The sequence below is a fragment of the Fundulus heteroclitus genome, chromosome 13, assembly GCF_011125445.2.
Source record: "Fundulus heteroclitus isolate FHET01 chromosome 13, MU-UCD_Fhet_4.1, whole genome shotgun sequence".
NCBI lineage: Eukaryota > Metazoa > Chordata > Actinopteri > Cyprinodontiformes > Fundulidae > Fundulus > Fundulus heteroclitus.
The window spans coordinates 27,636,083-27,708,171 of NC_046373.1; the positions used below are offsets into that span (position 1 = coordinate 27,636,083).

Consider the following 72,089-nt stretch of genomic DNA (forward strand, 5'->3'; position numbering starts at 1 on the left):
CGGGGTTTTTCCCCTTTCATTTCTGTCTCACCAACAGGGTGTTTAGAAGTGCCTGGGCAGGCGGTAGAACTTTGTAGGTGTTGGTTAATGCTTTTATTCCACGACGAAGTTGGAATTACTTTGCTGAACATTTTCTTTGTATGTGCATGCATTGTACAATTGATTTGCTGTGTTGATTTGTGATCCATTAAGAACCCTGCCGTGGGTTGCCGCTTTATTCCTTTCTATCTTCTTCCCTGCTTCCCCCTTCTCTCTCTTTCTTTCGCTTCTTATCAGTTTAATTTCTTTGTCCGAGCTCAAGTCGCGGGCTTTGCTTTAAACTCCTAGTTAGCCCCCCCCCCTCTCGAAACGAGGCATTGTCCCATCAGCGTAAGCGTGGTTACGTTATTAGGACCTCCCCTCATACGTCATCGTAGCAGCCATCTTGGGAGGGTCACGTGTATCTGGACTGTAGGTAGCTTAGCTGAACTAGCTTTGTGTAAGACATCAAAGCGTCCAGTGAGATTCCCGAAGCTGTTCTGTCTGTCAATGCTGATACGTGAAATGCCGATGTTTCGAGGGCGGTGTTAAACAACTTTGAGTTAAGTTAAGATCTGCTAACCGCTCATTTTAATCCATTGTTTATTTTTGTTTTGTTCTTTATTTCCACATATATATTTTGCATGTTTTAGTTTAGTAATGAGTAAGAATTCCAAAGTTGTTTGAATCAGAGAATTACTGTAACAGGGAATTGCTTTTGGTTCAATAAAACCAACCACTGCGGAATAGACATTGTTTTGTGTTCAGTCCAATTCACAGTTGCCTGGGTATTCAGAAATCAGAGCTAACCTCCTTTGGAGTTAACATCTGACATTAATACAGAGACAATATCATTGGATGGTGATAAGGAATAAGGATTTAAACTCTAATTGCAGTTACATTGGGGTTCTCACAGCCTGCTGGATAAACCTGGTCGGTTAACAGTCCGACCTGATCATTTATTCCAGCATAAATGAGTTCATAACAGCAAGTTAACTAATGCATTAGTGGTATAAATACTTATAAGCTTATAGCTAACATCACCACCATTTGAACTATATTTGTTATAGCGAAATTTTGAGTTGAATGATTTATTATTTAAATTATAATACCAAATTATAATTAATAATAATAATAATAAGCATATTCAACCAGCTTATGGCATAGCAACGCATATTAAATGTTTTAAACAGAATAATCACATTACATTTCCACAACAGAATGACACTAAAGATACCAGTGATCATCTTTAGGTTTAAACTGTTCCTGAGGTTCAGTTTTCTCTACACCACTGAATCAAATATTTTTCTCCAAATTGAATCTTTCCCATCTTTGTTACATTGTGAAAAACTAGTTGTTCATAGTGCATGTAATGTGTTTCAGCGTTGGCATCAGATGTTAAAGAAGAGGCTCCTGAAGAACAGAGTCCTGAGGTGGAGCAGCAGGAGTCAGAGCCCCTCCAAATAAAGGAGGAACAGGAGGAACAGGCCTGTCAGGAAGGAGAGCAGTTCTTTATGAAGGAGGAGACTGATGCTAGCTTTCCATTAACTGCAGCTCCTATCAACAGTAAGGACTTGTTTAGTTTGTTTGTGTGTCCTATGTTGCAGCTAAAGGCCAAAACTCACTGGATTTATTGGCAACTATTGAGATGCAACATAAGTTAAGATTACTTTATGAAACAATGTAATTTTTATGCTATGCCTGAATCCACAAACATCTGATTTTACCAAAAGGATAGTAATCAGAGTCTCACTCATTGTACAAGGTGAATAAGTGATTTAAGCTGTGTGATAATCTAGTAATTATCTTAATGCAACCTTTTTCAGAAAAAAACAGACGATTAAAAACTATATTTACATTATATTTATATCCTGCTTTGTTATCCAGGGTGGAATCACCGGAAGCTTTGCATTATACTTTGCTCTCTCTCTCTCTGCGCAGAGAGAGACTAGCATCTTCCTTGGCTCTGAGCGCTAAACTTTAAGCATGTGCTTAAAGTTTATATATATATATATATATATATATATATATATATATATATAAACTTTAAGCATGTGCTTAAAGTTTATATATATATATATATATATATATATATATATATATATATATATATATATATATATATATCTATATATATATATATATATATATATATATATATATATATATATATATATATTTATTGTGTGTATATACAGTGTGCGATTAGCAAAAAAACCAGAGGGGGGGGATAATTTCAAAAGTTGTATTAATGAATCCAAGTTTTATTAATAATGGTTAGCTAGCAGGTGCTCTTTCAGGTAGCTAGCTAGATCCAGTAGGTTAGACTTTTGTTTTTAAACTTGCGCCATCTACTGTCGGGACTCAGGAGTGGGTATTAATTTACTTTAACCGCTTTGAGCAGAAAATGTAATAATACTCTTTAAATACAAACAACAAAATTAATTTACAAATGTGAAGGACACAAGACATGTATTAATATCAATTTTGAAAAATCCATCATTCAGGGGTTAAAGCAAAAACAATCAATTTGACTGAAAACATTTTCTAGTCAGCCCATATATTCCCGGGCCGTGGACGTCATGCCACCTTAATAACCTCATTTGCTTTTTGTAACAAGTCCACTTTAACCAAATCTGACAGTTCCATTGACAATTCCTGTATCTCTCCCACCTTCCAGCTTCAGAGCCTTTGCACCATCAAGGACAGCCCTCTGCATAATCTCCTTCACTTTCCACATCCATAACATCACCTGGTTAACTTTCATATTTGCAGCATCAAGCAAGTTCTTTCTTCACACTTTTGCCAAACTGGTCCACAGTCCACTCACCTTTCCACTTTACAATTTCAAAACCCTCCATAAACTGCAGCTAATTCAAAAGACAGCAGCTTGCATCATTACATCATCTTCTTCACACCTGTACCTTAACTCTACTGTCACATTCAATATAAAGGGAGAAGCTATGAACTCACCACAGTCAGAACTATGGGCTAAAGCTATGAAGGATGAAATGGATTCTTTGATGGAGAATAATACTTACAGCCTAACTTCATTACCTGAGGGTAAGCAAGCAGTGGGGGGCAGATGGGTATTTACTATTAAAGAAAATCCTGTTGAGACTCTTTATAAGGCGAGGTATGTAGCAAAAGGCTATAATCAGGTTGCTGGTATTGATTATATTGAGACTTTTTCCCCGACTGCTGATATGACATCTGTGTGTGTTCTAATGCAGCTTGCTGCTCAATATGATTTGGAATTGCACCAAATGGATGTGAAAACGGCATATTTACACGCCCCTATCGATTGCAAGATATTTTAGAACAACCTGAAGGATTTGAGGTGGTAACAGAGACAGGAGAAAAATTAGTCTGTAAGCTCAATAAGTCGCTCTATGGTCTGAAACAGTCAGGTCGAAATTGGAATAAAATGTTACATGATTTCCTTACTGAAAATGACTTTGTGCAGAACCCTGCTGACTATTGTGTTTACAGTAAAGCAAATGAACATGAGACAGTGATCTTGATTGTTTGGTTTGATGATCTTCTTATTGCAGCTAGTAATGATCAAATACTCAAGTGTGTGAAGAAAATGTTGGCTGCTAAGTTTAAAATTAAAGATTTTGGAAAACTTAACCATTTTCTAGGAATTTATTTTACACAGAACCACGGTCAAGTAAAAATGAACCAGAAAAGGTACATCATGAAACTCTTGGAGAGGTTTGACATGACTAACTGCAAGCCAAGGTCAACCCCATGTGAAAATAAAATGAAGTTTGACAGTGAAGGTCAATCAGCTGATCATAAAAAGTATTGTGAAGTAGTGGGGAGTTTGATCTATGTAATGATGAGCACTAGGCCAGACTTGAGTTTTATTGTCAGTAAGTTGTCACAATATTTGTCTGAACCAAAAGAATAACATTGGGTTGCAGCAAAGCATGTATTGAGGTATCTGAAATGTACACTAAATCAAGAATTATGCTTCAAGAAAAATGACATAACCCTTAAACTTGTGGCATACTGTGATGCAGACTGGGCAGGAGACCAGGGGTCCGTTCTTCGTACGTTGCTTAAAACATCCAAGATGATTTCATCCGGCTAATCATGATCCTGCTAATTGGGTTCTTCCAACACACCTGTTGTTTACGATTAGTATCACTGGATTGAGTTATCTGAGACAACTGCGCGTTCCTGCGTTTGTTTAAAAGGGGAAATGTATCGATAGTAGAAACAATGATCAGCAACGCTGCTATTGGCTGTTCAGCATGGCCAAAGAACGCCCACAGTTTTTCTCCCCGCAGAACACGAGCTTTTAATGAAAGGTTATGCCGAATTTGAGTCAATTAAAAGGACAGGTAACACCTCAAAGTCTGCTAAAACCAGGAGAGAGGGTGGCAAACAGCAGCAGACAAATTAAATTGTAAATATTGTCCATGATAGATGTTTCTATCACTTTCTACAGTATGTATTTTTGCATTTCAATCTGAAAAACTCACACAGAAAGAAAAGGCAATTAGAAGAATTTTATTGATACAATATTTTAAGAGTTTGGCGCTCAGACCTCGGCAGGAAAAATTCACGCTGAATTATACTTGAATATGCATTAGCAGGCGTATGAGAATAGGGATATTTCCCCCAAAAAATTGCCGAGGTCGAGGCCGATGCGTCTGCATGGTTGAAAGACAATGAGACTTGGATTAAACTAAAAACAGAGACAAGTGGGATGAGCTATAGAGGAAAAGTGCTGCGAAGGCTTACCAAACAGGGCCGGTTGCCGCGAAGGCCTACCAAAGTTGAGTGAGATGAATGGGGAGATGAGGTGAGGTGTATGGTAAAGTGCATGAATAGAGATGGTCGGTCACGGGATGATACTTGGAACTGAAAGGCTTGCAAAGGGGAATGTCTGAAATGAAATACGATATTAGTGCAATGGTTCTTGCGCTTGCCAAAAGCAGGCTGAGATATGATTTGGAGTTGCTGTTTAAGGTGAACACTGGATGATTGGGCTTCGAGGAGGTGTGGCTTGAAGCAAATGCTCCATCGGAGGCGGACAAGCCTCTGATTGAATGGAAGTAAGCAAGAGTTCTTCGGTTGTATTTCCGCTTTAGCATCATTTCAAACTAAAGACTCACAAAGAGAGAAAAGCGATAGGAATTTATTGATACAATAGTTTAAACTTTGGCGCTCGGACCTCGGCAGGAACATAAACGGTGATTTATACTCTAACGTAGATAAGCAGATGTATGAGAATAGGGAAATTACCCCCCAAAAATGCCGAGGTCCAGGCCAGAGCGTCAGCAAGTTCAGAAGGCAGAGAGAAGGATGAGTAAAGAAGGAGAAAATATGTGAAAGCTTAGCAAAGAGGGCCATTGCTGCAAAGGCTTACCAGGATTAAACAAGATGAATGGAAAGATGAGGTGAGGTTGATGGAGAGGTGGAAAGTGATTTTAATGGTCAGTTTTGGGCTGATGCACGTGATGAATGAATAATCATGGCAGGGAGCAAGGCGGGCAGCATGCAGGGGACATGGCAGGGAACACACAGGAGCATGGCCGGAAATATGGCAGGGAACACACAGGAGCATGGCAGAGAACGCAGGTGGTATGGCAGAGAACGCAGGTGGTATGGCAGAGAACGCAGGGAGCTTGGCAGAGAACGCAGGGAGCTTGGCAGAGAACGCAGGGAGTATGGCAGAGAACGCAGGGAACACACAGGGAGCATGGCAGAGAACGCAGGGAGTATGGCAGAGAACGCATGGCAGAGAACGCATGGCTGAGAACGCAGGGAGTATGGCAGAGAACGCATGGCAGAGAACGCAGGGAGTATGGCAGAGAACGCAGGGAGTATGGCAGAGAACGCAGGGAGTATGGCAGAGAACGCATGGCAGAGAACGCATGGCTGAGAACGCATGGCTGAGAACGCGCAAGGAGCATGGCAGAGAACGTAGGGAGCATAGAAGGAAACATGGCAGGGAGCATAGAAGGAAACATGGCAGGGAGCATAGAAGGAAACACGGCAGGGAGCATAGAAGGAAACACGGCAGGGAGCATAGAAGGAAACACGGCAAGGAGCATAGAAGGAAACACGGCAAGGAGCATAGAAGGAAACACGGCAAGGAGCATAGAAGGAAACACGGCAAGGAGCATAGAAGGAAACACGGCAAGGAGCATAGAAGGAAACACGGCAAGGAGCATAGAAGGAAACACGGCAAGAAGCATAGAAGGAAACACATGGCAAGGAGCATGGAACGAAACACATGGCAGGGCAGGCCGCATGGAACGAAACACATGGCAGGGCAGGCCGCATGGCAGGGAGGAGGGCGTTGCAGGGAGCGTAGAAGGAAACATGGCAAGGAGCATTGAAGGAAACACGGCAAGGAGCATGGAAGGAAACACATGGCAGGGCAGGCCGCGTTGCAGGGAGCGTAGAAGGAAACACGGCAAGAAGCATAGAAGGAAACACATGGCAAGGAGCATGGAACGAAACACATGCAAGGAACGTAGTGGGGAACATGGCAGGGAACATGAATAAATGAATGACCATGAAAGAATGAACAGAACAACAGGATGCCTGCATGGCGGGACGCCTGGATGACAGAATAAATAACACTGGATGATTGGGCTTCGAGGAGGTGTGGCTTGAAGCAAATGCTCCATCGGAGGCGGACAAGCCTCTGATTGAATGGAAGTAAGCAAGAGTTCTTCGGTTGTATTTCCACTTTAGCATCATTTCAAACTAAAGACTCACAAAGAGAGAAAAGCGATAGGAATTTATTGATACAATAGTTTAAACTTTGGCGCTCGGACCTCGGCAGGAACATAAACGGTGATTTATACTCTAACGTAGATAAGCAGATGTATGAGAATAGGGAAATTACCCCCCAAAAATGCCGAGGTCCAGGCCAGAGCGTCAGCAAGTTCAGAAGGCAGAGAGAAGGATGAGTAAAGAAGGAGAAAATATGTGAAAGCTTAGCAAAGAGGGCCATTGCTGCAAAGGCTTACCAGGATTAAACAAGATGAATGGAAAGATGAGGTGAGGTTGATGGAGAGGTGGAAAGTGATTTTAATGGTCAGTTTTGGGCTGATGCACGTGATGAATGAATAATCATGGCAGGGAGCAAGGCGGGCAGCATGCAGGGGACATGGCAGGGAACACACAGGAGCATGGCCGGAAATATGGCAGGGAACACACAGGAGCATGGCAGAGAACGCAGGTGGTATGGCAGAGAACGCAGGTGGTATGGCAGAGAACGCAGGGAGCTTGGCAGAGAACGCAGGGAGTATGGCAGAGAACGCAGGGAACACACAGGGAGCATGGCAGAGAACGCAGGGAGTATGGCAGAGAACGCATGGCAGAGAACGCATGGCTGAGAACGCAGGGAGTATGGCAGAGAACGCATGGCAGAGAACGCAGGGAGTATGGCAGAGAACGCAGGGAGTATGGCAGAGAACGCAGGGAGTATGGCAGAGAACGCATGGCAGAGAACGCATGGCTGAGAACGCATGGCTGAGAACGCATGGCTGAGAACGCATGGCTGAGAACGCGCAAGGAGCATGGCAGAGAACGTAGGGAGCATAGAAGGAAACATGGCAAGGAGCATAGAAGGAAACATGGCAGGGAGCATAGAAGGAAACATGGCAGGGAGCATAGAAGGAAACATGGCAGGGAGCATAGAAGGAAACATGGCAGGGAGCATAGAAGGAAACATGGCAGGGAGCATAGAAGGAAACACGGCAGGGAGCATAGAAGGAAACACGGCAAGGAGCATAGAAGGAAACACGGCAAGGAGCATAGAAGGAAACACGGCAAGGAGCATAGAAGGAAACACGGCAAGGAGCATAGAAGGAAACACGGCAAGGAGCATAGAAGGAAACACGGCAAGAAGCATAGAAGGAAACACGGCAAGAAGCATAGAAGGAAACACATGGCAAGGAGCATGGAACGAAACACATGGCAGGGCAGGCCGCATGGAACGAAACACATGGCAGGGCAGGCCGCATGGCAGGGAGGAGGGCGTTGCAGGGAGCGTAGAAGGAAACATGGCAAGGAGCATAGAAGGAAACACGGCAAGGAGCATGGAAGGAAACACATGGCAGGGCAGGCCGCGTTGCAGGGAGCGTAGAAGGAAACACGGCAAGAAGCATAGAAGGAAACACATGGAAAGGAGCATGGAACGAAACACATGCAAGGAACGTAGTGGGGAACATGGCAGGGAACATGAATAAATGAATGACCATGAAAGAATGAACAGAACAACAGGATGCCTGCATGGCGGGACGCCTGGATGACAGAATAAATAACAGAGGATGCTTAGGGATGATGCACATAAATGAATGAGTGACCAAGAGGGAATGAACAGGACAGGACGCGGGCTTAATGAGACTTGAATGAGATTGAATCCACCACCAGTATTCGTAGTTAGATTACCTTTAAGATGAGCATTAGGCGGCTAAGATGAAAAGTAAGAGCAGATATGTGAGGCATGCTGATGATAGCCATCACCTACGATTGGGCTCCACAAGCGTCTGCTGTTGCGCAGCTCACATCCTGAATGCTGAAATAACTCTAGATGAAAGGTCACAAGATTAACGATTTCTTTGACAATTTCACGAATCTGCAAACCAACTGTTTTTAGAATCCTCCAAAACTTACGGATGCACATCCGTAAAATTTAACGCATCTACAGACAAAATACATTATAGAAAGTGTGTTCCAAATCCGGACGGGAAGCATGCCAGACCAGAAGGAAAGTTCAGAACAGCAACTCTTAACCAGAGTATCCTGTTCTAGGAGGGAAGGAAACGGAATTAGTGAGCTCAAGCTGCCTGGAAATAAAAACGTGACTCTTGAAATGATGCACCTGCGAGATTGAGGTGACCGAGCGAGGAGAGCAGCTGACGCTCAGAAATAACTGATATGAGAATGAAACTGATATCCAGAATTCGAGAGCTTGTCTGCAGGCAAAAGCCATCATGGAACTAGGTTAAGATCAATACGTAGAACTCAATGCAGGCTGACAGGTTTAGTTTGAGAAAATAACTGGGAATAGTGAAAAGAATATCTATAAGAAGAAAACATCCAGAAAATGAAGGACCATTAAACACGGTTAACACTTCTTAAGACATAATCGATAATGTTTGCTTAGCTCATAAATACGTAGAGTGCTAAACGCATACCAAATGCTGTTATGAATCGATTAGCTATTTAGCTTATTCCATGTCATTTGGATGAATTTAATAATTTAATTCAGATTCTGCACTGCATCCTGCTGACTGATGATCTCGTTGCTTAGTAGCTTTAGTTAGCCTCACAACTGCAGAGAGGATCCGTAATTGAAAATAGTATCAACCAGACAACAGCACCTTCAGTGATGCTCTCCGGTTATTCATCTTGAATGAATCCTTGAACCTAAAAGAAGAAATAGACAATCCCTAAATACATGAGCAAGTTGCTGTTAAAGATCGCTCAATACTCAAACCATCCCCCACAGCCATCCGTACGTAGGGTCCCAGCTGACATTCAGATAATACCTACTAACTAAACCTTAAATAACTTTAACATGTATCATTTCACAACACCTGAATAATTGATTGGCAAAACATTGAAATGACAAGAGTGACAGAAGTGGCCTGGTCAGCATAAATGAGAAGTCTGAACCCAATACAGACCAGTCTAAGCGGATGCCAAATTGCACCAGAGTTGCAGCGGTTTAATAACGATTGGTATCAATTGCTGAATTTTAAAATGCACTTCATACTCCAACCAGTAGGTGGCAGCAATGCCACCACAAGCCCGGTGGCTACCGGCAACACCAGAAGAAGAAGAAAACGAAAACAAACATGGGTGAATACATATTACCTGAGCTGGCTCCGAACGCATTAGCGAGTGAATGAGAGAGTAGATCCGGCTGAAAAGATGCGGCGGGGACGAGCGGCAAGGTGGCGCCGCAAAGCCGATGAGAACCAGAGAAGGTCCCGTATGAGTCGGCGGATCCGCGAACCAAGAGCCTGCCCCACGGGATCAGTTTGAGAAAGACCCCGGCGCGCTATGAAGCGAAGCTGACCGGAACTTAGGCAGAGTTGCGACGCGTCTGCGTTGCTTGCGAGTTCTTTGCGCCAGGAACCGGAGCTGACGAAAACAGAGGTTGGAAAGGAAGATGTGCGGCTAGACGGTATTCCTATGTCAGGAGGATTTCAGGATAACTTATTATCCCTTGAAACCGGTCGACAGAGTCCAAACCGGACACGCGCAGCCACTGCTTGCTCGCTGAGGACAAGGCCGAGATGAGGATGTGGAGTTCTTTTTAAGATGAACCCAGGATGCTGATTGGCTTTGAGGAGGAGCAGTTCAAAGCTGATTGGCTTGCGTCGGAGGCGGATGAGTCCCTGATTGATGGAGGTAGGCAATAGTGTTTCTTCAGTCTGAATTTTCGCTAAAGCTGCATTTTAATAATTTCATAAGTACTTTGTTCTTTTATGTCAGAGCCTCCATGGGAGCCACTAGAACATGGGGAAAAAAGTGAAATACAAGAATATTCTACAAAATGATAGCCTTTAATTATTATACTGTATTTTAAAAAGCAACTTCTTCCTCTTTTTTAAAAGCCACTGTTAAATTATGTGTTTGTCTGTTTTTAACAGCCACCGATAAGAAGGCTGAAAAAAATCGGGTTCTTTTTACTTTTACATGTTTAACGCTTTTTCTGTTTTCTTTTTTTTTTTCACAAAATGACTCAAGGTGCCATCTGTTCCCTATATTAACGGTATCTTCAACAAAAGAAAAAGTATTTTGACCTGAAAAAAAAATACAAATTAAGAGGCGAAATTGAACTCCACAACGTGAAAAAGAGAAAAACTGCACTAGAGATCGAATTGCTTCAAAAGGACCTTCAGAGTAAATTCTAATACACCATTTTACACATAACTATCATAACTATCTCTTACTGCAGGCAAAAGATGACTTGCTGACTTTTCTTTGTAAATAATTGTTTAAATAAAACGACAGGAACGAAGCATTATTTGTTTCGTCTTTTATTGAACATAAAAAAAAATGGTGTTCCACAATTCTGTCCCTTCCTCTGCCACTAGGTGGTCCAAGTGCGCTGGCTAGACACAGACTTCCCTATCTCCTCCGCAGCGATCTAATCCTGTTTACATTAAATAAACCTGCTCGGCAGCAGGCTCAACTTTGCGCACATGTTGCTATGACAGCAAGTCCGGGATGAGTTTCAAAGAACCAAACGATCCAAGATCATGCCAAATCGTCAACAATGAAATCCAGCTAACTGAGTTAGCGACGTACGAAGAACGGACCCCAGGAGGACAGACAAAGTATGACGGGTTACTGTTTTAGCCTATCTGAAACTGGACCTGTTATTTCCTGGAAGTCTAAAAAGCAGTCCACAGTTTTTTTTATCTACATGTGAAGCTGAATACATTGCTTTGGCTGCTGCTGCACAGGAAAGTATTTATCTTGCGAATCTAATGAATGGATTGGACTTTGGATGTGAATATGCACCTGTGACTGTTTATGAGGACAATCAAGGAGCAATTGCTCTTTCTAAAAGTCCGGTCCATCGCCAAAGATGTAAACACACATTGACATTCGATATCACTTCATTCGGTCAGCACTAAGTGATGGAAAAATAACTCTCTTACTGTCCAACAACAGAAATGGTGGCTGATATTTTAACAAAGCCTGTAACTAAAATGAGAATGGACAAATTTGCGTGTTTTGTTTTTGGTATGTAAATGTGAAGCACTGAAATGTAAATGTATTATGTCAACATAAGAACAAGTGGGGGTGTTGAATATTATTGTTGATGTTCTTGTTGACTTCCTGTTGTGGGCGGAGATTTACACAGGTGGGCGCAATCTGCTAATAAAGGGCCACAGGCTGCTCTGGTGAGCACTGCTCTCAGGCCAAACGAAACAGAGAGCTATGTTGTTTTTCCTTCGTCACGACCCGGCATTTCCAGCCCTTTAAAGATGGCAGCGTCAACACCCAGCCCCCTTTCTCCTCGAGGGCTCCAGGTAGAAGTTGTCATTGTCTGAGAGTCTGGTCAAAAGTGCTCTGACCTTTTGTCTGTACATACAGAAAACCTCTATTTTTATCTGCAGCTGCCACATTATGTATGTTGTATTAAATAATACTACATATACTTCAGTGATGTTATCAAGGTGTTACTTTATTGTATGTGTAATACTGCGTCCGTTGGTTGTGCTGTTCTTTTTACATCTCTCTTTGCAAGTGATGAAGCAGACTGAAGACGTTTTATGGTTCTCTCCCTTTTATCTCCCTAATGAAACATTTTTTCATTAGCACTTAAGGTTAAAAAAGGAAGCTATACAAAGAACTGACTTTTTTGGTGGGGGGAGTTGTAATGCAGAAGTTTTCTGTTGTTTAATGGAGTTTTACTGTTTTGCAGTCACTGTAAATGAAATGGTGCAATCTCAATCATCCAATGATCCATTTTACTTTGCAGGTTGTGAGGAAACAGAACATGAACAATGCTAGGGGGTGAATATGTTTGCAAGAAACTGTAAACAAAAACGACATAAATAATAATGCAAACTAAAAAATAGTAAAAAGTAGTTAAATCAAATAATTAAGTCTAATAAAATTACCTAAATATATCTTTATCAAAATAAGCCTCTGTTTAGGCTGAAATTAAAATACTTTCTGATGTGCATAATGTGTTTCAATGTTTCCTGCAGATGTTAAGCAGAAGCTGATTGTTAAAGAAGAACCTTCTTTAGACCACAGACCTCCTGCTGACCCGCATGACCCAACGCACCCCCACATAAAGGAGGAGAAGAAGGGAGTCTACATCAGTCTGCCAGGAGAGCAGCTCAATGGGAAGGAGGTGACTTATGCCATCAGATTTCCAGTCACTGCTCCTCCCATAAAGAGTCTGGGTGATGAACAGTCTCCGCTGCTTTCACAGCTTTATCCAGACCAAATTAAAGGCAAAGAGCTTCCAGAAGAGAATGATAGAGAAGAATACATCAGGATACCAGATCATGGACATGCTTCCATTTCTTTAGAGACTGAAGAGGACAGTGATGTAGAGCACTCTCTCTCTGACCTGAAACACTCTGGATATAAGAAATGTTCTATGGTAAACAAAAATGTGGACACAAGAAGAAAAGTCCAGACAGGACTGAAGCATAGCTGTGAAGACTGTGATAAAATACTGATTGGAAAATCAGCTTTAAACAAACACATGAGAATCCACACAGGAGAGAAGCCTTTCTGCTGTGAACTATGTGGACATAGATTTAGCCAAAAATCACATTTAAACACACACATGAGAATCCACACAGGAGAGAAGCCTTTCTGCTGTGAACTATGTGGACAAAGATTTAGCCGAAAATCAACTTTAAACACACACATGAGAATCCACACAGAAGAGAAGCCTTTCTGCTGTGATCTATGTGGACATAGATTTAGCCATAAATCAACTTTAAACACACACATGAGAATCCACACAGGAGAGAAATCTTTCTGCTGTGATCTATGTGGACATAGATTTAGCCAAAAATCACATTTAAACACACACATGAGAATCCACACAGAAGAGAAGCCTTTCTGCTGTGATCTATGTGGACATAGATTTAGGGAAAAATCTACTTTAAACACACACATGAGAATCCACACAGAAGAGAAGCCTTTCTGCTGTGATCTATGTGGACATAGATTTAGCCATAAATCAACTTTAAACACACACATGAGAATCCACACAGGAGAGAAATCTTTCTGCTGTGAACTATGTGGACAAAGATTTAGGGAAAAATCACATTTAAACACACACATGAGAATCCACACAGGAGAGAAGCCTTTCTGCTGTGATCTATGTGGACATAGATTTAGCCATAAATCAAATTTAAACACACACATGAGAATCCACACAGGAGAGAAGCCTTTCTGCTGTGATCTATGTGGACAAAGATTTAGCCAAAAATCACATTTAAACACACACATGAGAATCCACTAAGGAGAGAATAATTTCTGCTGTGATCTATGTGGACAAAGATTATAAACACACATGGGAATTCATACAGGAGGGAAAATTAGTCTGCTATAAATATTTACTCAAACTGCACAGCTGTTGTTTGTTGCAAATGTTTGTTGTCATTAAAGGCAACGGTCTTCACTTGCTAGTTTAGACATTTCTCTAGTTGCTTTTTTTTGCTCTGTGTTAAAACATTTAAAAATGTTTAATTTGTTTAATAAGTCAGACAGAGCTGTAGCACAGGTGTGTTTTTAGTGTACAGCGAACTTAAGAATTTAAGTTCAAGAAATATAAACATTTATCCTAGACAGGTGAGTGATGTGAAGAGATTTAACGATTTTAGGTTCCCGATGTCATTTTTTTATCCTTTTCTTTAAATAAATTGTTCATATAACCAAATTGTTTCCTTTGTTAGAAACATCTGTATTTCTATCCTTGTTGTTCTAACTGTAGTTGTTCGGTAAGAGAGCTGAAATTACAAAACAATTAAAAGACATTCATGAAACTTAACTAATCATTTTGACTTCTTTCACACTTGTTTATCATAAAGCCTTTTATGATCATGGTTACATGGTTTACTAAAAGACTCAAATTACAGCAATCATCTCTTTTAGATGACTTAGTTTAGAAACTATTGGGCTAAAATGTAATTGGGCTAAAACTGATTTAGCCCAATTACATGAAAAAGACAAGAATCTTGGATTTTTTTTAGAGCTGTACTACTCTGTTTTATTTCAGAGTAGGGGTCCTGCTAAGGAAAAACAGAGACATGTACATCTTTCAGTAAAGTTTTATTTCCATCAAATTATTTACATTTTCTGCAGTGACATTTAGCACAAGCATGTGGTACAGAGCAGCCTTGCTTCTGTCAGTCTGCTCCAGGGCATCTGTAGCTACTAACATAGCTCACCGTTGCCAGGGTGTGAATGTGTGCATGAATGCGTGAACAACTGACCAGTGTAAAGCGCTTTGGGGTCGTCAAACTTGATAAAGCGCTGTACAAGTATATTGCTGTAGTCCTCAGGCATTCGCTCAGATAGAAACGTATAAACAGAGCTGCTTATCAAAAACGGAGGTAGAACAAGAAGGCATGTCAGAAACCAGCAGAAGCCGCGCACTGCAATGGACTTCAACTGCAGCTGATAACGCCAGAGAAGCAACAGCGCTCCAGAAACAAACAGCAGGTGTAGCGCTCAAAAACCAACCAAATTTATGAAGCGCCAAAGTACAAATTGGTTGAAAAACTGCACTTAAGGCCTGAGATAAGCAGATCCCACACAGCCCCACAAACAGCTGACATGCAGCACGGCCCCGTTTCAGAAAGCTGGGTTAGTGAATATTCAGAGTAATTTCTGGGGTAAATTCCTGCATACCTTGGCTTGTCCATTTAGGAAAGCCCAAAAGCCTTGACCCTGAGTCATTTTTATGCCAACAGCAGCTTTTTAATAAAGTAGGAAATGCAGAAAATCTTTGAGGCAGCTGTATGTTGCACTGTCAGGAATGTTACGAGACCTACAAGATTAATAAAAGAACTACATAGAGTGAAAGCAATATTTTTTTTCTGTATCAAATTTTGAGACTTCCAGCTCTAATTTTCCATTCATATATTTTAATTTCTATTCATATATTTTTCCCTCAACACCATTAAGGCTACGGCACATTTCTTCACTTAAATAATGGCACCTTTACTTCAGCTGAAAATATACGTATAGCCTATATGATTAGTAAGTATATATACATCTACAAGAAAATCTGTGGCAATTCATTTTTAGAAGGATGGGTGGACAATGTTGCCAAAAAGATGAACAGATCAGTTATTTCAATAACTCTCACCTGTCATGATTTGTCCTGATGAACCCGAACTCATGCCACACACACGGAGCTTAGTTTAAGAGTGTTTATTGAAGGACGGATGGATTGTGGAGGGAGGAGAACCAGAGTCTATACCAGAATGGAGCAGGAGGAAGGTGAATGCAGGAGCCGGAGGACTGGAGAGAGCTGGAGAGCTGCGGGTGCAGCGCCGAGAATCAGAAGCTCAGCAGAGAGAGTTCTTGGAACACAGATGGCTGCAGAAGGACCAGGAACGCAGCAGAGAGAACCCTTGGAGGTGCAGACAGGCGCCAGAAGCTCTGGTAATCACACGTAGGGAAAATCTCTGGTTGCCAGGCTAAGGAGAATTGATGCTCAGCCAGCCGTGGGAGAATCTCTGACTGAGGGCATCAGATGACTGAAGACGGACCGGCGGTGAGGAACTGACTGAGGGAGGCTTTTATAGAGAGGCTGGCAGGTGGAAACAGTCTGGGCTGATTGAAGGCTGAACAGGTGTGGATGATTAGTGGAGTGGAGATAGAGCTGGGTGGAGGATGGAAGGTGCTGGAAAGGTTCAGGGTGCAGCAGGCAGGATTGCACCCTGACATCACCATCCCATCATTAATTGCAAATGTTGAATATAGGCAATTAATGTTTTAGTTGAGTACCATTAAACATAAGAAAACTTAACTTACCTGATTAAACTGTATTTTCATACTTCATCAGGATTTGCTGTTATGTCATTGTACTGTGTACAATGACAATAAAGGCTTTCAATTCAATGTCCTTTCAATGTCTTTCGTAGTCAATGTGCCCCCACTCCCCCCTCTTGTTTTGAATGTGTGAGAAAGCAGCTCTAACTCTCTGTCAAATGACTTTCATTCATGCCAATTCTCCATATGCCTTCATTAAAGATTTCTAATTCCACTTGCGGGAAATGCGCACTTCCAGGCTTATTTCCTGCCACTGCCATGGTGAATCACGTTGTCTGCGTTTCATTGAGGAGGACAGTTTTCACACTCGTGCTCGCGTTCAACTCAGGGTTGATTGGTCGCTGTGTTTAGTTACCTGATGGATATCACCTGTTCTGAAACCGAAAATCCAAGTATGACAGCGTGAGGTAGAACTACTCAGAGTAACTGCTTTCTACTCAGGGTAGATCGGCCATTTTTTCTGAAACAGGGCTCAGAATAAAGACGCACACCACAACCTGCCCAACTATAAAGACGTCTGCCCCACCCATCAATCAGTGGTGCGCTCCTATCAGCACCTGGCACACACAGAGTGAGACCGTGGAACACCGTCTCACCAGAATTATACAAAATGATACAAAATGACTTGTTTATTGTTGTGTTGTTAACAGTTCAGCTTGGATTTTATTTACTACGCAGCACCCATTTGCTGTGTGCGTTGACTCCACATGCAGCTTCGATGGAACATTGGTTAGAACCAAAAATCAAACCAGCACTCCTTTGGCATAATTTTTTAAAAGAAATATCAAAATGTCTACGTTCTCATGCTGCAATATTTGAAAAGTAACGTTGCTGTTGAGAAGACACAGAGTCTATTAACCTAATCAGCCTGAAACATCAAAACAATTTCAGTCATAAACCCCTTAACTAGAAACACATATTTACTAACTAATAATCAAAGACAAAATACAAAATGAAATGAGTATGAGAAAGCAAGGGAATCAAATAAATTTCGACCAGCACTTTTCGATTGAACAGGCCATCATAAAGCTTAACTTTCATTCCAGCATGTGATTAATTGTCAACCAGCACCAGCAAATTATGCAAAATAAACAATATTTGGATCAAATTGGCGTGGAGAGTGGAGGGGAGAGAACTTGCCAGTAAGTGTCTCAAAACCCAGTCACAATGTGCTCTCATAAAGCAGTGCCGAAAGAAGAGCATAGTTTGAAGCCCACACCCTGTCTTTATACTGTGTGGGAGGAGCTAAGACTGCTTGAGTGTGTGCACAGAATAGAAAGGCAGTCGCAGAGCCTGATTGGACATGGAGTCACAAATGTTTCCTTACTTTGTGGACTGGTGTGAGAAAAACCATCTGTGCTTAAACACCAGTAAGACCAAGGAGATGGTGATGGACTTCAGGAGAAGACCCCCACCTCACACTCCCGTGAACATTCAGGGGCAGGACATAGAAACTGTGGAGAGTTTCAAATACCTGGGTGTTCACGTCAACAATAAGCTGGACTGGACTCACAACACCGACGCTCTGTATAAGAAGGGCCAGAGCCGGCTCCACCTCCTCAGGAGGCTGAGGTCCTTTGGAGTGAGCCGGCCTCTGCTAAAAACTTTCTATGACTCTGTGGTGGCCTCAGCTCTCCTCTACGCTGTTGTCTGCTGGGCTCCTGGCAGTGCAGAGCGGGACAGAAAGAGACTGAACAAGCTGGTGAGGAAGGCCACTTCTGTCCTGGGCTGTACTCTGGACTCTGTGGAGGAAGTGGCTGAGAGGAGGGTGTTGTCCAAGTTCACATCCATCAAGGACAACACCTTCCACCCCCTGCACCAGACTGTAGAGGAGCTGAGCAGCTCCTTTAGTGACAGACTTAGACATCCTGTCTGTAAAAAGGAGCGCTACCGCAGGTCATTCATTCCTGCTGCTATCAGATTTTACAATGCTGCACTGTAACTGTGACCATAACTGTAATAATTAATGTGCAATAACCAAGGTGCAATAATTTATTTAATACACTGTCCTACAACCCGTGCAATAATCCTGATGTAGTGACTTCTGCTGCTATCAACACCTGAACATAAGTCAGCACACATGTATGTATGTATGTACAAATGTATACAATGTATATGCACATACATACGCGTAGGTACGTATGTATGTAGGCGCATAGATATATGTCTATATTTAAGTATATAGATATGTTTATATATATATATATATATATATATAGACCACTAAGAATGTAAATGAGACATCATATGCCCATTCCTATTTCCTTTTTTGTATTTTTAGGTATTCTTTTTGATCCATTGTATATATGAAGATTCACTGTATATAACTGAATGCACATTCCCTACTCTGCACCTTCTTGTATGAGCCGATGTGAATTTCTCCATTGTGAGATCAATAAAGACTATCTTATCTTATCTTATCTTATCTTATCTTATCTTATCTTATCTTATCTTATCTTATATGTCAGAAAAAGATGAGCAGCCTGCCTCAATGGTTCAATCACATCTACTTCCTGTGCAAATACAAGAAGATTTATGTACCGTAATGCATAAACAAAATGAAATCACAACCCTTGTACAACAGCAACTTTTACTGTCTTTACCCACTCGTGAGATTCCAGTATTTGATGGGGATCCCCTCCAGTATGGAAACTTCATCAGAGCCTTTGAACATGGAGTGGAATACAAAGCTAATAAAGCAGACGCTCTGTATTTTCTGGAGCAATTCACAAAGGGTCAGCCCAGAGAATTAGTGAGGGAGGAGTTGCCAGTATATGACTCCTGACAGTGGTTATCTACTGGCTAAAAAGCTTTTGCATGAACACTTTGGAAATCTCGGCTCTGATGGCTGGTTTGATTACTCTCTTTAAACACCTGCTCTGCTCCATCCCGCCTGCAAATATCTCTTACTGGTTTCACCTGGTCCCACCTCCATATAATCCCGGTTCAGTCCAGCCATCAGGGCCAGATCATCTGCTCTAGTTTCTCGGTGAGTCTGATCCAGCATTCAGGTTGCCTGTGGATCATTTTCTGATTTGTTTCCAGCGTTCTGAGCCATCCTGTTTCCTGCTACCTGTTTACAGGACCTGATTCTGTGCCTGGACTAGTTGAGCTCGCTGTTGCTAGTTTATCCTTTAAGTCTTTTCATTTTTGACCCTGGACTGTTTTTGGATTATGGATTCTTGTTTTTTCCCTTTGTTTGTTTCTCTGCCAGTATCATGTTTTCTGGTTCCTGTTTCCCTATCTGTCAGAAAATAAATTATCTTTTATCGGCACACCTTTTGTCTGGCTGAATATTTGGTCCATACTCTGAACCGTTACACATTTGGATTCTTTTAAAGTTGCAAGATGCAACTTTAAAAATACTCAAGTATTTTGCCTACTTGAGTTACAACTCAAGTAGGTAAAATAGTGGGCATGCAAATACACCGAGAAAAGAATAATGAATCTGTTCTTTGCCGCAAGATAACAGGACCAACGGAGGAGGATCCCGTATTTCATCAACACGGGCTAAACTTTTTTTGTTATAAAACGCCTAATCGATATATTTCGAAGACGTATTTATCACTTCTTCTTTGACGTTATCCCAAATGAGAACCCTCTGTTATTGCGACATGTGTACAGATGGATGTAGGACTGGGGGAGCAGCTTTCAGACATACGCTGCTGTTTCTCGATGTTTCACCGAAGCAGATGTGCCGGTGGCTCTGCTTGCTCAGCCTGAGCCTTTTGTTCCTTTTGTGGTTAGGACTCTTCGTCACACGCGGTCCTTTACCCGCTACAAAAGGCTCAAGCCTCTGGGGCTACAGGAGGATTAGCCCGGACCGGACAGGTCAGGTGAGGGAGCTGAGGATCCAGGACACCAAGGCTCACATAAAACGTTTTTGTGATTTGCAGCGTCCCTCAAAACCAATCTGACAACTTTAAATTCATGCTGTAGGCTAAATAATCCACATTTCCTTCACTTTTCATGTCTGCTGCTGAAATAAGTGCGAAACAATATATCTTGATGTTGTGTAGTAAGTTAATATACTTTTATTTAATTGAAGGCTACAGTCAGCCACTCTTAAAAGTTAGGACTACTTTAAACAAAAAATTACTTTATGTAATGCTGCAAGTAGGCCGTTGTAAACAGTGTATTTGGATTAGATTGCCAAAAAAAAAAAAAAAAAAAAAAAGAAAACATAGTCCTCTCCGCGCCTTCAGCTCATGTACGAGTATTAACCCAAGTTAGATTATGGAAAGCTTGAGAACAGTAGCTGTGTGCAGTTGAGATATTTTCCGGAAATCAAAGTAAATAACATTTATTCACATTGATGCTATACTTATGAGAAGAAATTTAAACAGGCGGTTCAAATAGATAAAATAAAACAATATTTTAGCTGTTGATGCTCTCTAGTTATGCTCTAAAACAGGGTCAAAAGTCAAGTCCACTGTTATTTTGTAGGTGGAAGGCTGGAAAATTCTTGAAGTATGGCTTTTGAACATTACAGGCTTTCTCCGGCATGATGCAAAAGATAATTGATTCAACTTCCTTCAAATTCAGTAGTTTACATACATATATATTATTGACTTTCTGTTTTCCATGAGTTAAAATGCGATGTGATGCTGTAGCCTGACCAAAGAAGTGCACTGAGACGATAAGCAAGCACAGACATACCCCCTGCCCCCAAAAGTGGTTGCTGAGTCATAATATGAGTTAAAGACAAAAGAACATTTAAGACAGGAAGATTATGATTAAATGAGTCGCAGTTGCATTAGATCAATGCTAGGTTTGATTTACTCATTCTGGCTGAGACATAACACATCTTTAAGCCTAATCTGTTTTGTCCTTGCAGTTTCTGGAAACTCACTGTAACCACTGTGCCTTGGTCTCCAGCTCCGGTCAGATGCTTGGTGCCGGCACGGGAGATGAAATCGACCAAACAGAATGCGTGATCCGTATGAACAACGCCCCCACCAGAGGTTTCGAGGAGGACGTCGGGAGCCGCACCGACGTCCGGGTCGTGTCTCACACCTCTGTTCCCCTGCTGGTTAAAAACGAGCGGTATTATTTCAAACAATCTGCAAACACGACGTACGTGATTTGGGGCCCCGAGAAGAATATGAAGCAAGACGGAAAAGGAGTTACTTTCAATGCGCTCCTGAAGCTGGCCACCAAGTATCTGAAAGCAAAAATTTATATGGTGACCCGAGACAAGATTCAGTACTGTGACAACGTGTTTCAGAATGAAACTGGACTAAACAGGTATGGTTTGGGTGTAGTAGTGTCTCAGCTCAGTAAGCAACAACTTTAATTGTGCTAAAACTTGTGCAATAAAAGAGCTAAACATTGCAAATAACACATTATATTTACCACAGTTGCCAGTCAACTGTTTCTCTCTTGTAAAACGTAAACGAACAAAACTTAATTTTTTTAGTAGTGTGGAGATTCTATAGATAAAGTTAATAATGAAACAAAAAAAGCACTAGACGTTATGCTGCCTAATTTACTTATTTATAATTACTTGAAAATTTCCAAATTATTTCCTAAATAGTGCAGTCGAAAAACTACAGTTTATGTTCGCAGTTTAGTCCCAGCATGAAACTGTTTTAGCTTGAGGAAATAAGTAAACTGGAACCTATTTTATAATGATTAAACTATGAAAAATCAAGATTTTTATTTTAAGTACTATACCTCTGTGATATCTGTATTTCGGACCCCTGAACTGTTCTTTTTTTTTTTTCAACTATAATTTTTTTCAAAATCCTGGCACCAGGACACCCTAGGTCGCAGTTCAATGATCGCCTTTGTTGTCGTTTCATCTGACCTGCGGCCGCATGTCTTGGACACTCGGGTGAAGAGAGGGGCGGAGCTCTCCACCGACCACTACCTGGTGGTGAGTTGGCTCCGATGGCGGGGGAGGAAGCCGGTCCGACCGGGCAGGCCCAAACGCACTGTGAGGGTTTGCTGGGAACGTCTGGCGGAGTCCCCTGTGAGGCGGAGCTTTAACTCCCACCTCCGGGAGAACTTTAAACACGTCCCGAAGTCTGAATGGACCATGTTCCACGCCTCTATTGCTGAGGCGGCTAGTTGGAGCTGTGGCCGCAAGGTTGTCGGTGCATGTCGTGGCGGCAACCCTCGAACCCGCTGGTGGACACCAGCGGTGAGGGAAGCCGTCAAGCTGAAGAAGGAGTCCTATCGGGCTTTTTTGGCCTGTGGGACTCCGGAAGCAGCTGATGTGTACCGGCAGTCGAAGCGGCAGGCGGCTCGGCTGGTCGCCGAGGCAAAAACTCGGGCGTGGGAAGAGTTCGGAGAGGCCATGGAAAAAGACTTCCGTACGGCTTCGAAGCGATTCTGGTCCACCATCCGGCGTCTCAGGAGGGGGAAGCAGTGCAGCACCAACACTGTTTACAGTGGGGGTGGTGTGCTGCTGACCTCGACTCGGGACGTCGTGCGTCGGTGGACGGAATACTTCGAAGACCTCCTTAATCCCACCAACACGTCTTCCATTGGGGAAGCAGAGCCTGAGGACTCTGGGTCGGGTTCTCCTATCTCTGGTGCTGAGGTTGCCGAGGTTGTTAAAAAGCTCCTCGGTGGCAAGGCTCCGGGGGTGGATGAGATTCGCCCTGAGTACCTTAAGGCTCTGGATGTTGTGGGGCTGTGTTGGTTAACGCGGCTCTGCAACATTGCGTGGACATCGGGGGCAGTTCCCCTGGATTGGCAGACTGGGGTGGTGGTCCCCCTATTTAAAAAGGGGGACCGGAGGGTGTGTTCCAACTACAGAGGAATCACACTCTTAAGCCTCCCTGGTAAGGTCTATTCAGGGGTTCTGGAAAGGAGGGTCCGTCGGATAGTCGAATCTTGGATTCAGGAAGAGCAGTGTGGTTTTCGTCCTGGCCGTGGAACACTGGACCAGCTCTATACCCTCAGCAGGATTCTTGAGGGGGCATGGGAGTTTGCCCAACCAGTCTACATGTGTTTTGTGGATCTGGAGAAGGCATTCGACTGTGTCCCCCGGGGGATCCTGTGGGGGGTACTCCGGGAGTATGGAGTACCGGACCCTTCAATAAGGGCTGTCAGGTCTCTGTACGACCGGTGTCAGAGTCTGGTCCGCATTGCCGGCAGTAAGTCGGACTCGTTTCCGGTGAGAGTTGGACTCCGCCAAGGCTGCCCTTTGTCACCGATTCTGTTCATAACTTTTATGGACAGAATTTCTAGGCGCAGCCAAGGTGTTGAGGGGATCCGCTTTGGTGGCCTTAGGATTGCGTCTCTGCTATTCGCGGATGACGTGGTCCTATTGGCTTCATCAGGGCGTGATCTACAGCTCTCACTGGAGCGGTTCGCAGCCGAGTGCGAAGCGGCCGGGATGAAAATCAGTGCCTCCAAATCCGAGACCATGGTCTTGAACCGGAAAAGGGTAGAGTGCCTTCTCCGGGTTGGGGAGGATGTCCTGCCCCTAGTGGAGGAGTTCAAGTATCTTGGGGTCTTGTTCACGAATGAGGGGAAGATGGAGCGGGAGATCGACAGGCGGATTGGTGCAGCGTCTGCTGTGAAGCGGGCGCTGTACCGATCCGTTGTGGTGAAGAGAGAGCTGAGCCAAAAGGCGAAGCTCTCGATTTACCGGTCGATCTACGTTCCTACCCTCATCTATGGTCACGAGCTTTGGGTCGTGACCGAAAGAACGAGATCCCGGATACAAGCGGCTGAAATGAGTTTTCTCCGTAGTGTGTCTGGGCTCTCCCTTAGAGATAGGGTGAGGAGCTCAGTCATCCGGGGAGGACTCAGAGTAGAGCCGCTGCTCCTCCACGTCGAGAGGAGCCAGTTGAGGTGGCTCGGGCATCTGGTCAGGATGCCTCCTGGACGCCTCCCTGGAGAGGTGTTACGGGCACGTCCCACCGGGAGGAGGCCCAGGGGAAGACCCAGGACACGCTGGAGGGACTATGTCTCCCGGCTGGCCTGGGAACGCCTTGGGGTTCCTCCTGAGGAGCTGGCCCAAGTGGCTGGGGAGAGGGACGTCTGGGCCTCCCTACTGAAGCTGCTACCCCCGCGACCCGACCCCGGATAAGCGGAAGACAACGGACGGACGGACGGAATTTTTTTCAAACTCCAGTGTTTGTACGACTGAACAATCCCTGTCAACAAAAAGCTGCAGTTGCTAACATTTTTGCCAACAATGTATTGACTGATTTATTTTCATCAAAAGAAGAACATGTAGTGCCCCATCAGAAGCAAAATCTGCCTTTTTTTAATGTGTGCTATGATCTCTTTGGTGCATGATTTCCATCTAAAGAGATCCAATTACTGTATAATGTTTTTGTCCATGTAATTACAAATTCTTCTCTTGGTTGGGATTGGGTCTACCTGTATGTTAGACCCAATCCCAACCAAGTTGTTTAAGGAGGTATTCCCTCTGATCAGTGGTCCTATTTTAGACATGATTAATCTATCCTAGGTAAATGGATATGTACCACAGGCTTTTAAAGTAGCTGTTATTAAACCTTTACTTAAGAAACCATCTCTTGATCAAGATGAGTTAGTAAATTACAGACCTATATCTAATCTTCTTTTCTTATCTAAAATTCTTGAGAAAGTAGTTGCTAATCAACTATGTGAGCATTTACAAAGTAATGACCTACTTGAGGAGTTTCAGTCAGGCTTCAGAGCTCATCATAGCATTGAAACAGCTGTGGTGAAGGTCACCAATGATATTCTCATGGCCTCAGATATTGGACTTGTGTCTATACTTGTCCTGTTAGATCTCAGTGCTGCATTTGATACAGCTGATCACAATATTCTCCTACAAAGACTTGAGCATACTGTAGGGATTAAGGGAAAAGCATTAGGCTGGTTTAAATCTTATCTGTCGGACAGATTCCAGTTTGTTCATGTTAATAATAAATCTTCCTCAAACTCTAGGGTCACTTGTGGAGTACCACAGGGTTCAGTCCTTGGACCAATTCTATTTACTATATATATGCTTCCGATTGGCAAAATTATCAGACAGCATGGGATTAATTTCCACTGTTATGCTGATGACACTCAGCTATATTTATCCATAAATCCTGATGAATCCAATCAGTTACTTTGACTGCAGTCATGTCTTGATGACATCAAAAGCTGGATGACTTTAAATTTCCTGCATTTAAATTCTGACAAGACAGAAGTTGTAATCTTTGGGCCAGAGTCTTCAAAAAATAAAGTTCTTAATCAATCACTTAATCTGGATGGCATTAACTTGGCCTCTGGTAATAAAGTAAAAAATCTTGGTGTTGTTTTCGACCAAGACATGTAATTTAAATCCCATATTAAACAGATTTCCAGAGTTTCCTTTTTTCACCTCCGGAATATCGCCAAAATTAGAAACATTCTGTCCAGGGGTGATGCTGAAAAACTAGTCCATGCATTTGTTACTTCAAGGCTGGACTATTGTAATTCTTTACTATCAGGAAGTCCACAAAATGCAGTTCGAAGTCTTCAGCTGATTCAAAATGCTGCGGCAAGAGTTCTGATGAAAATCAACAAGAGGGATCATATTTCTCCAATTTTAGCTTCCCTTCATTGGCTTCCTGTTAAATCAAGAATAGAATTTAAAATTCTCTTTCTAACGTATAAAGCCCTTAATAATCAAGCTCCATCATATATCAGAGCTCTGATTACCCCGTATGTTCCTAACAGAGCACTTCGCTCTCAGACTGCAGGTCTGCTGGTGGTTCCTAGAGTCTCTAAAAGTAGAATGGGAGGCAGATCCTTTAGCTATCAGGCTCCTCTCCTGTGGAACCAACTCCCAGTTTTGGTCCGTGAGGCAGACACCCTATCTATTTTTAAGACTAATGTTAAAACTTTCCTTTTTGACAAAGCTTATAGTTAGAGTGGCTCATACCCTGAGCTATCTCTATAGTTGTGCTGTGATAGGCCTAGGCTGCAGGAGGACATCAGGGTCTAATTTTCTCACTCTACTTATTTCTACTGTTCTTCAGTCTACTGTTCTCCAGTTTTGCATTGTATTACATTGAAATGACTGTTGTCATTTCAGCTTTTAACTTTTTGCTCTCTCTCTCTTTCTTCATAGTAGGCACACCTGGTCTGGCGTTCTGTTAACTGTGACATCATCCAGAGAAGACGGCTCACCCGCTACTACCATCTAATGTAGAACAGATTACTAGATCAATGTGTGCTTCTGTGCTTTTTTGTCTCTCTTGTTGTGTCTCTGCTCTGTCTTCTGTAACCCCAGTTGGTCGAGGCAGTTGACCGTTCATACTGAGCCCGGTTCTGCCGGAGTTTTTCTTCCCACTGTCGCTTCATGCTTGCTCAGTATGAGGGATTGCAGCAAAGCCATGTACAATGCAGACGACTCTCCCTGTGGCTCTACGGTTCCCCAGGAGTGAATGCTGCTTGTCGGGACTTTGATGCAATCAACTGGTTTCCTTATATAGGACATTTTTTGACCAATTCAATTCAATTCAATTTTATTTATATAGCGCCAAATCATGAAACATGTCATCTCAAGGCACTTTACAAAATCAAGTTCAATCATATTATACAGATTGGGTCAGATTATACAGATTGGTCAAAAATGTCCTATATAAGGAAACCAGTTGATTGCATCAAAGTCCCAACAAGCAGCATTCACTCCTGGGGAACCGTAGAGCCACAGGGAGAGTCGTCTGCATTGTACATGGCTTTGCTGCAATCCCTCATACTGAGCAAGCATGAAGCGACAGTGGGAAGAAAAACCACCCATTAACGGGAAGGAAAAACCTCCGGCAGAACCGGGCTCAGTATGAACGGTCATCTGCCTCGACCGACTGGGGTTACAGAAGACAGAACAGAGACACAACAAGAGAAACAAAAAAGCACAGAAGCACACATTGATCTAGTAATCTGTTCTACATTAGATGGTAGTAGCGGGTGAGCCGTCTTCTCTGGATGATGTCACAGTTAACAGAACGCCAGACCAGGTGTACCTACTATGAAGAAAAAGAGAGAGAGCAAAAAGTTAAAAGCTGAAATGACGACAGTCATTTCAATGTAATACAATGCAAAACTGGAGAACAGTAGACTGAAGAACAGTAGAAATCAGCAGAGTGAGAAAATTAGACCCTGATGTCCTCCAGCAGCCTAGGCCTATCACAGCACAACTATAGAGATAGCTCAGGGTATGAGCCACTCTAACTATAAGCTTTGTCAAAAAGGAAAGTTTTAACATTAGTCTTAAAAATAGATAGGGTGTCTGCCTCACGGACCAAAACTGGGAGTTGGTTCCACAGGAGAGGAGCCTGATAGCTAAAGGATCTGCCTCCCATTCTACTTTTAGAGACTCTAGGAACCACCAGCAGACCTGCAGTCTGAGAGCGAAGTGCTCTGTTAGGAACATACGGGGTAATCAGAGCTCTGATATATGATGGAGCTGCATAATCTGACCCAATCTGTATAATATGATTGAACTTGATTTTGTAAAGTGCCTTGAGATGACATGTTTCATGATTTGGTGCTATATAAATAAAATTGAATTGAATTGAAGAAATTTTGCTACAGGTGAGGCTTGAACTCACAACCTTGGCATGACTCGGCAGGTTACTGTCTTATAAGTACCACGCGCTGACCGATTGCACCACTGGAGCCTGCCAGGCTTGTTTATGATATCTGCATACGTGACGTGACCTACCATATCCCACTGTCCAGGTCAGGTTATCAAGGCTTTGAGACCCAACTAAATCTATTACAGATGTAGCCAGGCCAGAAGGCAAAGCCTCTCTATTATGACCTCGCATGCAAGCTCCTACTGGCTTCCTCAATCCCCTTCCTCTTGGAAAAGCATACCAGTCAATGTGTTTTCCTGTATTTAGATCTTTGAATAACTCTTGGTCTGACCATGTTGGTCAGATCAATTTGTTATTGGAGACCTTACCAGGGGTCAAATCTTCAGAAAACCTATTGTTCCTAGAATTGTAGGGATGTCCTATTACCCAGGATTAGCTCAAATTAGGACTGTTTTTATTGCTTGAGAAGAAGCCAGCTGGGATTTCAGACACATGATCTGAATGCCTCCCAGAGGGAGACTGCAAGGCAGACCCAAAACTAGATCTTCTGACCCAGGGTTTCTTTTGGATTCCCCATAATGAGAGGGATTTCTGAGTTTCCCTCCATGACTGGTTACTCCCTCCACCTCATCTTGACTAGACACAAGACACTGGTTGGATGGATAATGAGAGTGATCTTTTTCACTTCATTCTGAAGTCTAGAACTATTGTTTTTTTCAAACTCCAGTGTTTGTACGAGTGAACAATTCCTGTCAACAAAAAGCTGCAGCTGCATCTGCCTTTTTTGAATAAATGCTATGATCTCCTTGGTGCAAGATTTCCAGCTAAAGAAATCCAATTACTGAACAATGTTTCTGTCCATGTAATTACTAATTCTTCTCTTGTTTTAAAGAAATACTGCTCCAGGTGAGGCTTGAACTCACAACCTCAGCAGGTTACTGTCTTATAAGTACCACGCTCTGACCGATTGCGCCACAGGAGCCTGCCAGCCATGTTTATGATATCTGCATACGTGACGCAACCTACCATATCCCACTGTCCAGGTCAGGTTATCAAGGCTTTGAGACCCAACTAAATCTATTACAGATGTAGCCAGGCCAGAAGGCAAAGCCTCTCTATTATGACCTCACACGCAAGCTCCTACTGTCTTCCGTAATCCTCTTCCTCTTGGAAAAGCATACCAGTCAATGTGTTTTCCTGTATTTAGATCTTTGAATAACTCTTCGTCTGACCACGTTGGTGAGATCAATTTGTTATTGGAGACCTTACCAGGGGTCAAATCTTCAGAAAACCTATTGTTCCTAGAATAGGGGGTTTTCACTGACGTCACTGGCCAACTTCCGGTCCGCCATATTGGGTGGTTCACTTCCTTATCTCTAGTTGTCGTACACGTATTATCGTATCGCGAATGGATAAGTACGCCAGCGGGCTAGAGCGACCAGATAAGGACGTATACCTGAGGAAATGTTCCGTGATCGACCATATGGACCCGTATGCCCTCCACGGTGCCTTGTTTAGCCGTAATCCAGATGCATTACCTGGTGTTCGGTGAAAACCCTCTGCACACTCTTGAGGAAATGAGAGCTTACAAGGGTCTAGAGGCTCACAACCAGTTCACATCTGGTTATGTACATCAAGGAAATCGCCATCATACGTGGACGGGTGAGTTTTAATAAGATGGTAAAAATGTAAACAATCCGACGCAAATGAGTCGCATGCTTCTGCGGTGGCTGCCGGCGGTGCGCGAAGGCGCTTGGCTGCAGGGCCGATCGACGCCGCTCGCGGCTTTAATTATTTAAGCAGAACAATGACCAGTGCAAAATTAAGTTGTATTTACCGTATTGGCGCCGGTAGGAGCTGCAGATCATAAAGCCAGCAAACAGTGGGAACACAGTAACTCGTTCAAAGGTAAGCTGTGCTCAGACGGGCTCTGGCACATGCTAACCGTTAGCGCTAACAACCACTCACGCATGTAATGTACTTTTAACTTGCTGCTATGTGTTTCAAATGTTTAGAACACACTCTCATTGACATCGGGATACTGTGGAAAGTTATGTTCGGTCGACTTACAGCCGCGATCCAAGCGAGCCGACGACTCTTTGTTATCACTAACAGTTGTTCTCCGTGGTTGCGCCTCCAGGCAGGAAAGCGGTGGAAAATTAATCTGTTTCTATGTTTTTCCCATGGCGATCATGTGTTGCGCTGTTACAGCCCACAATACAGCAACGGTTTACCATGGTTGAAATCAAGTTAAGGTGAAATTAATCAAATTAAAACACGGCTGAGAGAGAGAGTACAGTACGCGGTAGTAATAGGCAGTAGAGGCGGCGGAGGCAGTCAACATTGCAGCCGCGGAAAGTAATAAGTCATAACGCCCAAGCCCTATTATTAATATATTCTTCTTACATGTTTTAAATACTTAACAGTTAATTACCTGTGACAAAGTGAGCACCGCAGACTCTGGCGTATTCCAGCTTAACACCGTCCAAATCGGACCTGGATATCCGTGTCAGCCATAGGTGACGGCGTTGTTCAGATAGCTGTTTTGTTTTTTCACATTGATTCACTATTACGGCTGGTAGGCGATAGAAAGAGCGTTGATCTCCACCTCCACGGGCCGTGCAACCAACCATTAAACACGTTTTCCCCATTGTTCACTTCCAATACTGCCTAAGGCGTCATACAATGCAGGTCAACGGTGCGAAACGACTGCCACCCAATATGGCGGACGCGCTGAGTAGTCACGTGAGCGTGACGTCAGCTGAAAACCCCCTATTGTAGGGATGTCCTATTACCCAGGATTAGCACAAATTAGGGCTGTTTTTATTGCTTGAGAAGAAGCCAGCTGGGATTTCAGACACGTGATCTGAATGTCTCCCAGAGGGAGACTGCAAGGCAGACCCAAAACTAGATCTTCTGACCCAGGGTTTCTTTTGGATTCCCCATAATGAGAGGGATTTCTGAGTTTCCCTCCATGACTGGTTACTCCCTCCACCTCATCTTGACTAGACACAAGACACTGGTTGGATGGATAATGAGAGTGATCTTTTTCACTTCATTCTGAAGTCTAGAACTATTCTTTTTTTCAAACTCCAGTGTTTGTACGACTGAACAATCCCTGTCAACAAAAAGCTGCTGTTGCTAATATTTTAGCCAACAATGTATTGACTGATTTATTTTCATCAAAAGAAGAACATGTAGTGCCCCATCAGAAGCAAAATCTGCCTATTTTTAATGTGTGCTATGATCTCCTTGGTGCAAGATTTCCAGCTAAAGAGATCTAATTACTGAACAATGTTTCTGTCCATGTAATTACTAATTCTTCTCTTGTTTTAAAGAAATACTGCTCCAGGTGAGGCTTGAACTCACAACCTCGGCATGACTCGGCAGGTTACTGTCTTATAAGTACCGCGTGCTGACCGATTGCACCACTGGAGCCTGCCAGGCTTGTTTATGATATCTGCATACGTGACGTGACCTACCATATCCCACTGTCCAGGTCAGGTTATCAAGGCTTTGAGACCCAACTAAATCTATTACAGATGTAGCCAGGCCAGAAGGCAAAGCCTCTCTATTATGACCTCACAGGCAAGCTCCTATTGGCTTCCTCAATCCCCTTCCTCTTGGAAAAGCATACCAGTCAATGTGTTTTCCTGTATTTAGATCTTTGAATAACTCTTGGTCTGACCATGTTGGTGAGATCAATTTGTTATTGGAGACTTTACCAGGTGTCAAATCTTCAGAAAACCTATTGTTCCTAGAATTGTAGGGATGTCCTATTACCCAGGACTAGCTCAAATTAGGGCTGTTTTTATTGCTTGAGAAGAAGCCAGCTGGGATTTCAGACACGTGATCTGAATGCCTCCCAGAGAGAGACTGCAAGGCAGACCCAAAACTAGATCTTCTGACCCAGGGTTTATTTTGGATTACCCATAATGAGAGGGATTTCTGAGAATCCCTCCAAGATTGGTTACTCCCTCCACCTCACTTTGCCTAGACACAAGACACTGGTTGGATGGATAGTGAGAGTCATCTTTTTCACTTCATTCTGAAGTCTAGAACTATTCTTTTTTTCAAACTTCAGTGTTTGTACGACTGAACAATCCCTGTCAACAAAAAGCTGCGGCTGCATCTGCCTTTTTTGAATAAATGCTATGATCTCCAGCTAAAGAGATCCAATTACTGAATAATGTTTCTGTCCATGTAATTACTAATTCTTCTCTTGTATTAAAGAATTCTTGCTCCAGGTGAGGATTGAATTCACAACTCTCGGCATGACTCGGCAGGTTACTGTCTTATAAGTACCGCGTGCTGACCGATTGCGCCACAGGAGCCTGCCAGCCATGTTTATGATATCTGCATACGTGACGCAACCTACCATGTCCCACTGTCCAGGTCAGGTTATCAAGGCTTTGAGGCCCAACTAAATCTATTACAGATGTAGCCAGGCCAGAAGGCAAAGCCTCTCTAATATGACCTCACACGCAAGCTCCTACTGGCTTCCTCAATCCCCTTCCTCTTGGAAAAGCATACCAGTAAATGTGTATTCCTGTATTTAGATCTTTGAATAACTCTTGGTCTGACCATGTTGGTCAGATCAATTTGTTATTGGAGACCTTACCAGGGGTCAAATCTTCAGAAAACCTATTGATTCTAGAATTGTAGGTAGGTCCTATTACCCAGGATTAGCTAAAATTAGGGCTGTTTTTATTGCTTGAGAAGAAGCCAGCTGGGATTTCAGACACGTGATCTGAATGCCTCCCAGAGAGAGACTGCAAGGCAGACCCAAAACTAGATCTTCTGACCAAGGGTTTCTTTTGGATTACCCATAATGAGAGAGATTTCTGAGTTTCCCTCCATGACACGTTACTCCCTCCACCTCATCTTGACTAGACACAAGACACTGGTTGGATGGATAATGAGAGTGATCTTTTTCACTTCATTCTGAAGTCTAGAACTATTCTTTTTTTCAAACTCCAGTGTTTGTACGACTGAACAATCCCTGTCAACAAAAAGCTGCGGTTGCTAATATTTTAGCCAACAATGTATTGACTGATTTATTTTCATCAAAAGAAGAACATGTAGTGCCCCATCAGAAGCAAAATCTGCCTATTTTTAATGTGTGCTATGATCTCCTTGGTGCAAGATTTCCAGCTAAAGAGATCCAATTACTGAACAATGTTTCTGTCCATGTAACTACTAATTCTTCTCTTGTTTTAAAGAAATATTGCTCCAGGTGAGGCTTGAACTCACAACCTCGGCAGGTTACTGTCTTATAAGTACCGCGTGCTGACCGATTGCACCACTGGAGCCTGCCAGGCTTGTTTATGATATCTGCATACGTGACGTGACCTACCATATCCCACTGTCCAGGTCAGGTTATCAAGGCTTTGAGACCCAACTAAATCTATTACAGATGTAGCCAGGCCAGAAGGCAAAGCCTCTCTATTATGACCTCACACGCAAGCTCCTACAGGCTTCCTCAACCCTCTTCCTCTTGGAAAAGCATACCAGTCAATGTGTTTTCCTGTATTTAGATCTTTGAATAACTCTTGGTCTGACCATGTTGGTCAGATCAATTTGTTATTGGAGACTTTACCAGGGGTCAAATCTTCAGAAAACCTATTGTTCCTAGAATTGTAGGGATGTCCAATTACCCAGGACTAGCTCAAATTAGGGCTGTTTTTATTGCTTGAGAAGAAGCCAGCTGGGATTTCAGACACGTGATCTGAATGCCTCCCAGAGAGAGACTGCAAGGCAGACCCAAAACTAGATCTTCTGACCCAGGGTTTCTTTTGGATTCCCCATAATGAGAGGGATTTCTGAGTTTCCCTCCATGACAGGTTACTCCCTCCACCTCATCTTGACTAGACACAAGACACTGGTTGGATGGATAATGAGAGTGATATTTTTCACTTCATTCTGAAGTCTAGAACTATTCTTTTTTTCAAACTCCAGTGTTTGTACGAGTGAAGAATCCCGGTCAACAAAAAGCTGCGGCTGCAACTTAACAAGCTCCTACTGGCTTCCTCAATCCTCTTCCTCTTGACAAGACATTGTTGTAAATTTTGCATGATATCTGCTTACATGACGTGACCTACCATTTTCCCCTACAAGCTTCATCAATCTTCCTACTCTTGACAGGGCATAGCAATAAATGTGGTTTTCGTTCATTGACATTTATAAATAACTCTTGTTGGGACAAATTCTGGGATACACATTGGAAATAGGAAACTTTATCAGGGCTCCATTATTGCGCCATCACAAGCGAAATCTCCCTTTTTTTAATATATGCTATGAATTAGGTGGTGCAAGATTTCCAGCTAAAGAAATCTAATTCTAGGAAACTTTTTAGGAGATTGTGCCACTGAAGCCTGTAAGCCTGAGGTGCTTTGCCGCATGTCTTCCTCCCTCTCTCAAACCCCATTTCCTTTCATCCTGCTTTAAGAAAAATTATCCACTCTAAAATCCCACAAAAAGAATATGTCTTAAAAAAACATCAAGGACTACAAGTGTAGTATTGATAGGAAATTCCATGAAAATCTAAGTTTTCTAATATTAAACATTTTTGTGTAAAAGGGAAATTCATGATAAACCCTCAAACATGTTCCTGTTCACCTATTCAAATAATGTATAAACTAATTTATTGTAACTGGTGGCTTTCTAAGGGGGTTGTTAAATTATGCATCTATCAGAATTAATTTTTATGTTTCTTTTCCTTAGGATGAAAACGGGTGCCTTTCTCAGCACTGGATTTTTCAGTATGATCCTCGCTATGGACATGTGTGACAGCATCAGTGTTTATGGAATGATTGATGATAACTACTGCAAGTGAGTTTATGATGTACAACAAAGCTCCATCATTTCAAGTGTAGCTCCCTCCAAAAAATGGTTTCCCTCTGTTAATGATTTGTAAAAAAAAAAAAAAAAAAAAGTTTTAAAAAATGTTTTTGTTATATGGAGACTAGGGTTTAATCACCTATTATTGGGTTACTTCTCATTTTAGCCCTGTACGGGGGCACTCATGTCATATTGCATACACTAAAATTCCCTTCTGAGCAATGGGAACCCACATCAAAAAGGTGTTTCATTTTGAGTTCTCTCTGTTTTCTAAGTAAACATGTTTGACAACATCACCGCCATATACTGTATAGTAATGTTTTACACCTAAGACAGTAAAAACATAGAAAATATAACAGAGTGAAAATTAAACACAATTTAAAGTATTGAAATGCATTTTCAGGTTTTATAATTTTCAGCCAAAATACAGTTAAAATATGCTATTTACAGTCATTTAAAATAGGAAACTAAAATTATTCTAATCTTTACTTGAGGTGTACTTGTAATAACTTTGACTATGACTATACTTAAATATCTTTAAATTGACTAGAGTTGTTATTGCATTATTCCCTAAGGTAATACATCACACAGACATCAAAATAAATATATAAATAATATGCTTTTCTTTTACCCCTTTTGTTCTTGGCATGGTGAAAATAAAATCTAAAATATATATTGGGTTGTCAGACTGCACATTCCAGTGGTTGTGGTTAAGGAAAAGCATTTGTGTTTTATATGTTTGCCCATTATTAATAGCAAGACCAAAATGATGTTTTGGAGCAATTCAAACTAAGAAATGACGAAATTGTATTCAACCTTGGTGAACCTCTCTAAAACTGTACTTCAGAGATTTTTTCAGCTCTTTCACTAGTCTCCTCACGAATCATCGCGAAAAGTTAAACCTGTCCTCATCTAGCCTTGATTGTGTCTGTTACAGTTGTTTTGAACCATTTAACTATGCTCTGTCCATGAACACCTCCATCGGTAGAAAACTAGATGTTTTCTTGTTGCCATTTCCTGATATGTAAAGATCAACACACAAATGACCTTTTCTAGTTTGAAGAGTGAATAGGGAAAAAAATAGGCTTTTCTGTTGTTTCACCCCAGAAAAACCCAATCTTATTAATTACTCATGACAATCTCTTAACCATTCTGATCAAGGATGTTAAAAATTCTGTAGCTGCATTTATTTTACTGGAGCTGTTAGGGTTTTTCCACGGAATATGTTAAAAAATAAAAACAATTATTTCCCTACCTTTCTTTCTATTGAATAAATGTGCTCAAATTTGAGGTTGGACTTGTACTTTTTTCAATTTTAAATGAGGTTACTATTGTAAACCCTGCCCTAATTCTTGTGCTTTTTGCATCCTGACAGCCGAGCACATCACAGAGTAGTTCCTTACCATTACTACGAGCAGAAGAAGATCAGTGAATGCAAGATGTACACGTTCCACCAGAACAAAAAGCTCGCAGGACACCGCTACATCACTGAGAAGGCTATCTATGCCAAATGGGCAACACGCCACAAGATACAGTTTAAACATCCTGCATGGAGGCTCTGAGGAATGGCATCTTATATACTAAATATCCTGTCAACAGGTGATGGTGTTACAAAAGCAGGTGGAAGTTACTGTACTCAAGCTTTATGTTCTTGTTTCAACCAAACAGTTTTTACTTTTTATTATTTTTATGTGATGAAGGGCATTTAACTGGCAGCGTTCAGTGTCTGTCATTGATTATTTGGGTTGTGTTTACCCATATTTAAATGGATTCCAGTAAAGCCCAACAAAGCACAAAACTGAAACAGTTTATGTCACAGTTGGCTACCAATCATTCATTCATTTCCATCTTGTGTCTAAATTTTAAGACCTATTCTGCCCATTTTTTTTTTACCTGTTTATTCTTTAGACAAATACAACATGTACTTTTAAAGACATGAACCTGCAATTGTAAATAACATTTCTGTACAATGTAAGATAGAATATATTAGGTATAAATATTCAAGACATCAATGTTACAAATATGCAATTTAAAAGGCTTGATTATGTTCGTTGGCTTACGTCGTGTTCATACCAATAAATCTGTTTCACATTCTGCCAAATACCAACCAGAAAAGTAACATACAAAACATACAAAATGAGGTATGTAGAGAAAAAATATTAATACAGCCTCTGGGGTCTTTCAGATTAAGTGTCTATGCTGGCAGGTCATGTGACACATAGACTGAACATAGGTGGACTTCCTTTTCATAATTATGTGACTTTTAAGGTAATTGTTTGCACCATAACTTTTTAAAGACTTCATAGCAAAAGGGGTTGATTTATTTTTTTCTCATTTCACTTTGCCATCTTAAACAGTTTCATAAAATAGAATTAAAGTTCATAGTAAGTAAAAGTTAAATTGCAGGTTGAAATTGTTTTGAAATGAAAAACAGGCTGAAATCTTACTTTATTGATGTGCAAATCTAGTAGAGACATATCCTAAAAGACTTGCCTGGCTCAATCCTTGGACTCCGAGTTGAGCAAAAATCCTAAACACACTTTCAGATTTCTATATGTAAAAAAAGGAATTTGAAACCCCACATATGCTTTTTAATTCCATTTTTATCTATTCACCGCATTGAGTTGGTCTGTCACTTAAAATACTAATAAAATACACTGTCATTAGAAGTTGTAAGGTAACAAAATGGGCCTCAAAACTTTTACAGAATACGACTAGTGAAAATGAAAGCTTCCATAAACTAGCGTTTATGTAAAATATTTTCTATTGCTTGCCTTTTTTAATGTCTCTGTGGTTAATTTTTTTCTTACTAAAAAACAACAACATAAAAGAATAGATGCTCAAACAGATTATTTTGTAAAGTTGGATGCATTGAAAGGAATTTCTTTTTTTGTTTGAGGTATTTTGCTCTGATTGTATCTATTTATCTAAATGCCTGGTTGCAGCCTGTAAATGCAATAGACATGCCTGTTACTGAAGCCTTTGATGATGCTGGATGACATGTTGAATGTGTGCAACAGAGTGGGCAAGGTTGCAATGTTTCTGATCGTTTTATGAGTAAGCGAACTGTAATGAATGGTAGGTGTAATTTCCCACACTTGTTGGTCTTTGAATGCACCATACGGGTTCCGATAAACTGGTTCGGCTGGGGATTTTGAAAAATAAACAACCCCTTCTTGTTCATTGAGATGATTCCTGGTGGTCATTAATTTTTATGTCAACGTGACATCACATGAACAAATCCACAGGTTGTGTGCTTGCAATGAGAAGCTTCCAGATTATTACTGTGGAGACGACATGCAAATCTTCCTTTTATATTTAAAAAAAGACATGCATTTTTACATTCACCACGGTGCTTCTATAAACACCTTATATGTACATTGTGCTACAGTTTTCATTTCTGAAAGTAGCAAATTATCACATTTCTCTAAAGGAATGTCTCTAGCGGTTGTTGTGAAAATGAAAATCGTGGCCCACATCATCCCCCAAAGACAGAGATGATGACCACAACAGGGAGTATTGATCTGAGCACACAGGAGTGGCAGGTAATCTGTAAAGTGTTCCTCTCAGAACAACCAGTACCAGTAAATCCTGAATCAACTAGCTGGTCCTCCAACTCTATCACTCAAGGATAACAATGTCTATAAAGCAGCAGCTGGAATACATCTTGCATTTTTTTTTGTCCAATTACTTTTGAAAAGTTTTTGCAGAAGACTGAAAAGCATGAAACTCATCCATCTGATTTAGTCCAGACTACAATCCAAGTTACAAGAAAAGAAGACTGTTAGTTTTTCTTCAAATGTTTCTTTTTAGAGGTTTAATAAGCAAAACCTTTGATACTGAAATCTCAGTTTAACACAGATTGCTTGTGATCAAATCCAAAGGCCGTTACAGTGTTTGCAGTCTATGCAGTTCACTTCAAGATATACCTGTGCTGTGAATTATTTTAATGGTAGTGTCTTATTTATCATGTAATATTAACAGTTGCTATTTCTTTCATACACGATGCAAAGTAAAAACTTCAATGTACACTTTGAGTTTAATGTTGATAAAAGATCAAGTTAAAAAGAATACATAAGAAATCCCGTTTAAAGATTTTCACAAACAATTTAGGGGACAGAGCCAACCTGTGGAAGAAGTTAATCTGCTCCTGTGAAACCAAAACTGAATTTTCTGTTTTCACAGAGCCAATGGAAGCGCAGATTGCAGACTGCAGACCCCTGATCTAGCAGATGAAAACTGTGATCTTATCTCATAGGGCTGAAGCTAAAAGTGCAACACCTTAATTATTGAATCATTGTTAAAATAAAACTGTAAAGGTAAAACATGAAGTTCAGATACAGTTTCTGTGCCATCCTATATAATCATACGAAATTGATTTAATATGTTGTCAGTAACTAGGGGTTGAAAGACGGCTTAAACTTTCCGCCAAAAATGCTACGTAAATGGCAAGCTTTGACCAGTCAGAATGATAATTCAAAATATCGGACATTAACTAACAGTCACTAGCTCATAACTATCCTGACATCCCGTTGGTCAATAATCAGCATTACTTCCACGAAAGCAGCGGCAGTCGCCATGGCATGTTAAAGGCTTTTACCCGATGGGCTCTTCCAGCCCATGGGGTAAACAGCAGGAGGTAGCAAGGCATTGCATTAGGAAAATTGTTAGCTCTGTGCAGCATGTGGTAAGACAATGACAAGCTGTAAGAGCCCACAGTGACAAAAGTGTTCTGTACCAGCTCTTGAAACTTAGGGCAGAAGAGAATGATCCCATTTTGCTGAAGTGGTTAACAGCGTAAAACAAGGTACACAAGCCCCAAATTGTCGAATGAAATTCTAAACATCATGGCCAGTATTATAAGTCGAAGCATCGCAGAAGAAATTGAGACTCTTCCCGTTTTGGAATTTTCATTTACTATTGATGGTACTCAGAAGGTTACTGGTGCTGAACAAGAGTGTCTGTCTCTCTTGTTCTGTGGAAGATTTTACAGCTGCTCTGACATCTTGGTAGCATCCTGGCATCCTCTGGCACTCTCGTGGCATCTTCATGGCACCCAACAGCCACTGACTTCCAAAGTGTGCCAGCGTGTTTTCACGTGATGTTTTTATATCACCACATTTGTTTTTATCATCACAAGTCAAACCACTCACACACTCACAAAACAGTCACCTTATAACTGTTTTTATTACATTGTTTACACTTTTTTATCAAATGATGTCAATTTAGCACATCATTAATTGAAAGTAAATATAGAAAGGGCATTAAATAACTCCATTGACAAACCGTTTGTCCATAAACAGCAATAGAAGTGCGGCAGCGGCAGGTGGCCTGCCGGCTTAGTGACACCTTGTGGCGGCTGCATGCCACTGCAGGTGTCACAAGGTGCCAGAGGACCTGCTGCCACACTAGTTGCGCCAGCTGGACTGGCTTTTATCGGAAATAATATCAATAAAACATGATTATTTGGAAGAAGTTGTAGACTAACAAGGCGTCTATAACAAATGTTTTGCCCATAAACAGCTACGGGAGAGCAGCAACTGCCGTGGCAGTTGGCGTTGCCAGTTAAAGTGCCACCGTTAGCTTCCGTTGCCACCGGGTGGTTTCACAGAATAACGGCTCCTGTGGAGACAGCAACGGCTCGAGATGTGGAGACAGCAGCTTAAGCGCTGGCTAGGAGGAGCAGAGGGCGAGACCTTAGAAACAACTAAAAATGATGAAGATCTCAACATCCTGCAGGCTGATTTCAACCCCAAAGTTCTGCTGCACAGATTAGGTTTGTCTGCTTTCATGTCAGTTACACTTTTAGAGACATTTTTGGTGACTAGTGGATTAGCTTAAAGCGCAGATGTGCCCTGTAGAGAAATAAAATGGTAAATCGAGTTTAAGTAGAAGTGATCATCCTCATATTTGTATGAGGCAAACGTTCTCAGTATAGAAATAATCACGGCACCACCTGAAGTAAACTAATACTCGGGGTAATTCTTGATCATTTATATGCATTTCTCTGTAATGAACGCCCCGTTCCCCCCATCAGATCAGCCTACACCAGAGGTCACTAATTAAAAATCAGCGGGGTCCGAATAAAGAAAATCAACAACAAGTAAAGGTTGTTTTTAATTATAATCTGTTACCTTAAACAGCATTTAACACTGAACTAAAAAGCAGGTCAGGTGTTTATGCATCCATGTTATACACTGACTTTTTAAATAAAAACAATAACAAAAATAGAATGTTTTTCCATTTTAAATTCTAAAGTGCTTTTTGAAATAGAGAACAACAGTCTTTCACAGTTTGGTATATAGACAATTTCCTGACTTTCACATCTTTTATAAAACACCTGAACTGACTGTTTTTTTCTTTCTTTCTTTTTTTATGGCTTAATAAGAGAAGTGGGCTTTAGGCTGCCCTGCAAGGATTTTAAACCTAGGTTTGAATGGCAACAAAGTCATTCTCAAGCATATATCGACATGCTCATTCGTGAGCCTGGATGGATATTTATTTTTGTTATGTTCATAGTGGAGAATGCTGCAACACAGCAGTAGGTTGAGCCAAACATACTCAAAATGACCTGAAGGTCTTTGAATATCCCCAGTTTGCGTTGAAATGCCTGGACAGATGTCATCAGATAGTCACATAGTTTAATTTCAACTTGAAGACGACTTGAAGATTGGGGAAACTTACTTTTACTCATTAGATTCCCCACTTCTAACGAGCTCTGTCTTTTGGCCGCAGTGGACAGCTGACTACTCTGTGGCCGGACTTGCCACAGTAAAGACAGTCACCAGCTTGGAGACGCCTCAGTCTTTCTGCAGCCGATAGATGTGTACCTCCAATCTGAATCGGTTCTTCACCAGGAGGCTCTGGGGTCAGCAGCCATTCAGGGGACGAGACAGAGGGGGCGCTGTGGGCCCCGATGACCAGTTGGACTGACCGAAAAACAGGAAGTCGCCCGCTCCGCTCTCGGCGTCGCTCACGCTGCCTGTTGTCAAGTCGGATCGACAATGTTATTAGGGAGTTTAGATCGTTAGCCTCCTCTTTGAGGGAGAGTTCATCTTTTAAGGCTTCATTTAAAGCGTCATAATATACTCCTCTGAGAGACTTGTCGTTCCATCCGGATTCAGCGGCCACAGTACGGAACTCTACTGAAAATTCAGCGGCACTTCGGGAGCCTTGGCGGAGCTTTAATAGACGCTTGGACGCGTCTCGAGCATGGTCAGGATGATCAAAAACCTGACTTATTTCGGCGGCGAACTGAGCAAAGGTCAGGGTGGTCAGAGGTTTGGCAGAAGAGAAAGCAAGTGCCCATGCAAGAGCCTGGTCCCGCAGCAAGCCCATGACATAATATATTCTTGAGAGGTCTGATGCAAAAGCCGAGGGTTGCTGGCTGAAGACCATTTGGCATTGTAGCAGAAAGCCTCGGCATTTGGAGAGCTCACCGGAAAATGGAGGTGGATCCGGAACATATGCTCCACGGGGGTTCACAGAAGGAGCTGCGGCTTGAGGGAAGGCGGAAGGTGGAGCCGGTTGCTGGAGAGGAACCTCGGGGGCTGGAGCCTGGTGAACTTCAGGTGCTTGTTGGGCTGGAACAGAGGTAAGCAAAGACGTAAGGTGTGCTACCTGTGCCGTCAATTGTGCGAGTTTCACGTGAATGGTCTGGCTTGCTGTCTCCAGTCCAGTGAGCCTGTGTTCGCTCTGTCCCAATGCTCCCCCATGCCGTGCTATGAGGTCCCTCAGGGATTGGGCTTCAGAGGAGGGAGGAGGCATCTGCTCAGCTGGGTCCATACTGTTTTGGTCAGATTGTACTGTCACACACTTCAGGCACGGATGGACTCAGAAACAGAGCAGTTGGCACAGTTAGGTGGTATTTATTGGCTACTCTTGGTCAGGCAGGCAAGGGTCAGATCCGTGGTGTCAGTCAGGGTTTGGGGCTATCCAGGAATCAGTCGTCGGGCAGGCAGGAGGTCGTCGCCAGGGAGTTCAAGGCAGCGGGTGAGGGTTCAGGAAATCGGACGAGACTGGACAAGGGAGAGAAACAAGCAGGTTAGGAGAGGGAACAAACTAGGCTAAGCTTGACGTTTTAACGGACAGATGGCCTGAAAGTGTTTACCACTAGGGGTTAGACAACAATCTGACGCCGAACAGGTGGAGGCTCCGCCCTTATATAGGACCCACTGCTGATCAGAGGACGACCTGCAGGTGTGAGGGTCACAGCAGCTGATGTGACAGCAGTCCTGTCCCAATAACAAATTTTGCTGGACGATAAAAATTTATAAAAATTCTTATGATAAACCACAATATATTAATTTGGAAACCTGATGGGCTGCACAGTGGCGCAGGGGGTAGCGCTGTTGCCTTGCAGCAAGAAGGTCCTGGGTTCGAGTACACCCCTGGGTCTTTCTGCATGGAGTTTGCATGTTCTCCCTGTGCATGCGTGGGTTCTCTCTGGGTACTCCGGCTTCCTCCCACAGACCAAAAACATGACTGTTAGGTTAATTGGCTTCTCCAAATTGTCCTTAGGTGTGAATGGTTGTTTGTCCTGTTTGTCTCTGTGTTGCCCTGCGACAGACTGGCGACCTGTCCAGGGTGTACCCCGCCTCTCGCCCAGTGAATGCTGGAGACAGGCACCAGCACCCCCCGTGACCCCATGAGGGATAAAGCGGTTCGGAAAATGGATGGATGGATAAAAATTCTTATGATAAACCACAATATATTAATTTGGAAACCTTTTTTAACAAATTTGATAACAGCATAAAAACGATAGAATATCCTCTCAACCTACCGGCTATGATGGATTAAGCGGGTGGCCACCGTCATTTGGCTTGAATCCAAAAAACTCCCACACAACAGCGGTTGTGTGTGTTCAGCTTTGACACCAATCCATTTTCTTCTTAAATCAGCATTTTCCTTGGCTCTGAGTGCTAAACTTTAAGCATGTGCCCAACTAACACAAGCATGGTTCCCTCACCATATTATAAGCCAGGCTTTGTTTATTTTAAATTTGATGTTTGAGATCAACATAGGATGGTCAGTAAAGTTCCCGTCTGGGAGAAAACCTCCCGGTCCACATAAGCTAGCCGCTAGCTGTTATTAGCTTGACCCACACTACGGTACCTAGATAATGGGCTGTGCCTCTCCTTTGAGTTGTATCACGCAACGCTTCTTGCACTTCCAATTCCCCGTTCCGGACGCACCCACCAGACGACTTCTGTCAGGATAACCCTATTGTCTGTGGGAAACTCTGGAAAGATTTAACTCCTCCTACATTGAGGAAACAAGAAGCGATGGGTGAGTAGACAGCGATGCACTGTGCTCAGACCTTTTTTTTATCTAATTTATTGTGCAATGAAATGATGTATTGCTTATTGCGACAGGCCTGGTGCTATGTTCCTTTAATGAATGTGTCTTTTTTGTTTAACACTAACACTAGTGTAACATTTGTTATCATTGTGTCATTTTTATCATGTAAATGGAAGACGAAAAAGCAATATTGGCATTAAGAGTCGGCCCCAAGAAATCTGCGCCACGTATCGGGTATCGGTTTGCCTGATGACAAAATAATCGGCATCGGTCTTAAAAAAAAGTTTTCTAGTTTTGAAGTGTTTACAATTGAACTTGTTTAACAAGTACTGTGTGCTGTTGTCTACTCCCCACCAAAATATAACAAATGCACTGCTCAAAAAATAAAGGGAACACTAAAATAACACATCCTAGATCTGAATGAATGAAAAATTATTATTAAATTTGTTTAATACTGAGAGACTGATAACAAAATAGTGGCCTCCATATGCCTGTATGACCTCCCTACAACTCCTGGGCACGCTTCTGATGATGTGGACAGTCTGTGGTCCAACAGGGCATTGGTGGATGGAGCGCCACATGATGTCCCAGTGTGCTCAATCGTATTCAGGTCTTAGGAACACAGACAGACACAGCAAACCGTCTAGCCACAGCTGGCATTAATGCACCATCTTGGATGAGCTTCACTACCTAAGCCACTTGTGTAGGTTGCAGACTCTGTCTCATGTTATTACTAGAGTAAAAGCACCACCAATATTCAAAAGTTACCAAAACATCAGCCACAACATAGGAACTGAGAAGTGGTCTGTGGTCACCCCCTGCAGAACCACACAACAACAGCAGGTGAAATTGATGCTCAAACAGTGTTGCTTCTTAAGTGGACAGTTTGTTTTCACAGAAGTGTGATTGACTTGGAGTTACATTGTGTTGTTAAAGTCTTGCCTTTATTTTTTTTAGCAGTATATTTCATCTAGGAGTTTTGATGGTTCTTAAGTATGATCAGCTCCTGATCAGCAGGAATTTTAATTTTCTTATCTGTTGTCCATCTGATTCATTAGACAGAGGTGACCTGATTATTTCACATCGCCTGTCTGTGAAATCTGTGGGATTCTGATAATTTGGCAATATTCTTCAGTGTCCTTGCTTCTCCACCTGTTGGTAAACCTCCTGCTCAAGGTTCCTGCTGTCACATTATTACTTCTTCAACAGCTGTGGAGTTTGCTGCTGCTTATGCAGACATAGTTTTCTGCCTTTAATGAAGAGGTTCTTTCAGAATACCCTGACAGCTTTTTGTCGTCCTTGTATGCTTTCTGCTCTGGGGTCTTGGACAATATTGCCGATTTCAAGCGTAGTTCCATCAAGCCAAAGTCTGAACCCTGGTTAAGTGACTTGACTCAGATCCGTAGACAGCATTGCAGACAGGCATACCGTTGTTGGGAGAAGGCTAGACTACACGTATCGCTGGAGATGAGTCTTACTCAGTATCAGAGGGCAAAATGGAGACAAAATCTTTGTATTTATAGGAAATCATTTCCACTAATTCTATTAAATTTTATTTAAATAGCGGCAATTCCTGATACATGTAATCTCAAGGCACTTTCCAAAGTCAAATTTTTGACCAATCAGATTATACAGGGGAATACTCCCCTTTAACGGGAAGGAAAAACCTCCAGCAGAACCAGGCTCAGTGTGAACGGTCATATGCCTCGACTGACTGGGGGTTAGAGAAGACAGAGCAGAGACACAAAATGAGAGACAAAAAAACACAGAAGCCCACATTGATCCAGGAATCCTTTCTACGCTATATGGTAATAGCGGTTGATCTGTCTCTCCTGGATGATGTCATAACTAACAGAACGCCAGACCAGGTGTACCTACTGTGAAGGGAAAACAATGACAGAGAACAAAAAGATAAAAGATCAGAATCAGAATCAAGTTTATTTCCAAGTAGGTTTGCACTTACAAGGAATTTGACTTGGTGTTGATGGTGCCAACAAAACAAAATAAAATAGAATAGATATTTATACAGAAGCTATATACACAATAGACTGTGCGTTGAAATAACAACAAGCCATGCAAATTCAGAGAACAGTAGGAAAACTCAGCAGAGTGAGAGAAATAGACCCTGATGTCCTCCAGCAGCCTAAGCCTATAGCAGCATAACTATAGGGATAGCTCAGCTTAAGCTAAGCCACTATAACTATAAGCTTTGTCAAAAAGGAATGTTTTAAGCCTTGTCTTAAAAGTAGACAGGGTGTCTGCCTCACGGACCAAAACTGGGAGTTGGTTCCACAGGAGAGGAGCCTGATAGCTAAAGGATCTGCTTTCCATTCTACTTTTAGAGACTCTGGGAACACCATTAGACCTGCAGTCTGAGAGCTAAGTGCTCTGTTAGGAACATACCGAGTAATCAGAGCTCTGATATATGATGGGGCTTGATTATTATCCGTGAGAATGTTAATTTATATTCTTTATTGAACAGGAAGCCATTGAAGGGAAGCTAAAATTAAAGAGATATGATCCCTCTTGTTAATTTTCCTTAGAACTCCTGCAGCAGCATTTTGGATCAGCTGAATTTGAACTGCATTTTGTGGACTTCCTGATAGTAAAGAATTACAATAGTCCAGAATAGTCCTCTAGGTGTGTAGAGTACCATTTTTTTCTCCAATTTCCCAACATTGTGCTTCAAAGAACGCAACTCTAAATTAAACCAGGGAGCAAGCTTCCTGTGAATAATCACCTTGTTATTCAAGGGGGCTACGTTGTCTAATGCAAAACACAACGAGGCAGTGACACCGTCAACAAAGGCGTCAATTTGTAAATGGGAAGAAACAACATTGCTGCCATCTGCTGGGCATTTCTGTGATACTGAGGATATTAAAAGGAGAACAGACTCACAGCATTATCTGATAAAGATATACTATAATGAAACATGGTTTTGGGAGTGTAGAAATCAGTTAAATTGAACTCAAAGGTTAATAAAGAATGGTCAGATAGAACATGGTTGTGAGAAAATACTGTTAATTCTTCACAACCAAAGCCATATATATCAGCACAAGGTCCAAAGTATGAAGACAAGAATGTGTTTCTGACTATGGAGCTGCCGATTACCAGACTCGGCTTCTCAGCGGGTGGGGTAAATCCATTAGAAATGCAAACGAGTTGGTGCTGACCTTGGGGCTGGTATCTAGAACTATGCTTGCTATGTCAGAAATGAAAGAAATTGTGTTGCCTTTTGGCTCTTCAGCTGTCCCAATAAATTTTTAATTTCTTTTCAAATGGACCAAAAGCGCTCCAAAACTCTGCCCTTACTCAGTCACCTAACATTGTTGTGCAGCAAGAGTGTGATGGACCGAGCAGCAAGGACAGTCAGGCACTGGTATATTTTACATCAGCCAAGTCTGCAGCCTTCTCAGCACAATCTGGGTCATGTTCTTTTATCCAGACCTGTAACTCAGGAGACAACATTCTCAAGTATTGTTCCAGAATCACAATTTCACCAATCTCTTGAACAGTTTTTCCTTTTGGTTTGATCCACTTCCCATACAACTCCTTCAAACGGGCATACAGTTCTCTTGGACTCTCATCTGGCTTTACATCCAAGGAGCGAAATCTTTGTCTGTATGTCTCAGGGTTGATATCATATTTCTGAAGGATTGCTGCTTTAACTTTATCATATTCTAGAGAGTCATCCATGTCCATATGAACATACGCACCTCTTGCTTTACCAGTGAGCAATGGAATGAGACGAAAAGTCCAATCTTGTTTAGGCCACCGGCAAGCCAGAGCAATGCGCTCAAAAGTTGTCAGGAAGTGTTCAACATCATCATTATTGGTCAACTTCTCCAGTCTGGGTTCATGAAAATGAGACTGACCTGGTTGAGCATACATTTGGCAGTTACTGGGGCCAGCAGAGGGAGGAGGATCATGTAATTCTATGTGCTCTTCTGGTGGTCCAGACGTAGTCAACTGAGGCTCAGAGATGGGGTAGGTGCGAGCTTGAACTTCCACCTGTAACATCTGAAACTGATGCTGCAGAGCTCTAAAACGTTGTTCTTGGCGAGAAGAGTCTTCCCTCCTTCTTGCTTCCTGGGCCTCCTGCTGACCCATATGAGAACGAAGAATGGAGATCAGTTCTGACATTGTCGGCTCCTTACCTTGGTCCTCAGTGCTATCCACCCCTCCAGAGGCTCCATTTTCCTCTCCTCCATTTTGTCCATCTGCTCCAACTGGTTGGTTTTGACCATCTCCTTTTGCTCCTTTGCCACTCCTTCCAGTTTTATGCATGGCTCAAAAAAAATAAAAAATAAAATAAAAAATCCTGTGCCTTCAACTGCTTGATCCCACTCCTGACACCACTGTGATGGACCGAGCAGCAAGGACAGTCAGGCACTGGTATATTTTCAAAACAGGGTTCTTTTATTTAACCCAAAAAGGATAAATGTTTCAAAAATGGATACAGAAAAGAGGTCAAAGGAACAAAACTACTCAAAATAACTAATAACAGAAATAACTGAAACAAACTGACCTCCCTCAATAGGACAAAGAGAAACTTAAATAGTGGCTGAGCAGTCCACAAAAGAAACACATGGGGTAAAATATACACAAACCTAACTAAACCAAATGAAGCAAAACCCCCATTTCCCCCCATAGACTGATTTGGTATGGTCCAAATCAGCTCACCCCCTTGGCCACCTGCTGGTTCCTCAGCCAAGGGACTAGAGCAACTGAAAACTCAAACAATCATAACAAAACAGGGTAAAGCAAAATGTGCACACTAATTTGAAATACAGTGTCATGATGATAAATAAATTCCAAATAACGAAATGGCTCTGTAAATGAAGCCCTATATGAAAAAGAAACTTGAAGGTAAAACTAACATACTGTGCAGGATCCCCGGGGATCTACCCCAGGAATCTGGCAGCCGCATCTGTCACATTTCCTGTATGTTTGTTGTATGTTGAGGAGGACACAAATGGCAACGGGGCAGAGGCAGATGCATGATGGAGACAGATTTTTACTCGGACCCTCCAGAACATGAGGAATACCTACAGGAACAAGGCCAGGATTGAGCAGTGAGAGATGAAAAAAAAACAAGGAGCTTCAATAGTTTGTGTCATTTTAGTAAAGCATGTTAGTCTATAATATTTCTTTCCAAAAATCAGTTTTGAAAGAGCAACTTCGTAAAAGGAAAAAAACTTAAACAACCTGGCCCCATGTGAAAATGTTTTTGCCACCTTGTTGCTGATCAATTGATTGCGATTAGCCACAAAAGCAGAGAGCAATTTCACCAGCCCCACCCTGACCTGATTACTGTCAGACCCGTAGAATCATGAAATCCCTTCAATATAACCTGTTTCACAGAAAGACTAAAACATCTCGGTTCAGGACCATTGGACTTGTGCTACGTGTCTCCCCCCTCTCTATGCACATTTTCTGTTGGATTACTGGAGCAAATGGCTACTAGAACCACAAAGTTTTGAAAAAGCAAAAGACAAAGCAACAATCAAATGGTCGTAAACCAACCAGAATAGCTGAATTCTGCAAAAAAAAATAAGAACAGAATGAGACAAATTCCCCCACAGTGATGTGAAAGACTCATTGCCAGATTTCACAAATATATGGTTGCAGCTTTCGCCGCCAAGCATGTAACAAACCTTTTTAAGGTTTTCATCTGCTCTTAAAATCCTTTATCGGGGCCTTTTCAAATCTTTTAGCCTACTTCATGTTGTCAGTCAGGTTCTGTTTAATTAATTTTTTTTATTTTACGGGTCTGGCAGTAATCAGGACTGTGTATGGCAAACAAAACTGCCATACTTTCCAGAACACGAGGATAATCACAATTAATGCACCATTTAGGCGACAGTAGCACATGAACAAGGAGTTTCTAACCCGGGACACTATACAAGTACAGGGCACTTACCTTTTATTTACCAGAAAAACAGTCACGTTTAGCCGGAGGGCCAGACTGGTTGGAGTTGACTTGAGCTTGCTTAAGTGTGACAAAAAAGCAAACAACAGAAGCACTTTATTGTGAAAAGTAAGAAATAAATAATCATGTTGTTCTTGACTAGTGTCTAGTATTTGGAAAGGTTTCTTCCTTTCAATACTGTAAAAAACATTTAGGCAATGCATTGATGTTAGAAAAATCCCGCAGGATCGTGGCACTACTGGTTAACGATCCGATCAATAAAATATTTCAAACTAAGATGAAATACCAAACCAGGACTTCAGTGGTATACTTTTTTATGCTTCTTTTGCACTTAATCCAATTTATCCTGCCAAAACTGTACTCCATCTGTGCAAGCATGTTTCCGTTTGTGTCTGTTTTTAAAGTCAAACATCAAAGTAAAAAAATATTTGGCACACTAGTCCTCATTTATCCTTCCTTTCATGGATAGAGATCTTTCCTTTTTTGGACTGTATTGCAGCATATTTAATATACACACCAAGTGTCTCTTATCAGTCCCATCAACACTGAGATGTTGCATGTTTATGCAAAAGAGAAGCAATTATAATCAAGTTTCAGCCTCTTCATGTTTCATTTAGGATAAAAATCAGTGCAGAGAATTTCAAAAGAGGTAATAACTGATTGCATTAGGTAGATGAAATACTGCTTTGCTTTCACATTTATTAATTAATCCAGACTGTGACAAATAAGAGCTGTTTGTATCCATGAGAATCTCTTAACAAGTTAGACTGCTAGACTGCAGATATATGCACACACACTTGAATCATCCAGCATATTGTACCATGATTAAAATCTATCTAAAACATAATTGGCATAGCAAGTGAACGGCTGCAAAGGGCTCCAGACTCCAGAGGTCTGGGACGCTTTCACACCTGTAAGTCCACTTATTTTGGTCTGAATCACTTCATGAGTTTGTGAACAAGAAGCTTTGCTGGTGGTTCAGATTCTTTTTGAAAGGCGACAACTCAAACGGAACATCTTAGCTGTGAAAAGCACTCTTAATTGGAGCAAGGTTTTTCTCAGTTCCTTTAACACTGCTACAGCACATCCTTAAAAATGTGCATTTCCGTCACTCCCCGTCCAGACTAACTTTAGTTGCAAAGAATCAGAACAGAAATAAAGGTGCTTGTAAATGTCTGATTTATTTGAGTTCTAGCACCCATACATTTGCAAATGCGTCCATTATTTTGCTTCAGAATGTATAAAATCACCATGTTAAATACGTATGCGTGGAAAAACTCTGTTTCTTCTCATCCTGGGTTCACGGCTGTCTGACACTGAAAAGCTCTAACACTCTATGTGCTTTTGAGAGCTCCTGTCTTAGCCTAAAATTCCTACCCAGGAGTTTTAACTTAAGAGTGATTCAGATTGCTTCTGAGGGCGACTCTGGGTAAGGAGACAACAGAATTTTTTTTTGGTTGATAGAAGAAACAAACAAACAACAATGCAAATGTGCTCCTAGTAATAAACGGAAATAAATTATCTGATTACACTGGATTAAGAAATGTGTAGCATGATGATGAAATTTAGCATGTCCCGCAGCTTCAAAATGTTGGAACGTATCTGATGTACGTCCACATCATTATTTTGATTTGCTTGTCATGTTTACTCACTATACACATTTTACTACTTGATCTATTTCATATCAATTTGCACCCACCTGTTAGCATTTTACTCTGACTGCCTGCTTGTATAAAGCCGTTCTATTTTGCCTTAAAATGGAGAGCAAAGGTGGAGAAACCCAAACTGGAGAGAGCAGCAGCGCCTCTGTCCGGCACAGCTGAGAATACTGGAGTGTAGAGCGGGAAACTGGTCCCCCGAATCGCCACGCAAATAGGCAGACTTTGTAGCACATTGCCATGGATCAATGCAACTTTTTCTCCGCTCCTACGCACCAGCCTGGAAAGTGAGAAGTGCTCCATGCAGCAATGAAAAGCCAGAGAGGAGAATGCATCACACAAACAAATTTCTAGATGAACATTTAGGCTACAAACATCATCATGTACCATAAAACATATACTTTTTCTACATCTTTTACATCTTCCCTCTAAGTATATAGTGTTCATATTATTGCACTTCTAGACTGTGTATTTATTTATTTTTTCTGCAACTTTTTCCAGTTCTTCTGCATTTTGCAGTCTGGAAATAATATAGAAATGCCTCTCTACTATATTGTTTGTAAATCTTTCTACTTTTTATTCATGATCATTCCATATGTTGCTAGAGCCACACCTTTAACCCATTGGTCCACAGAAATTAATTAATTTCCCTCTATGATGATAAAGATGATCCTATCTACATAGTAATAATTATGTGATTGTTAAAGAAGTTTATGTTCTCATTTCCTCCACTGTTTAGGTGGTGGATCAGCCAATCAGCTCTCTCTGTTTCCACCATCTTCCTTCTTAAAACACTCATAGGCTCTCTGAAAGTCTTTCTCACTACTCCTAAATTTTTCACTTTAGGAACTCTCTTAAGCCCTAAGATGCTTCGTGAATAACTTTTTTTAAAATCTTAGAATTTAGGAAATTCTAAGATTTGTTTCCGAAAATGACATCACCAAGAGCTACTTTTAAGATTGTTTTTGAATACGGGCACTGACCATTTTTTACTATACACTTTCACATCAACAGTAGCAAAAGCCTGTTGAAAATCCCCTGAGGAAAATCTTTGAATTTGTGAAGTCTACTTCCACTTGTTGCGGCCTGCTTAATGGATGAACATGCTCTTCCATTCTGGTAACAAGGGTCAAGCATGTTACATTCTGTGACCGTGGATGATGCTGTTTTAACCAAATGTCAAAAAATTGTTTGTTACATCAAGCACAGCCCATCGAATGTTATGTTTTTATTTGACAGCTTTTTAGAAGTAGGCTATATCAAATTTAGAAAAAGAAAAAGAAGTAATTTTTGTTGTTGATGACTTAAAATGTCTTTATTATAAGCTGACTTGAAATCTGATTATTCTGATATTTCATTTTTAACAGATTTGCCATTAGTCAGTTGATTTTTATTATTCGATTAACAGCCCTATAATAAACACACGTATTAAAGGGTGTTTTTTCACATGACAGTACCATAACTGCTACTGACTCAATTTATGGTGGATTTTAATGAAGAAGTATTAATAAACGATTAAAATATGCTTTATTTCACAAGAAGACCATGTATAATAATATATGTACACTTACAGATTACCCACTCCCAGAAACTGAGTCTTGCAACAATAGGAAAATTCTGCCATGCATCAGGTCTGCTCATCAGCCTCTAGATTTCATCCAAACATGGCATCTAATCTTGGCTCTTCCATAGATCTACTCGCTTCATACACATGCATCTCCATCAGCGGGAACGCTCCTTATTTCCTCTAGTGCTTGCCGAGCGTATGTGGGAATATAACGCAGAGCTGTGGAGACATCTGCACCGTCAGGACTATTTACAGACAGTGCAGCATAAAATAAATACCAGTCGGTACCTTCAACTTGTGGCTTGTTCTAAAATAGTTCTTCCTAGGGCTGGATGGTATAGCAAAAAAGCAAAACACACAAACACTGAATTCAAACTCAACCCTTTATTCAACCAAATTTTTACCAAAACTGCAAGTTTTTCCATCCATCCATCATCTTCTGCTTATCCGGGGTCGGGTGGCGGGGGTAGCAGCTTCAGTAGGGAGGCCAAGACGTCCCTCTCCCCGGCCACTTGGGCCAGCTCCTCCGGGAGAATCCCAGGGCGTTCCCAGGTCAGCCGGGAGACATAGTCCCTCCAGCGTGTCCTGGGTCTTCCCCTGGGCCTCCTCCTGGTGGGAGGTGCCCGGAACACCTCACCAGGGAGGCGTCCAGGAGGCATCCTGACCAGATGCCCGAGCCACCTCAACTGGCTCCTCTCGACGTGGAGGAGCAGCAGCTCTACTCTGAGTCCTCCCCGGATGACTGAGCTCCTCACCCTATCTCTAAGGGAGAGCCCAGACACACTACAGAGAAAACTCATTTCAGCCGCTTGTATCCGGGATCTCGTTCTTTCAGTCATGATCCAAAGCTTATGATGAGGGTAGGAACCGGTAAATCGAGAGCTTCGCCTTTTGGCTCAGCTCTCTCTTCACCACAAAGGATCGGTACAGCGCCCGCTTCACAGCAGACGCTGCACCAATCCGCCTGTCGATCTCCCGCTCCATCTTCCCCTCATTCGTGAACAAGACCCTAAGATACTTGAACTCCTCCACTAGGGGCAGCACATCCTCCCCAACCCGGAGAAGGCACTCTACCCTTTTCCGGTTCAAGACCATGGTCTCGGATTTGGAGGCACTGATTTTCATCCCGGCCGCTTCGCACTCGGCTGCGAACCGCTCCAGTGAGAGCTGTAGATCACGCCCTGATGAGGCCAACAGGACCACGTCATCCGCGAATAGCAGAGACGCAACCCTAAGGCCACCAAAACGGATCTCCTCAACACCTTGGCTGCGCCTAGAAATTCTGTCCATAAAAGTTATGAACAGAATCGGGGACAAAGGGCAACCTTGGCGGAGTCCAACTCTCACCGGAAACGAGTCCGACTTACTGCCGGCAATGCGGACCAGACTCTGACACTGGTCGTACAGAGACCTAACAGCCCTTGTTAAAGGACCAGGTACTCTATTCTCCCGAAGTACCCCCCACAGAATCACTCGAGGGACACGGTTGAATGCCTTCTTCAGATCCACAAAGCACATGTAGACTGGTTGGGCAAACTCCCATGCATCCTCCAGGATCCTGCTGAGGGTGTAGAGCTGGTCCATTACAAGTTTCTGCGCCACACGTTTGGTAGAAAAAAAGCGTTTCCATGGACATGCGGCTCCTTTGTTGTGCAATTTGATTGGTCAGACCAGAAATGGCTTATTTTTTATCATAATTACTTTATTTTTTATATTTTTTTTTTTGTATTTGTATTTTATACTTTTACCTTCAGTGTCTTTGATTTGTCTACGATGCCTGTGTGTGGGGGGGGGGGGGGGGGGGGGGTATTGTTGAGGGTTAGGGCACCGGTTTGGTTGTTCGCTCAGGGCCCCAAACAGGCTAGGGTTGCCCCTGGGTCGGACAACAACTGTGCGTTGTTTAGGCGGCTGGCCAGGCTCTAGCTACAAGCCACTGGGAAGAATGAACACAATGGACTGCTTTATTAAACCCACCTTCTCCACCATAACCTGACAATGAGTCGAAATAAAAAGAAGGCTAGAAAAAAAAGGTATTGATATTGATATTTGTTGAATCATTAGCAGTCAGTAACACACATTTCAAGGTTTTTGCCCATTATATCCTGGGACTAATAAATCCTTTATTCCTGTATTACTACTATTTGCGGCGTCAAATTTCATTGAATCCCCCTATAAAAACACCTAACTGGTGACTGGTTGCAGTCACACTTGACATATTTTAAATTGCACGTTGCACTATGGAGCCCTGCTGCGTGGTAAAATGAATGGTCTAGAGAGGCATCAGATTAAGGCTTATGGTAACAGTCAGTGTTACGTGAGTGTATTATGTTCAGAGCCCCATTAGTTCATATTTTGAGAGTGAGTAACAATAAAATGTCTGATTTGAGTATTATCTGAAGCTGAAAAACGAATTGGTTTTGCAATTTGTTCAGTTTTTCACTAGTTGATTCAACTGCAAATAAGCAGCTTGATCTTAAAGGCTGACATAAAAAAATGTGCCAGGTAAGAATTATCAAACTGTATTTGGTGCACTTTGGAGCTGCATTTAAGGACCAGGAAGATAAGGAGAAACATAAAGTATTTTTTTAAACAACTGAAGGACAGCCTTAGGATTCCCACTGAAACTGTAAAAGCTTCCCCACCTTAAAGGCACTGCTACTTTATTTAGAGTATATGAGCTCCAGGAAGGTATGGCATGCCAAGCAGAGATTGCCTCACAGAAAATGGAAAAATGCATTTCCTGTTTAATATTAAAATGGCCTTCTCCGGAGGATAAGACCTGCACTCGGAGCTGACATTTTGTTGCAGAAAGAAAATCCCCAGAAATTTCTCTGTTCAGCTCAAAGGTAGATTATTTCAGAATATGTAAAGTAGCACCCTGTGCAGTCCCAGCAAAGAAGAAACGAATGAAAATCAAAACAAAGACCACCTCCCACTTTGCTCTACATTTACCTTGAGGACAGGACGCTGAAGGGATAATAAAAAAATCTGTTAAAAATATTAAAAAGTTTTCATTCAAGTTTCCAAAAAACTCAGTCAGGCCTCTCACCTGTATTTGAAAGGAAACGCAAATCCAAAATCCACTTTCCTATTAGGAAGATAAAGCAAAATCACTTATTTTTAATTTTGTCACCATTGTGATATCAGTGTGGTAAATCCTGCAGGAAAGAAGGGATTATTTGGTAGGTTTTTATATGCATTCACATTATATAAATAACATCTTCAACGTATTTGCTAAACTTTGACTTATACTCAACAGATCAAAGAGAATAATTTCTAATGGAATGACACAGGACATCATAAAGCTTAAAGAGTTAGAGTCATAATGGTGTGACAGAAACCTAATGTGCAGACCCCACAACTCCCCACCAGTTTTTTGTGTGTGGCCATCACAAGAAGATAAAATTATCTTTAGATCTTAATCATTTTATTGCTTAGTTTGTGTTAATAATTTTATTGTTATAAATAACAATGTACAATCTGGAAATCTATAACGTGAGGTTCACTTAAGGTGACATTTAACTTTTTCATGCATGTAAGAGAAGATAACATTTTTGTTGTAAGAATAGAATCTGATGTGTTTACCATTAGATTTGAACAATTGGCCATAAGAATAATAACGATTTATGAATTTGAAGGTCTCTCTCCACTCATCTTGTATAAATAGCCATTGGTTAATGGTTGCTTTAAGCTGTTTGTATTAGCAACTGGATTTTAACAGAAAAACCTTCGTTCCTTTCAAGTCTTGCCTCTGATTAATACTAACATTTGGATCAAAAAGCACAGTCTAGGCAGCAATTTACTCCATAGGAGCTCTTGACAAGTGGCTTGTTGGCAAATCACCACGCTGCACTTGTTGGGTATTCTTAGTCATTGGTAAAAACAAGACGTTCAAGTGATGCTCTGTCTGTCTGTTCAAAAATGTGTAAAAAAAAATGTTTTCAGCGATGCTTTTCTAAAATATAGGCTAATGTGAATTTATTCATCATTATGGAGTTCATTATAAATAAACTTGACTTAATTTATGTAACAAATGTCAATTTGAAAGTTTTTGTGTCTGACTGTATGGTGGCCGAGAAGTGCAAACACACTGCAAATACATAAATGCGCTGCAAACACAAAAAGTAGTACTCCAAACACAAAAAATATAGACTAACGCACAAAAAACATGCAATGGAAAATGCAGCATAAAAGAAAGGCTACAATAACAGAAATTAGACACACCTAATGCAAACAAATGATGCTCACACACAAACACACATGCAAAGACAAAATGCTGCAAGTAGCAAAAACCGCTGTAAGTTAAGAAAAGCTGCAAACTAGCTCCACATAAGGGAAGTGCTCCAGACCACTAGGGGGAGTAGACAACCACCTGTAGGCCGTTGGGTCCATGGGCAGGTCTGGTCCGTATTACTTGGTTGGTGTGCGACTCCGTGGATGACTTCTTGCAGCAGGATTTGAAATTCAAAAATTGTCCAGCTTAAAGCATTATTTTTATGCAAATTGGGCAACAGTTAAATAGTTACACATCCTATTCTGCGGCTACTGTGATGTGGGATTTGTGGCCCGCATTTGAGAATGGAAGGTCATATTCACAGACCAGCAGTCTGGGGAGCTCTGGGATTGCATTAGTTTGAATCAACTCATGATAGACGCATTTTTAAGTCACTTGCTGCTTTCCCTGGCCTTTTCCATGCAGCTGTGGGGTTTTTTTTGTTTGGTTGTTTTTTTTTTTACATACTTGAGCTTGAGCATTTATTTTCTAGCCCTGACTCAGTGTCATTCAGTGGTGGTTAAAGCCATTACCGCTCACAGAATGAAGTGACAACTCTTCTTATTATTCTTCTTCTTATTATTATTGACCATTTTTACCTGGGTTAATAAACAATTAAATTCAATAAAATTTTATTTATATAGTGCCAATTCATGAAACATTTACAAAGGCACTTTACAAAGTCAAATTCAATCAGATTATACAGATTGGTAACAAATTTCCTATATAAGGGAACCCAGTTGATTGCATCAAAGTCCCGACAAGCAGCATTCACTCCTGGAGAAGCGTAGAGCCACAGGGAGAGTCGTCTGCATTGCCGATGGCTTTGCAGCAATCCCTCATACTGAGCAAGCATGAAGCGACAGTGGAAAGAAAAAATCCCCATTAACGGGAAGGAGACTTTTTAACTTTGCAACAGCGCAGTATTGCCAGTGGCCTTCAGGGGCACTAAACCTGGAAGTTACAGGTCTAACACCCTACTGGCCAAAAATTACATGGACCTGCTCTAAAACGATTAAACATTTCTTTGTGTAAGTTATAATAATTTATTAGTTAATATTACCTTAAATCTGTAGAATGCTCCTGAGTTATGCTTTTTCATTAACAGATTTAATTCAAAGTTGTAAGGAATAAATCTTATTATAATGCTACTTAAGAAATAGAGAGCAGAAAACTGTATCAGGGTGGAGGCTTTGATACAGACAGTGCAGTATGAACAGTTTGTCAGATGCTTTTTTTGCAGCGTATAAGTACCCCTGTTCCCTGCAAATATAGCACTGCACTAAAACCCAATGTAGTTTCTTCTCCATTAGCTTGGTTTTCTAATGGATCCATGCACTATTCATAGATCTGAGTGAATAAAAGCATTACAAGTTTTTGCTCAGTCATACGTATTTAATTATGCAAATGCCTACATACCCTCTTCATTGTATACTTCAAAACTACAGCGAACGGAATTGTGGTCTTACCTTTATGTTTAAGCCAGCGACATAAAGCTATAAGGATGATTATGCTCCAGAGCTTTTATCAGGTTAACATTGATTATTTGAGTGGAAATTAACTCTCAGTTTTCCGTCAAGGCTGACCCTACTGCTGAGACAATGCCAATGCCCAGCTGCTCTTTCTCCACCCCCCCCATTCAGATGACTCACTTGCTGTCTTTGTCTACTTTTGCAAAGAGCATACTGATGCAATGTAGGGGGACAAGGTGTGTGTAATGCAGGTGGATGCCCCTGTGGCGTGTTGCCACGACAGTGCAGCTGATAAATGTCCGGCAGCTACCTCAGCGGGCTACGCTGTCATCTTTGATTTAAGTTTTTTTTCCCCCACTAGTTTGAGGAGTTCTCCCAACCTAAAGAGACACAATTTAACAATAAAAAAGATGAGGATTTATTTGCTGCGTTTATGTATAGGTTTTCAAACAGTTGGTTTCCTCCATTTTGCTGTCAGAGGGTCTGACATTTCTGACCTTTTTCAGGAGTTAACGCTTCTGTCCAGTATGTGCAGGTTTGTTATTTATTTAATTCAGTTATTGAACTTGCAAAATCAGAAGGAAAGCAGCAGGCAGCTGAGCTCGCCGAGCGTCACGTTAATCCTCAAACGAACGAGCTGTTTTCTGTCACTGTTCAACATGTTTGTGCATAAATGCTCTTAATGTGTTTTCCCAGTTTCTCTGCCGTTGTTGATATTGCCAAAACATAAACCTGTGCAAATGATCCAGGGGAAAATATGTTGAAAGGTGGTGTGTTGGTCAATAGGAGACCTGAAAGCCTCCAATGCTGATTTTATGGAGAGGGTATCCACTGGATGAAAACTATATACGGTGGGATTATGTGATGATGGTGTGTCCAAATGTATTCCTGAATTTGGACACACCAGGATTCTAGGATTAAAGGACTAATGTCTTAGCAGGATCATGAAAAACGAATCAATGCGTTTATCTTTAGTCAAATTGATTACTGCAACGGTGTTTTCACAGGTCTGCCAAAAAAGTCCAACAGCTGCAGTTGATCCTGACCGCTGCTGCCCGCGTCCTCACTAAGACTAAAAACACAGAGCACATCACCCCAGGCCTAAGATCCTTACACTGGCTTTAGAACTAATAGACTTTAAAATACTTCTGTTAGTCTATTATTCACTGAATGGTTTTGCACCAAACTACATGACAAACTTGTTAATAGTGTTTCGAATCTTCCAGACCACTCACGTATTCTGGCTCAAATCTACTCTGCATACCCAGAAGCAGAACCAAACATGGAGAAGCAGCATCTAGTTCTTATGCTCCAATTATCTGGAAAAAACTCCCAGAGGACTGTAAAGGTGCTTTAAATCCTGAGTTCCTTTAAATCAAGGTTAAAAACCTGTGTTTAGAGTTGCCGTTGAATGTTAATGTTGAAGTTTGTAGTCCAACTTCTCTTATATCTTAACCTGCTGCTACTATTCCACTACAATGTGAATTAGTCTGTGATGTTTTCTGTTCATGTACAGCACTTTGAATTGTCCTGTTATTGAAATGTGCTATAGTATCAGTATGTATTAAAAATCACATCAATCTCAATTGATGATACGTATTATTGTAACCAGTTCCAAGTTGTTAAAGATCTTTTTGTCTAATAGATAAATGTTATTTTTAAGGGAGCCATAATTGGAGACTTATTTAACACATATTCATAATACTAACTCTTCAGTTGGAGATTTAATGATATTATGTGCTTCCAGTCTCTAAAAGAATCAATAAGAAGGGTTTTAGTAATTACACTAATTTAATTACTGAGTAGTTAAAAAGATATCCACAAACCAACAAAGTCTAACTGCCTAACAGAATTCTGATTAGATTAGATTAGATTAGATTAGAAATTAAGTTTTAGATTTTCAGTAGCTGACAGATTTTACCTCATCAAATTCTTACTTTCTCTCTGTAAGGTTAAACTCCTGATTTATGCGCATGGATTGGTTTGGTCATGGAACTTTGGGGAAGACAAAGAGGAGTTTGGACCAAAGTAGCTCCCACACAAAAGCTCAGTACACTGTTGTTGGGACTGGAAGGTTCACCCACATTGGCTCCTATAATATAATATAATATAATATAATATAATATAATATAATATAATATAATATAATATAATACAATATCATTTTCTTTTTGAATAATATAGCCTTACTCTAAGTCATTTCATTTTATCTTCACAGCAAAATAAATTTGATTCTGTTCTTATAGATAAAAATTGATCTGCCCTCTTTGGTTTGTTTGGACAGGTTTTTCCATATCTTAATTCCATTAGATAGATATGCAACTTTCCATCAGATTATGTTCATCAGGCGAGAGGCAGGTCACAACCTGGGCAGGGTGCCAGTCAATCACAAAACAGCAACACACACACACACGCACACACACACACACACACACACACACACACACACCCTTGTTTTAAATGCAAAGTGAGCACCGTGCCTTGACTTCCATTCATTTTTAAACTTTTCTATAGCCTCACCCAATTTTTCACACTATAATTATGTCTCTTTACTACGTTGTAAAAAAATTTTTTAACCACATCTAGACATGATCAGGTAATTTACAAGTTTAAAAGTTAATATATATCTATTTCGGATTGAGATACATAAGGCTTGTGATAGTGAAACAGTCAAGCAATATGTGAATGCTAAATCTTTATCACCTTGTAGTTTTTTTTTTTAAACTAAAGAAAGTAGGATAAGATACATTTTTAAAACCACATAGAAAATCGAATCATAATTTTACCCTGGATGAAGCCTGTTGGAGGGTTTCTTAAAAAGTGAAATAGATAATTTAAAAATCACCCACTTGGAACAGTAGCCTAGGTTTCAGCATGCTCTTTTTTCATGCTGAAAAGTTTTAGAATAGGAATAGAAGTTCAGATAAGAAAGTTGAATTAAAACTAACACAACAGGGGTTCTGCAGCTTCCCGCCCTGGGCTTCTGAAGAGTAACTTACCCCACCAGGAAAGAGAAATGTGGTTGCACTGCCCTCCTCCATCAATGCAAAATTAAAACTCATTCAGACTCAGCCACCTAAATTCCCACTTTCTATGACAAACAATGGAAAGAAAACGATGGCTGTCTAAATTTCAAAACAATAAGGCATGAAGGGAGTAACACCAGTTTGTACCACTCTCTGAAAATAGACGTACTAGAGATGTGAAAATGTTGCATTATGACAGATAACAAATTCGACAGCTGCCCTTTACTAACCAGCCTTCTGCCTGAACACACTGTAAAGGCTGATTCACACTTTAGGGTTTTAAAATAGTCAGCCGAGTTTCTAAGCCTCAGAGACACCACACGTAACGATAAAAGATCCTAGATAAAACACGTTTGCTCGTAAAGTGTGTGGTTTCCGGTCAGACGACAAGCACAACACACCACACACAATCAGATTTCTCCTAAGATCATTCAGATGTCAGATGGGAAATCTTCTGATTCCTCTCAATATCAAACGTGAGTTCAGCGTAAATAAGGTATTTGCACTTCATAGGGATGTATGTGTCGTCTTTGGTGGTGGAGAGAAGGACCCAATTGGAGATAACGCACAAGAGAGTTCTTTAATGATACGATAGGAAAATCTATACATGTTGTGGGCAGAAAAATAGACAGACTTGATGGAGAAATAGAGCATGGCAGTTGAGCAGGAGAATCCAGCAAAGAACAATTAGAGCATATAGACCCACTTACTGTCTGTAAACAAAGACGGCTTCACGGACAGCGCAGCACCAGGACAATGATGGGTAGCTAAGCGTTATCACCATACGTGAGTACATTATCCACAAAATATCGCTATGTATCCAGATTTTAACTGTAGAGAACTGGATGCTTATGCATGACAAACATTAGTTTGCAGAAACCGGGGTTTTCTAGTGAAATCAAAAGAGTAGACAGATCCCCTTACCTCACATAAAATAAGCAATGCAGACATGCATTTCTGATTATGTCCTTTTGGCAGCTTTGAAACGCTCGATTGGTGTAGAGTAGAACCTAAGTCCTTTCTCAAAATGTCGGTTTGTGCAACCATAAATGTAACAGCCTGACATATTGATGTCAGTGGTGACAATTATATGTCGTTTGATTTAATCCCACTTCCTCCTGTGTTGGACAAACAATAGGTATCCACTGTACAAGAGCTAGGCCTCTGTTGCATTGGTGCAACTTCCTGAAGACTTAGGCTCTAAATGGCTCTGAGGAACAAATCCTGAATGATAGTGAATGCAGGCGAGTTAATAAGGAGATAATGTAAAGCAGCTGGGGCATAACTAGTGCAGGCGGGCTAACCCCTCATTCACACATACTCTTTCATCCGTGTGTTCTTCGTTACGTCACAAATAAATCTAGTCAATGGGGCATTTCCCAGCAGCACGGTGGCACTGCGGTACGACGAAGAACCCCCCCCCTACGTTGTCCGTCAGAAATACAGATTGAGTCTATTTGTGACGTGAGAAAGGGAGACTTATCAACCTGGATGAAGCTGAACAGATATGTAAATTATAACAGATCTAACAGAAAATATCTCCCAATGAACAAAGGACAGAACACAAAAATTAACTATGGAACCAAACACAATGGAATGAATCAATAAGGCAACACCTTAAAGAACATAAACAAACAACAAATGAAGACAACAGAAACCAAAAAAACACAATACCCAAGGATCATGGCAGCATAAGTGCCTAAATCTCTGAGGGCTTAAAGATAAGTATGACAAATTTTACAGACCATAATTACGTCCTTAACCAGTGCCGAGTATTAAGTCTCTTTTTATTTGGGCTGTTCTGCAGCAGTATATGAGCAGACCTTCAGCTACAATGGAAGTACTCCAAGCATGTGACCTGGGACCACCGGCTCCTTGTCATCCTCACAGAATCTGGGTAGATCAGCGTTTGCCTGCAACAAACAGAATTCCTTTAAAAAAAGCTGTATAAACCTTAGCATATATTTTTAATTAAGGCAGGTTTTGTGCTTTAATATTTGATTGTCATGTATTTTCAAGTGTTTTGGGAAACTGTACTAAAGGGAGGGTTTTTTAATCACATTGAAGCAACACAAATATCTAACTTAAAGAACCTACGCTCCCTTTCTTTGCGTCTAAAAATGTTTACATTTGGTTTAAAGGTTCATTGGTGGAGACCCAGTAATATAATCTTGCCTGCAAGCTGAATTCTTGTGGTATTTGTGCGTTCACAAACACATGAGAATCCATCTTGTATCACTCCCACTTCAACCGTTTTTGACCGGACCAAAAAAGGGTTCAGGCCAATCATATTGCAGTATTATGGTTTCAGGCGTGACGTACAGCTGTGAGGAAAGTAAGAGCTACAGCTGAACCAACATAAACATAGCTGCTGCTACCACTTCTGTTTTGTAAGAATCCACAATTTCATCTTTGAAAGAAAGACAGCAAGAAGTGCCTGGATGAGAATAACTTGTTGTGGTTTCTAACTGACACCGTGATTGGCTAAAATCAACCTTTGGTAGGCAGGCACTAGGTGTTGCTTCGTCCAATCAGCTCGGAGAGTTCTGCTGAATCTCCCTCCTTTCCCCAAACGGATTCAATGGGACCAGGGGTCCGTTCTTCGTACCTCGCTAACTCAGTTAGCTGGATTTCATTGTTGACGATTTGGCATGATCTTGGATCGTTTGGTTCTTCGAAACTCATCCTAGACTTGCTGTCATAGCAACATGTGCGCAAAGTTGAGCCTGCTCCCGAGCAGGTTTATTTCATGTAAACAGAATTAGATCGTAGCGGAGGAGATAGGGAAGTCTGTGTCTAGCCAGCGCACTTGGACCACCTAGTGGCAGAGGAAAGGACAGAATTGTGGAACACCAATTTTTTTTATGTTCAATAAAAGACGAAACAAATAATGCTTTGTTCCTGTCGTTTTATTTAAACAATTATTTATTTATCTTTTGCCTGCAGTAAGAGATAGTTATGTAAAGTCAGCAATACTACTATGTGTAAAATGGTGTATTAGAATTTACTCTGAAGGTCCTTTTGAAGCAACTCGATCTCTGGTGCAGTTTTTCTCTTTTTCACATTTCGGAGTTAAATTTCTCTTCTTAATTTGTATTTTTTTTTTCCAGGTCAAAATACTTTTTCTTTTGTTGAAGATGCCGTTAATATAGGGAACAGATGGCACCTTGAGTCATTTTGTGAAAAAAAAGAAAAAGGAAAAAGGGTAAAAATATATGTGATTTATTTCTTGACTGAGCAGGGTGTGTCTGCATCCAGTCTTGATTATGGATGTTCCATGTAATTATCATCTGAAATTACATGGAACAAAAAGTTGTCATTAGTTTAATTCAATTTATTAAAGTAATGGCAGTGGTGGCACAGTGTTTAGAGCTGCGCGCTTGTATTCTGAGAAGGTTGCAAGTACCCAGTTCAAACCCTGCAGACTGTCACTATGGGTCCCTGAGCAGGACCCTAAGCCCAAGAATTATTCCTGGGTGCTATAAAGCAGTCCAATGCTCCCTAAAGGGATAAGTTAAATGCAGAAGAAACATTTCATTGGAAATGTAAAATAACAATTCTTCTTCAAATATTCAAATAGCAAAACACTATGAATAGTGACATCATGACGATAAATAATCTTTATCTTTACTCATTCCAATCCGTTTAATCTTTTTGGACCTCTTTTGTGCCAGTGAACTGCTGTAACTGCTACATGGCCACCGGCAGAGCATATCATCACCGTGGATCCAGACCAGGATGATGCCACAAAGTCAACCTCTGTCATAACCTGCTCTTCATTATTAACAGTTTGTTTGCGTTGCAACTCCACCACAGAATATGCCATTCCTGGTCAAACCATATTTCATGATTTGTTTTATCAGAATTCTATATGTACTCATATTACTTTAAAGCTCACTAAGACTCCCATCATTTAGTAAATGCTCTAAAGCATTCAACATTGTTCCCAATAGTTTAAATATACAGTATCTAAGAGCCAGTACACATCATTGTAGAACTTAGTGTTGATGGAGGAAATAGATTTTACATCTTTCTCGCATCAGGACCAGAAACAAACCAGGTGTTACTAGCAGAAGACTCAAAATTCACCCTACACTCCCCATGGCAGCACCATGCCTTTTAGTTGAAGGAATGGGCGGATGGAGCGAAAGCAAGGGTTCTATTAAAAGAACCTGCAGTGGTCTGATAACACTGTGGCAATAGATTAGAAAGCGCAGAAATGACTGTTCTTGCTGAGGAAGGTCAGGTTATTCACTATGGCCAGTATTAATCCCAAAGGCCGCCAGAAATAGTCTTATCTGCTGCCTGCATGTAGTCATCACCAATCAGTCAATTTTTATGAATAATTTAAACAGTTTAGATTTTTTCTGATGATGAGTGGAAAATTAAAAGAGGATTTCACATCTTGCTCATTGTTTGTTTTGGAGATTATCGGTCCCTGTCAGTAATCCCGTCAGTAATTACGGAATCGCAGAACTTTAGGGATTCTCTGTCAGTTGTTGTTTTTTTTTTCTTACTTTCTATCAAAAACTCAAATGAAAAACCTTTCAAATGCGAAAGATGTGTTTGTGAAACATACCTCAAAACAATATGACGTGTTTTTCAGACCAAGAAAAAATAGATAGAACCAAAAACCAAAAAACTGGCATTTCCAGATTTCCAATATTTTTACTGCATCTTGCTGCTGACAGATCACATTTGTATGATGGCGTCTTATTTGGACCCTTTTTTCCAATGCCAACCAATAAAAGTGTATCTGGACTGAGATCCAGACGGTTAGCCATGTTGATCTGCCTTTTATGAAGAGCGGTTTGAACACTTTCGGCAAGATGCTGCAGTATTATCATCGCGATGACAGCTTCCCCACTCCTTTACTTGACGCGCAGCCCTATTTATTCAGTGACTGTGGAAATATGCTTGTTTTCTTCAGACAGCCATTTTTACATGTTATATTCCATTCACCAAACAAACATTTGAGCATTATCTCATGGGAAAAGCCAGCCACAGAGATAATCACCCATTCCCACTTTCATCCAATCATCTACAGTCTATGGCTTCTCCTCTTTAGCCCATTGAAACATTATTATTATTATTATTTAGGTTGCAATGACGGCTCTGCTTTGGCTTTTCTCCACTTCCTTCTGCTTGTTTCCTACTGTTCAGTCGCTAACATCGATTTCTGCCCATGAGTCTTTCATTTTTGTTTGTTGGGGGTTTATTATTCAATATTCAGCCTGACTGGTAATCACTAGCCTCTTTTATTTGTTTATTTGCATTCTTAAATGAGTTCTATAATCCCTACCACTGTTTCAACTGACAGATCTCTTGTTCAGGCCATGTTTCCTGTCAACCATACGGATGAAAAGGCTGATTGAGGTTTGCTAACAATCTTTTTATACGGCAGACCCATGTGCAGATATTTGTTTCATCCATCATTTGTTTTTCCTTTTCCCAAGATCAGGTCACATAGTTAACGGGTCTCAGACCTTCCCTTACGCTGTTTATAGATTATCCCGGGGGATCCAAAGGTTTCCCAGCTAAAAAGGGATATACAGTCCCTGCTGTGTGTTCTGGGTCTTCCCTGAGGTCTACTCCCAGAATCTATCATTTGTTTCAGAAATAAAAATTACAGTAATTCTATAATTTTCTTCTTCTGGAGTAAAAAAAAAAGTGAGACAAATTATGTCAATTTTTTTGTGTTTTCTTTTACAAAGCCACCACTTATTAGTCAGTTGTTAACAAACAGTTTGTGCCATGTCTGCTATTTTTTTCAGCAGCAACAAAAGTTTTATCTTTTAGCCGGGATTTTTGTACTGGATGTTTGTTTATTGCAAGGTTTTCATCATATTGCTGCAAAGGACCAGAGAATTTTGTCACAACAATTCTTGAAACAATCTCCTCCTACACAACCTTCGCTTTTATTCCCTCTACCCACACCGTGTGAAACTTTCTAACAGAGAGGAGGGCCACTCAAAAGCAAAGAGCCCATCAAAAGTTCTGGCGAACACCGTGGAAATTGCCGCAAATGCTTTTCCATTTGCATTTGTGGATGAAAGCTTTTACATCTAGTGTAGCACAACATGTCTGCAGAAAAAAACAGGTTATTTCCTTCCGCTGTTACTACATGTGATGGTCATCACTGAGTGCTATTTGTGTCCCTAAATTGCAGACACCGAGTACTCTTTTGCTCGCCCTTTCCTTGACCATCAGTATCACAGGCTCCACAATAGCTGTGGTGGTAAGATATCCCTTTCGTGCATACTTCAACCTCCAACATAAAGTCTGCAGGACTCGCAGGCTTTTTTTTAATCCGGTTTTAGTGCAGATATGTGTAAAACTCCTTTGATTTATCGCATTCAATCAATTTAAGAGATGCAGTAGGCAATGCAAAATCCGGTGATGAAGCAGGCTAAATGAATCAACGCGAGGGCCGTTGGTTCAAGGATCCTTCAAGGATACCATGACTCGTGGTAGGGTTTGCCCTATATATGTTTTAACAAATCCAAGCATGGATATTTTCTTCATTCTAGGCCTGAAGCACCTATCATTGTTTTGTTTTGTTTGGGGGGAGACTGACGCGTAATTGGGGTTAAGAAAGATGATTTTGTGCACAAGTGGTGTTATTGGACCAAACAGTCTACACGATATGCACTAGAGTGATGGATTGTATTGGTGTCATAAAAGATAGTGCTTTGAGATTGTGGCATCAAATCTGTGGCCTAATCATTTTTGAGAGAATTGCAAGCTGTGAATCGATTTACCCCCTGATGAGATTGTAGATCATGCAGCTGTAGAAGTCCGCCAGTCAAAGTGCATCAAAGACCCCGTCTACCGTCCCCGGTGCAGGTGTTTTTCTAAAATGTCGGGCAAAAGATGTAAGAACCAATGACCAAATGTTTTATGCCTGGAAACTTTAAGGTTGCACGCTGGCTGAGCTTTGAAATTGCTTGATGAAACGTTAAACTTTCATGCATTTCGATAAATATGTGAAAATAAACAAATTGTTGCTGAAGCTAAAAAAAGCCAATACACATAATGCATAATTTGCAAACCACCAATCAGCCTTAACATAATGACCACCTGTCTAATAATCTGTCAGTTCACCTTTTGGCACCCAAAATGCCCATCAATGCATAGACACCACTGGACTGCAGATGATGCGCAGCCGTATCCGGCACCAAGATGGTACCAGCAGAGCTGATTCTTTAACTCCTGGAAGCAAGGTCGGGCCTCCATGAACTGGACTTATTTGTCCAGTACATACCACAGATGCTTGACTGGATGGTGATCCGACAAATTTGCCAAGTCAGCGCCTCAGATTTGTTTTGCAACTCACACCATTCCAGAAGATTTTGTTCTTTGAAAGCTGCTCAGACATGCATTGACGTGGAGATTTACTTATTCGTCGTTGAAATGCTAGTTCAGCGTTTCTACAGGATGTGAAAAGGTTCCTGAGAGAACAAGATAGGAGGTGTGTTTGCAAAAGGGAAATGTATTTCATCAAACAAGATGCTGTTGGTATTAATCAACAAATTTATGCATCCTTTGAGGCACGTGTCAAACTCAAGGCCGCAGGCCAAATCAGGCTCGTGAAGGCAATTTATGCAGCCCTCAAGAGCAAAAAAAAGGCATATCATGTCATAAAGTAGAGCCATATATACTTTTAAACTGTATAAAGTAGCTAAAAACTGTACCTTCTGTAGCGAATGTTGATTTTTTAACTGTGTAGTAACAGCATCCTGCCACTAGATGTCAGTTTTCCCACAACACAATAAAACAACCCAGAAAAGTCCAAAAAGTGAAAAAGTGATGCAGAATGACGAGTTTAAAGTGTAACTCACCCCAATATCAACTTTTTGCAGATAAACTGGGCCTAATTGTGCTACTTTTATGTTACTGTGCATTTTTTACACTTCTATTTGAACTGAAATTAAATGAAATCAAAAGTGTCATCTTTACACGTGCAACACCCCTGCTTTAGGGAGACCGATGACGACTCAGTGGACATTTGGGAAACAAAATGGAGGCCTGTAATGTATCACTGCAAGAAAGGCAGCTTTTGTGTGCACCTCCTTCTTGCTGAGTATGAGGCGTACCAAGAACCGGAGGGTGCAGCAGAGGTTCAGATTTATTGAGTGCAGCAATCACAACACAATCAATGTGTGATTACAGTTTTTATCAGATGAGTTTTGTATTCGGTTAGCCCATGTGTATTTCTGGATAGGACTTGAACTGCAGCTGATAAATAAGATTATATTCTGTAATGTCCATCTTTTGCAGTTTGAATGTGTGAAAGGGCACATTATACTGCTAAGAGGAATTTCTTTGTACGCCAAGGTGGCAATGTGTACTGTATAGATTGGGATGAGGTTTGGAATAGCAAAGTGAAGAATATAATTTAAAAAAATATTAAAATAAGCATGCAATACTCTTAAAGTATTTCAATGTGACATGCAATACAAGTATGAAATCTTCCTCCCTCCTCTGCCTTTAGTGCTTCAGGCTCCATCTCCTTATATAGTGTGGGAATCTGGGATAGTGAGTTTTCCAACTTATTACTCATATATTTTATTAGAAACAGTTAGCTGTTTCAATGGTAACTGTGGTAAAATATTTCTAAGCATCACAGAGCAACTTAAAAGGACATGACCATTAAAACATCACAAATATAAAATGTATGCAGCATTCACAATGAAGGCAGAAGATAGAAAGAGACTGCTGGATATCCATCAGTGCGGTTGCTTATTGGATCTTAAATCGCTGCTTTAAAAACTTTTTGGAGACATTTCCACTGTCTGGATTACACCGGAAGAAGGCACACAAGTTAAATCTTCTACCTTCACAACCTACTCACAGTTGGCATCTGATGCTAAGTTAACATTTAGCCAGATTTATGCTGTGGTATTTATGTTGGATTCTTACAAATCAGATGTGATAGCAGCAGCTAGGCGTGTGTCCTCCTGCGCTGCAATGCTCTTGCTTTCGTCACACCGGTATGTCCCAATTACTGAGAATTTGCACAGGTATGATACATTTATTGGCTTCTACATAAAGCAAGTAAAAATGTCTCCATGGTGGGTACAAATTGTTACATTTAGTCTCTGAAGAAGACCCAAAAGTGTAAAAGTTCATAACTACAAAATCTTTACATTACTGTGCCAGTTTTAAATGTAGAAGTAATTTGCTTTTTATATGTAGAAGCTAGTAGTCGGTACTCTTTTTTTCATTCACTGTCTTTTAGAATTCCAGTTTTTTCTTACAGATAACATTTTACTGACATGATGTAAATTGTAAATGGCTTGTAGAACACTTTAACTAGTCCTACGATCCCAAAAAGCGCTTTACATTACAATCAGTCATTCACACCCTGACGGAGGTGAGCTATGTTAGTAGCCACAGCTGCCCTGGGGCAGACTGACAGAGGCGAGGCTGACATATATCGGTGCCACCAGGCTCTCGGACCACCGGTAGCGGGGGCGAAGTGTCTTGCCCAAGGACACAACGACTGAGACAGTCAGAGTGGGGGATCAAACCAGAAACCCACCAATTGCAGAACTTAATGATACAATAAGGATACTTTCAAACCACAGGAGGACCATATCATTGAACACAGATTTAAAAAAAAATGCCAATGCAACTGGCAGGGTTACAAAGCTAGGCAGCAGTAAAGAAAGCGAACCAGTGAGGTTATAAACTGAAGCAGGATTGAAGAACAACCAATGAGCAAGAGGAGCTAATCAGAGGAAATGTTGAGCAGCTGAGGCAGAATAAAGACAAGGCAGCTGAGGGAGGGAGAGTAACTCTAGGAGGACACGAACAAAGAACTGCAAACCAACATGTAATGCTCAGTAAATCAAAGAACCTGGTTTTCAAGCCAGAATACAACGTTGTGCTTAAAAGGGTTACTATAGAGAAAATAATGTCAAGTCACCCATACAGAGCTTAATC

At 41.3% G+C, this 72,089-nt stretch overlaps 2 protein-coding genes and 3 non-coding genes across 5 annotated transcripts; 2 read left to right on the plus strand and 3 right to left on the minus strand.

The window, feature by feature from the left end:
* Positions 1-12,032: 12,032 nt before the first annotated feature.
* Positions 12,033-13,786, plus strand: LOC118565323 (gastrula zinc finger protein XlCGF49.1-like; the record flags this gene model as incomplete). The annotated part of the gene is made up of 3 exons (XM_036145545.1): positions 12,033-12,047; positions 12,732-12,880; positions 12,962-13,786. A coding segment is annotated over exon 3 (654 nt), but the record flags the coding sequence as incomplete, so codon positions are not given.
* Positions 13,787-20,138: 6,352 nt separating this feature from the next.
* LOC118565326 (alpha-N-acetylgalactosaminide alpha-2,6-sialyltransferase 3-like) lies at positions 20,139-36,857 on the plus strand. The gene is made up of 4 exons (XM_036145549.1): positions 20,139-20,387; positions 21,389-21,798; positions 34,797-34,904; positions 36,289-36,857. The coding sequence occupies exons 1-4, from the start codon at positions 20,142-20,144 to the stop codon at positions 36,473-36,475; spliced, it is 951 nt and encodes a 316-aa protein (XP_036001442.1). The 5' UTR covers positions 20,139-20,141; the 3' UTR covers positions 36,476-36,857.
* On the minus strand, positions 28,061-28,154 carry trnai-uau. Its single transcript has 2 exons — positions 28,117-28,154; positions 28,061-28,096 (listed from the first exon to the last, which is right to left on the minus strand). It is a non-coding gene; the product is annotated as a tRNA-Ile (tRNA).
* trnai-uau lies at positions 31,418-31,511 on the minus strand. The gene is made up of 2 exons: positions 31,474-31,511; positions 31,418-31,453 (listed from the first exon to the last, which is right to left on the minus strand). It is a non-coding gene; the product is annotated as a tRNA-Ile (tRNA).
* Positions 33,302-33,385, minus strand: trnai-uau. The gene is given in 2 exon segments: positions 33,302-33,337; positions 33,348-33,385. It is a non-coding gene; the product is annotated as a tRNA-Ile (tRNA).
* Positions 36,858-72,089: the final 35,232 nt, after the last annotated feature.

Bases quoted from the DNA above. Each gene is read 5' to 3' on its own strand.
- LOC118565326 (XM_036145549.1), top strand. From the start codon at position 20,142: ATGAGAACCCTCTGTTATTGCGACATGTGTACAGATGGATGTAGGACT. The intron at 21,799-34,796 runs GTATGGTTTGGG...TCTTTTCCTTAG, and splicing joins AATGAAACTGGACTAAACAG to GATGAAAACGGGTGCCTTTC. The intron at 34,905-36,288 runs GTGAGTTTATGA...GCATCCTGACAG, and splicing joins ATTGATGATAACTACTGCAA to CCGAGCACATCACAGAGTAG.